The sequence below is a fragment of the Gigantopelta aegis genome, chromosome 8 (genome assembly GCF_016097555.1).
Source record: "Gigantopelta aegis isolate Gae_Host chromosome 8, Gae_host_genome, whole genome shotgun sequence".
Lineage (NCBI taxonomy): Eukaryota > Metazoa > Mollusca > Gastropoda > Neomphalida > Peltospiridae > Gigantopelta > Gigantopelta aegis.
The window spans coordinates 138,677-210,765 of record NC_054706.1 but is presented as its reverse complement, the minus strand read 5'-3'; positions in this window follow the sequence as shown (position 1 = coordinate 210,765).

The following is a 72,089-nucleotide window of genomic DNA, read 5'->3' as shown; positions in this document are numbered from 1 at the left end:
TCCTCTGAGGTAGAACTTAATCACTATTTCACCGTTCTAATTAATGCATAGACAAATGTCTGTATGCTCAGCTATGTAAAAACAAGTGATGAAATACCATATGATTTCTGACAAATTAACGCTTTGTCGAAGTGTACGTAATCCCATCTGCAATGTGTTTTATAGAACGATGTATGTACTGTCCTGTCTATGGTAAACGTATTTTAATATTGTAATGGGTTTTATAGAACGATGTATGTAGTGTCCTGTCTATGGTAAACGTATTTTAATATTGTAATGGGTTTTATAGAACGATGTATGTAGTGTCCTGTCTATGGTAAACGCATTTTAATATTATTGTAATGGGTTTTATAGAACGGTATAAATACTGGCCTATCTATTTTAATATTATTGTAGTGTGCGTTATAGAACGAAGTATAAACTGGCCTGTCCATGGTAAACATAATTTAATGTTACTGTAATGTTTTTTATAGAACGGTATACATACTGGCCTGTCTATGGTAAACACATTTTAATATTACTGTAATGCGTTTTATAGAACGACGCATGTACTGGCTTGTCTATGGTAAACACATTTTAATATTACTGTAATGTGTTTTATAGAACGACGTATGTACTGGCTTGTCTATGGTAAACACATTTTAATATTACTGTAATGTGTTTTATAGAACGACGTATGTACTGGCTTGTCTATGGGAAACACATTTTAATATTACTGTTATGTATTTTATAGAACGACGTATGACCTGGCTTGTCTATGGGAAACACATTTTAATATTACTGTAATGTGTATTATAGAACGACGTATGTACTGGCTTGTCTATGGGAAACACATTTTAATATTACTGTTATGTCTTTTATAGAACGACGTATGTACTGGCTTGTCTATGGGAAACACATTTTAATATTACTGTTATGTATTTTATAGAACGACGTATGTACTGGCTTGTCTATGGGGAAGTGATATAAAAGATCCCAGCGTAAGCGACTACTTCATTCCATCTCTGTCTTTCTCTGTCTATCTGTCTCTATCTGTTTGTCTGTCTGTCTGTCTGTTTCTATATCTTTCTCTGTCTCTGTCTCTGTCTCTCTCATTAATTACTGTATGTATCTGTTTCACACCCACTATTCGATGTATCCTTTGTGCTGGTGTATCATTACACATTAATTAATTAATTAATTAATTAATTCGTCTCGTTCTCTCTGTTTCTCTCTCTGCTATCTGTCTATCAATTTATCTTCTCTGTCCGTCTATCTGGCTCTTTGTCTGCTGTAGGTCTATCTCAAGGTGCAGCATGTTACAATTTACCGCCAATAATATTGTCATTGATAACAGACCTGCAGCCGTCTTAGTGATATATTTAATTTACCATGCACGTTCTGTAACAGACTCTTTTTGTATGTAACAGCTTATCTCTTTTGTTGTTAACAACATTCGCCATTTTGAAATATGAATAGGTTTCTATATTTAGAAAACTGTATATCACACAATGTACAGGTGAACTGTGATAACAACAACCCAAAAAGCAAACGAATTGTTAAGAATCGCCTGGAAACTTATCAGTAAAGTTTCGTATTTCACGTCTATGACGTCATGATTCTTGTTCATGAGTGTTTACGTCACGCCTGTCAGAGAGGAAGACTATCAGAGTGTATGTTTTACGTCATAACAACAGACTTAACGAGGTCAGTAGAATATACTATAGTCCATCCCTTCCTCTTACAAAAAATGTTTGTTTGTGTGGGGTTTTTTGTGGGTTTTTTTTAATTATTTGGTTTGATTTGACATAAGACGAAAAGTAAAAAATTCAATTTTTGTGTGCAGTTTAGAAAACAATCGGCTCAGAAATAACTAACTTGTAGTAAAGTCTATGGTATATAAAAAGGCGACCCCTGTGTGATGGACTGTAGCATACTTTCCTCTGTGTTATTGGGAAGGTTGGTGGGATGGGTCTCTTGTGGATATAAAGTAGTTCAATGGTAGAGCGCTTGCGGTATTTAGCGTCCTCGATAAACTTGGGTTTGTGTTCTTCCTTGCCAGTGCCCCACGACTGGTATATCAAATGCCGTGGTATGTACTGTCCTGTCTATTTAGATAGGCATAACCTATGCGGTGGCAGAAGGTTTCTTTTCTCTATTGATCACGTGTCAAAATAATCATGTTAAAAAGCTGCAGTTTAAATGGTGCTGAATCGTCGTTACAAAATTCTTTCCTTTTATAATTTAATTTCCATTATAGTCATTGCAGTTTAAAGCTATCCCTTTAGTCCAGCAATAGGACGCGACTTTATTAATAAACTGAACATGATAATGTTTGACGTCCATGCAAGTATGATGTTCATTGTTCATATTCCCAAGTGAATAATACTATTATTAATATAAACTACTATGAAATAACCATCTACCTCTTTCTCCAAGAAACCAATACACGGAAAAAGGAGGAAAACGCGTGTTTAAATTGAGCTTAATATTACCGGTGTGGAACTGGATGCCATACTGTGTCGTATAAATTTAATTTAATTTTCATTGGTGTGAAAGTTGTAGCAGTGTCGTAGGCAGAATTTTAAACGTTTGTTTTGTGTGTGTATGTGTGTGTGTATGTGTGTGTGTGTGTGTGTGTGGGGGGCAACCTATACTATGTATATATGTATGTATGTATGTATGATTTTATAAAAATGAATAGTTTTGAAAAAGTGGCCACCGTGCCCCCCCCCCCCCCCCCCCCCCCCCCACCCCCACCCGGCTACGCTACTGACTGGTAGTTTGAAGAAGTCCTGCGTATTGACAAACGTACTTGTAAACATGAAATAAAACACTAATACGTTCATATGCTAATCCGGAATAAGCTTCTGTTTGCACTTACTCACATACAGGGCAACACACACCAACGCTTTTCGTATACTAGTTGTGCCATACTCACAAAAAGGGAGATAACCCAATGAGTTACTTGAGGCGGATACACTAGCACCGACAGAACGCTTCCTGGCATCACAAATGAGAAGATGTTCTACTTAGGAGAAGTGCAAACTGGGCGATATCTCCATATGTACACTGTTTACTGGCACCAGGACCGCACACAGTAGACTAGTAAACACGAGTGGCCAGACGTAACCGTGTTTTAATCACGTTACATCTCCCCAACTACTCGCCAGTAGGCAAATTAGCAGAGAAGTAGACAGCGGCTGTTTACTTGTGTGACATTAACACAAACCTTTGTGTCGCGTTCGAGATAACCGTAATTACATTGAGAGTGAAGGAGGTCCTCAGTGTCGAACACGCATTGTTCAAAGACACGACTCATATTAGAAACACGATTTCATCGTTTAAAGATATGGAAATAAAAATTACAAAAAATAAAATCTAAAATAACTGATATTATTTCAAATTGTTTTGAACGACAAACATTAATTCGGTACGTGCGGCATTTCCATAACCATGACTGATTCGAACATGGGCGTGCGAGATGGGCGTGTGTGGAGGGTGGAGGGAGGGGGGTTGTGTGTGTGTGGGGGGGGGAGTTGTGTGTGTGTGTGATAGTTGTGTATGTGTGTGTGGAGGAGGGGGAGTTCGGGGGGGTTGTGGGGGGAGGGTGTATGTGGGGAGGGGAGGGGAGTTGTGTGTGCGCCCGTGTGTATGTGTGTGTGAGTTGTATGTGCGTGCGTATGTTTGTGTGTGTGTGTGGGTACGTGTGCTGTGTGTGTGTGTGCGTGTGTTTGTATGCGTGTGTGTGTGTGTATGTGTGTACGTGTGAGTGTGTGGGTACGTGTGTTGTATGTGCGTGTGTGTGTGTGTGTGTGTTGTGTGTGCGTGTGTGTGTAGGTACGTGTGCTGTGTGTGCGTGTGTGTGTGTGTGGGGGGGGGGGGGTGTTGACTGCACCCTAATGCTGGAGAAAATCTTCAAATTCGGGCAAAAACGATAGAGATATTCGGGCAAATTGTGCTATCCTGTGACCTTTTTGCCAGGTATTTCCATTATTCTGCCCACAAAATTAGTTGTAATCCATGTAACCGTGCTAAACTACTGAACAATAAAGTGGTTTCCAGCAGTTAACGACATATATAGATATAGCAGTATTCAGTGTTTAGATACGTATGGATACCACTCGTATTCACAAACAAATTAACAACACGCGCGCACGGCAAAATCACGTCTCTTTTTATGAAGGCGAATAGTTCGGCCGATTATTCTGAAGTTCGTTTGTTTGTTTTGTTTAACGACACCACTAGAACACATTGATTAAATTAATCATAGGCTAATGGATGTCAAACATTTGGTATTTCTGACAAGTAGTCATCAGAGGACACCCGCTACATGTTTTCCTAATGCAGCAAGGGATCTTTTATATGCACTTTCACACAGACAGGAAAGCACATACCACGGCCTTTGTCCAGTTGTGGTGCACTGGTTGGAATGAGAAAAACCTCTATCAGCTGAATTGATCCACCAATGTGGTTCGATCCTGCGACACAAGCACCTCAAGCGAGCACTCAACCGACTGAGCTAAAGCTCGCCCCGATTATTGTGAACATCTCGGCGAAAACATCCTTATGTTCCATTGATTAGACGATATGTTCCAACATCCTTATGTTCCATTGATTAGACGATATGTTCCAACATCCTTATGTTCCATTGATTAGACGATATGTTCCAACATCCTTATGTTCCATCGATTAGTCGATATGTTCCAACATCCTTATGTTCCATTGATTAGACGATATGTTCCAACATCGTTATGTTCCATCGATTAGACGATATGTTCCAACATCCTTATGTTCCATTGATTAGACGATATATTCCAACATCCTTATGTTCCATCGATTAGACGATATGTTCCAACATCCTTATGTTCCATTGATTAGACGATATGTTCCAACATCCTTATGTTCCATCGATTAGACGATATGTTCCAACATCCTTATGTTCCATTGATTAGACGATATGTTCCAACATCCTTATGTTCCATTGATTAGACGATATGTTCCAACATCCTTATGTTCCATTGATTAGACGATATATTCCAACATCCTTATGTTCCATTGATTAGACGATATATTCCAACATCCTTATGTTCCATTGATTAGACGATATGTTCCAACATCCTTATGTTCCATTGATTAGACGATATGTTCCAACATCCTTATGTTCCATTGATTAGACGATATGTTCCAACATCCTTATGTTCCATTGATTAGACGATATATTCCAACATCCTTATGTTCCATTGATTAGACGATATATTCCAACATCGTTATGTTCCATCGATTAGACGATATGTTCCAACATCCTTATGTTCCAACGATTAGACGATATGTTCCAACATCCTTATGTTCCATCGATTAGACGATATGTTCCAACATCGTTATGTTCCATCGATTAGACGATATGTTCCAACATCGTTATGTTCCATCGATTAGACGATATGTTCCAACATCGTTATGTTCCATCGATTAGACGATATGTTCCAACATCCTTATGTTCCATCGATTAGACGATATGTTCCAACATCCTAATGTTCCATCGATTAGACGATATGTTCCAACATCCTTATGTTCCATCGATTACACGATATCTTCCAACATCCTTATGTTCCATCGATTACACGATATATTCCAACATCCTAATGTTTCATCGATTACACGATATCTTCCAACATCCTTATGTTCCATCGATTACACGATATATTCCAACATCCTTATGTTCCATCGATTACACGATATATTCCAACATCCTTATGTTCCATCGATTACACGATATATTCCAACATCCTTATGTTCCATCGATTAGACGATATGTTCCAACATCCTTATGTTCCATCGATTACACGATATCTTCCAACATCCTAATGTTCCATCGATTACACGATATGTTCCAACATCCTTATGTTCCATCGATTAGACGATATATTCCAACATCCTTATGTTCCATTGATTAGACGATATCTTCCAACATCCTTATGTTCCATTGATTAGACGATATGTTCCAACATCCTTATGTTCCATCGATTAGACGATATGTTCCAACATCGTTATGTTCCATCGATTACACGATATCTTCCAACATCGTTATGTTCCATTGATTAGACGATATGTTCCAACATCGTTATGTTCCATTGATTAGACGATATATTCCGATTCGATTTGTGCAGAATGCAACACATGTCGGCCAAAACATCCTTATGTTCCATCGATTAGACGATATATTCCCACTCGATTCGTGCAGAATGGAACACATCTTTGCCAAAACATCCTTATGTTCCATCGATTAGACGATATACTCCCACTCGATTCGTGCAGAATGCAACACATGTCGGCCAAAACATCGTCATGTGCCATCGATTAGACGATATATTCCCACTCGATTCGTGCAGAATGGAACACATGTCGGCCAAAACATCCTTATGTTCCATCGATTAGACGATATATTCCCACTCGATTCGTGCAGAATGGAACACATCCCGGCCAAAACATCCTTATGTTCCATCGATTAGACGATATACTCCCACTCGATTCGTGCAGAATGGAACACATCTCGGCCAAAACATCCTTATGTTCCATCGATTAGACGATATATTCCCACTCGATTCGTGCAGGAAGGAACACATCTCGACCAAAACATCCTTATGTTCCATCGACTAGACGATATATTCTCACTCGATTCGTGCAGGAAGGAACACATCTCGACCAAAACATCCTTATGTTCCATCGACTAGACGATATATTCTCACTCGATTCGTGCAGGAAGGAACACATCTCGGCCAAAACATCCTTATGTCCCATCGATTAGACGATATACTCCCACTCGATTCGTGCAGAATGGAACACATCTCGGCCAAAACATCCTTATGTTCCATCGATTACACGATATATTCCCACTCGATTCGTGCAGGAAGGAACACATCTCGGCCAAAACATCCTTATGTTCCATCGATTAGACGATATATTCCCACTCGATTCGTGCAGGAAGGAACACATCTCGGCCAAAACATCCTTATGTTCCATCGATTAGACGATATATTCCCACTCGATTCGTGCAGAATGGAACACATCTCGGCCAAAACATCCTTATGTTCCATCGATTACACGATATATTCCCACTCGATTCGTGCAGGAAGGAAGACATCTCGGCCAAAACATCCTTATGTTCCATCGATTACACGATATATTCCCACTCGATTCGTACAGAATGCAACACATTTCGGGCAAAACATCGTCATGTTCCATCGATTAGTCGATATATTCCCACTCGATTCGTGCAGAATGCAACACATCTCGGCCAAAACATCCTTATGTTCCATCGATTACACGATATATTCCCACTCGATTCGTGCAGGAAGGAACACATCTCGGCCAAAACATCCTTATGTTCCATCGATTACACGATATATTCCCACTCGATTCGTGCAGGAAGGAACACATCTCGGCCAAAACATCCTTATGTTCCATCGATTACACGATATATTCCCACTCGATTCGTGCAGGAAGGAACACATCTCGGCCAAAACATCCTTATGTTCCATCGATTAGACGATATATTCCCACTCGATTCGTGCAGGAAGGAACACATCTCGGCCAAAACATCCTTATGTTCCATCGATTACACGATATATTCCCACTCGATTCGATTACACGATATATTCCCACTCAGGAAGGAACACATCTCGGCCAAAACATCCTTATGTTCCATCGATTACTCGACGATATATTCCCACTCGATTCGTGCAGAATGGAACACATCTCGGCCAAAACATCCTTAGACGATATGTTCCATCGATTAGACGATATATTCCCACTCGATTCGTGCAGAATGGAACACATCTCGGCCAAAACATCCTTATGTTCCATCGATTAGACGATATACTCCCACTCGATTCGTGCAGAATGGAACACATCTCGGCCAAAACATCCTTATGTTCCATCGATTAGACGATATATTCCCACTCGATTCGTGCAGAATGGAACACATCTCGGCCAAAACATCCTTATGTTCCATCGATTAGATGATATACTCCTATTCGATTCGTGGAGACTGCAACACTTCTAGCCTATGTAAAGAAGCCGTGTCCATGAATCACCTCTACAAGTAAAAAACTACAGTTGTGTACCAAACTAAAGGTGTTGCAAACATTCTGTTATCACGAAATTGAGCCATGAAAGATTCCACTTTAATACTTTGGGGGAGAGGTTGTAGTATTCATATATATGAGTTAGTTTTTGGTTGAAATATTGCATACAGTCTTTTAAACCACATATGTTAACATTGTAACCTGTGGGATTCAATTTGGTATGGTACAACCTCCAACGAACAGCAGCGGAAACGCACAATAGAAAAAGTTCCGACGGTGATCATTTTTGAATGATTTCTAAATATTTCATATCTGTGATTTTCAACGATTATCACCGTTAAATGATTTTGTAAATATTTCACCCCAGTGATTTGTTAACATAAACAAAAGAAACATCATTCTAATGAATGTCGTAATTTACAATCATTTACATCAGTGGTGGAATCATTTATGTATATTTATCCTATAACTGACCAGTGATAGCAATGTCGTAGTTTACAATCATTTACATCAGTGGTGGGATCATTTATGTATATTTATCCTATAACTGACCATTGATATCAGTGTCGTAGTTTACAATCATTTACATCAGTGGTGGGATCATTTATGTATATTTATCCTTTAACTGACCAGTGATAGCAATGTCGTAGTTTACAATCATTTACATCAGTGGTGGGATCATTTATGTATATTTATCCTATAACTGACCAGTGATAGCAATGTCGTAGTTTACAATCATTTACATCAGTGGTGGGATCATTTATGTATATTTATCCTATAACTGACCATTGATATCAGTGTCGTAGTTTACAATCATTTACATCAGTGGTGGGATCATTTATGTATATTTATCCTATAACTGACCAATGATATCAATGTCGTAGTTTACAATCATTTACATCAGTGGTGGGATCATTTATGTATATTTATTTTATAACTGACCAATGATATCAATGTCGTAGTTTACAATCATTTACATCAGTGGTGGGATCATTTATGTATATGTATCCTATAACTGACCAATGATATCAATGTCGTAGTTTACAATCATTTACATCAGTGGTGGGGTCATTTATGTATATTTATCCTATAACTGACCAATGATATCAATGTCGTAGTTTACAATCATTTACATCAGTGGTGGGGTCATTTATGTATATTTATCCTATAACTGACCAATGATATCAATGTCGTAGTTTACAATCATTTACATCAGTGGTGGGGTCATTTATGTATATTTATCCTATAACTGACCAATGATATCAATGTCGTAGTTTACAATCATTTACATCAGTGGTGGGGTCATTTATGTATATTTATCCTATAACTGACCAATGATATCAATGTCGTAGTTTACAATCATTTACATCAGTGGTGGGGTCATTTATGTATATTTATCCTATAACTGACCAATGATATCAATGTCGTAGTTTACAATCATTTACATCAGTGGTGGGGTCATTTATGTATATTTATCCTATAACTGACCAATGATATCAATGTCGTAGTTTACAATCATTTACATCAGTGGTGGGGTCATTTATGTATATTTATCCTATAACTGACCAATGATAGCAATGTCGTAGTTTACAATCATTTACATCAGTGGTGGGGTCATTTATGTATATTTATCCTATAACTGACCAATGATATCAATGTCGTAGTTTACAATCATTTACATCAGTGGTGGGGTCATTTATGTATATTTATCCTATAACTGACCAATGATAGCAATGTCGTAGTTTACAATCATTTACATCAGTGGTGGGATCATTTTTGTATATTTATCCTATAACTGACCAATGATATCAATGTCATAAACCCATGTATTAGTTTAGTGTATGACCGTGTAATAATGGTATTCACATTTAAAGGTAATAATGTGTCGAGGCAATTGTGCCAGAGGAATTCAATTATTGACGTCAGTTTTTCTATGTAGAAATTAGAAAACAAAATGGAGAAAAATATCTGCCCCACACATTGTGTCAAATTCCGTGTGCTATTCTTCGGCACATCAGAGAAATCTGTGAAAGAATGGAATAAAACATTTCTAAATTTCAGAAGAAACAAAACATATTTGCGAGTATATAGCTTAACTAATGATTCCCGTCATTATTTGTGCTTATATTAATTATCGCCTCCCCCCCCCCCCCCCACACCTTTAAAACCAGATCGACGCCCATGCTTATGTCAATAAATAAAATGTATCTTTCTGTGTTATTGTGTATATTGTGCAATTATATCAAGAATGTTGAACCCCGTACCAACAGAACAGAGCATAACCGAGGTTCATGTCAAAAAAGGCGACGTTGAAGTTAAAATCCGCTTGTAAAATTTATTTCCAATAAAAGTTTGTGAACCGAATTGTTTGTTGTTTTATGAAATGCAATAAGCAAATAGTTATGTTTGCACATGCAGCATGCTTCTTATACAGTTGACTGTCTGGCGTACTTTATCAGGGTAAAATGTACTCCACGTGACTAATACAGTTGACTGTCTGGCGTACTTGATCAGGGTAAAATGTACTCCACGTGACTAATACAGTTGACTGTCTGGCGTACTTGATCAGGGTAAAATGTACTCCACGTGACTAATACAGTTGACTGTCTGGCGTACTTGATCAGGGTAAAATGTACTCCACGTGACTAATACAGTTGACTGTCTGGCGTACTTGATCAGGGTAAAATGTACTCCACGTGACTAATACAGTTGACTGTCTGGCGTACTTGATCAGGGTAAAATGTACTCCACGTGACTAATACAGTTGACTGTCTGGCGTACTTGATCAAGGTAAAATGTACTCCACGTGACTAATACAGTTGACTGTCTGGCGTACTTGATCAGGGTAAAATGTACTCCACGTGACTAATACAGTTGACTGTCTGGCGTACTTGATCAGGGTAAAATGTACTCCACGTGACTAATACAGTTGACTGTCTGGCGTACTTGATCAGGATAAAATGTACTCCACGTGACTAATACAGTTGACTGTCTGGCGTACTTGATCAGGGTAAAATGTACTCCACGTGACTAATACAGTTGACTGTCTGGCGTACTTGATCAGGATAAAATGTACTCAAACGTGTCTAAGTCAAAACCTCCTATTGGACGGGAAATTTAGGTAGTGCTCTAAATAAATAAATATATATACGCGCATAAGCGCGCGGGCACGCACACACACAAATCAAAAGAAAAAGCAAGGGCAACGTTAACGCATTATGACTATTGGAAATTAATAGCGATTTAAAAGTGTTGTTTTGTTTAACGACACATTGTTTTGTTTAACTACACATTGATTTGTTTAACGACACATTGATTTGTTTAACAGCACATTGATTTGTTTAACGACACATTGATTTGTTTAACAGCACATTGATTTGTTTGATTTGTTTAACGACACATTAATTTTTTTAACAGCACATTGATTTGTCTAACGACACATTGTTTTGTTTAACGACACATTGTTTTGTTTAACAGCACATTGTTTTGTTTAACGACACATTGATGTGTTTAACAGCACATTGATTTGTTTAACGACACATTGATTTGTTTAACAGCACATTGATTTGTTTAACGACACATTGATTTGTTTAACAGCACATTGATTTGTTTAACGACACATTGATTTGTTTAACGACACATTGTTTTGTTTAACGACACATTGATTTGTTTAACAGCACATTGATTTGTTTAACAGCACATTGTTTTGTTTAACCACACATTGATTTGTTTAACAACACATTGTTTTGTTTAACAACACATTGATTTGTTTAACGACACATTGTTTTGTTTAACAGCACATTGATTTGTTTAACGACACATTGATTTGTTTAACAGCACATTGATTTGTTTAACGACACATTGATTTGTTTAACGACACATTTATTTATCAATCATCGGCTATTGGATTTTAAACATTTGGTAATTTTGAAGTAGTCTTAGAGAGGAAACCCGCTACATGTTTTCATTGGTAGCAAAGGATCTTTTATCTGCTCTATCCCATAGCGCATACCACGGTCTTTGATATACCAGTTGCGAGAAATAACCCAATGGGCCAAGTGACGGGGATCGATCCCAATCTGATTAAAATTAGCTCTACTGGATCTACCATTGAGTGAACTCCCATGTCCAGGTGACATTTCATCTATAAATAACAATTTGAATATGGACCAATTACACTTCGCCTTTTATAGCGTTATTCGGGAGCATACACATTCTAACAATATCGGGTGAGACTATTTATGCAATAGGCGAACTTGTTGGTCTATTTCAACATTGAAAAAAACAGGGGGAAAAGTGCAATAATAAACTCTGAATTGTACACTAGTATAAACAGATGTTATGGCTATACCATCACGATTTTTTGTTTCGTCTTCAAATTAATTTTATATAAAGTTTTATATTGCAATTAGTTTCCGGCATATTTCGTAATTCACCCGAATCATTTCGTATACCCTCGGCATAATCCCGAATGTTTTCAAATTATTTTCAAATCACTGGTATGATTTTGCAAGTAAAGTTTTGATTGGTCGAATGAAAGGTCAACTGGACATGAACGCCAACGGGCTGCTCTTAGATCCACATGTAATAGTGGAGCTAATTTTATTTAGATTGGATCGATCCTAGATCAACCGTGGTTCAAGCGAGCGATTTACCAGTGGGCTTCGTCTCGCCCATATGAATAACAGAAGCCGAAATATGAGAGGAAATCCCCAAAAAACAGAAAACTGCCCGTGTTCAAGTGCGCCCACTCTGGGTGAGATCCCGGGTGATATGTATCACAAGAACAGAAAACTGCCCGTGTTCAAGTGTGCCCACCCTGGGTGAGATCCCAGGTGATATGTATCACAAGAACAGAAAACTGCTCGTGTTCAAGTGCGCCCACCCTGGGTAAGATCCCAGGTGATATGTATCACAAGAACAGAAAACTGCCGGTGTTCAAGTGCGCCCACCCTGGGTGAGATCCCAGGTGATATGTATCACAAGAACAGAAAATGGCTGCCGCTACATTACCTTTTAGCATGTTCATCTCTTTTCTACTGACGATGATTAGACAGGGAAAACAGAAATATCTGTCTACAAAGGTGATGAGCCAAATACACTTTACTGCATCTGACGCCGCCTTGTTTCACTGAACTACATTCTTCTCTGGGAAACCTAAGCGAGGGGATTATCTAATTTAGCCTTGTCTGCTTTACACACAGACCGCTACATCGTAATATATTAGACAAGTGAATTTCTTGTTCTGTGGGTTTAGACAAGGCGTTACAATTATGCAAGGCCACAAGGTCATCAAAGGTCATATCTGCGGACACGTGGAAAATAATCCAGAGACGACAGCGCATGTGTTAAAAGTGGTTTTGAGAATGTAGTATAACTCAAATTCTGCGAAGGATAGCAGAAAAATAAGTATATAAAAATACCAAGTTGTAACAGACTGCTCCATGTAAGGGCTTGTGCTTACAGTTATATTTAGATAAGCGTAAAAATATTTTTAAAAAATTGTGATAAAAATAATAACCAAAATTACTTTTATTTATTTTTTGCACCAGCAGTCGTTTTTATAGTTTTATACATACCATGACGTGACTACAAATTACAAAACCAATGGAAACATTTACACCTTTATTGATATGGACTAACACCTAAAAATACGACTTAATTGTATAAGGGTAGAAGTATAGTTAAAACTGAATTAAGACCCCCTCCCAAAAAAAATAAAAATAATAATAAAAATAAAAAAAAAATAATAATAATAAACCCAACAAAACACACACACACAACAACCCCCGAAAAAACCCAACAAACAAATAAAAACAACAAAACACAGACACACAACAACCCCCGAAAAAAACCAACAAACAAATAAAAACGACAAACCAAAACGTCAAAATTTAACACACTTGAGGAATACTATGCAAAATATTTATGAATATAACACGGTATTCACGAAATACGAATGCGACTTTCTAAACAGGTGACGTGGACGAAATGCAATATTCACGAAATACGAGGTTTTATTACCCACATGTTAAAAAATATCTTGGTACATGTCAAAGTAATACGTCCCACTAGAATACCAAGTGGGAAGTAACACTTCGACGTCACACGATGACGTCATCGACTGGCGAACTACAACCTTACAGGAACGTCAACTAATTTAAACAGGTTGAGTGATATAAATTAAGATCGATTATGGGTAATAAAATATGGTATTAAACTCGCTACCATTTCGTATCATGTTTATATCCCTCGTGAAATAATTTCCATTGTCACTCGTTACAGTTCGTGACAATTACTGAATATTATTTCACTCGGTACATAAACATGATACGAAACAGAAGCTCGTTTAATATTCTATCAATCTTACTGTACGGATGACGTCAACCGAACGTGACATATGACGTCAACCAAACGTGACATTCACGACATACGAGGTTCTCTTACTGTCCGGATGACGTCAACCAAAAGTGACATATGACGTCAACCAAACGTGACATCCACGACATACGAGGTTCTCTTACTGTACGGATGACGTCAACCAAAAGTGACATATGACGTCAACCAAACGTGACATTCACGACATACGAGGTTCTCTTACTGTACGGATGACGTCAACCAAACGTGACATCCACGACATACGAGGTTCTCTTACTGTACGGATGACGTCAACCAAACGTGACATTCACGACATACGAGGTTCTCTTACTGTACGGATGACGTCAACCAAACGTGACATCCACGACATACGAGGTTCTCTTACTGTACGGATGACGTCAACCAAAAGTGACATATGACGTCAACCAAACGTGACATCCACGACATACGAGGTTCTCTTACTGTACGGATGACGTCAACCAAAAGTGACATATGACGTCAACCAAACGTGACATTCACGACATACGAGGTTCTCTTACTGTACGGATGACGTCAACCAAACGTGACATCTACGGCATACGAGGTTCTCTTACTGTACGGATGACGTCAACCAAACGTGACATCCACGACATACGAGGTTCTCTTACTGTACGGATGACGTCAACCAAAAGTGACATATGACGTCAACCAAAAGTGACATTCACGACATACGAGGTTCTCTTACTGTACGGATGACGTCAACCAAACGTGACATCCACGACATACGAGGTTCTCTTACTGTACGGATGACGTCAACCAAACGTGACATTCACGACATACGAGGTTCTCTTACTGTACGGATGACGTCAACCAAACGTGACATCCACGACATACGAGGTTCTCTTACTGTACGTATGACGTCAACCATAAGCACATTCTCGAGGTGAAATCATGTACGAAACGAAACGAAACTAACGTGCAACATCGGTTAACAGTTAGTTAGACCTAGATAGTATGATATAAAATGTTTATTAATGAAAAAAGTAGAATAAATAATTAAACATTAAAAAAAAAAGAAAAAAAAAAGAACACAAGTTCTCTGTAAAATTTAATTAAAATTAATTTAAGAAGACATGCGTACACATGTACTCAAATGGCGGAGATATTACAGGTTTTAAAATCATCCATTCAGAAACATCAAAGATCTCGTTACTGCCTTCAGAATGCCAGATTTCTCACACGGCTGCGTAATGGCGCAATTTGAACAGTTTAAGACTACTAACGTTAGCATCTAATGCCGGCCTAGTGAGATGGTCGTCAATAAATGTCGATGTAATTCCATCTCTTACTCAATCTATCTGCAAACGAACACTATTTATCAACACGCCACCATCACCCGCCTGGCCTAACGTTAGCCAGACTCGTTTGAAGAGTACAGTTTACTCCACGCATGTCAAACCAGTTCTCGTCTGTGTAAATACTAATAATTAAAGACCCAGCCTCGCCTCGCCATCCTGTAACATCGTGTATTAAAGCGAGACACGAGAACCACAGCAGTTTAATAAGTTCGTATAATTTTACCTTCAACAAATACCGTCAACTATCTTAACCCATTTCAGAATGCGACTTTCACCCTGGATCGCAGTGTAGTTTGAAGAACGTATACAGGTTGCATGGTACCATAAGTGTACGAGACAGGTGGGATGGGGATCGGTGGGGTGGGGGTGGGGACAGTACTGGAACAAATCCTAAAATTCGGGCAAAAATAATAGAAATATTCGGGGGAAATTTTACTAACCTCAAGTATTTCCATCCTTCTGCCTGCAAAATTAGTTGTAATCATGTAAACATGCGTAATGATTCTTTGTTTGCAGCCCTATTCAGATGTGTGGCAGCAATGATAAAATGAATAAATGTTATTCAGATTCGAACATTTTCGTTTAATTCGGGCAAAAATCTCCCTTTGTCTCGGTTCTTCGTATTTAAATCTGATGATTACCAATGCATCTGATCGTATTTGAAAAATAAAAAATGTACTTAAACAACTGTACCTATAAAAACGGGATACGAAGTGCAATTACGATAGGATAAGTGAAAGATATTACCAAAGAGCGAAAGATATTGTCAAAAATTAGGAAATATGTATATAATAAATAGACCATTTCATGGTGTTTCTCCGAATACGATTTTTATGTCAACTCGTGATGTGTGAAAACTATATTTTCACTCATTGCTTCGCAATTCGTGAAAATATGGTTTTCACACATCACTCGTTAACATAAAAATCGTATTCGAAAAAACCCATGAAATAGCCTCTATCTATTTATCCTATAACACTTCTAAAATAACATTCTAATTACTGTTTTAGTAAATCATAGTACTAAAGTCGCCGCCATCGATAATATGACGTCATCACGAGTAGTATAAGGGCCTGTACAGGGTCATGACCTACTTTCCGTGACCTTGACCTTGGTGTACTTGGCAGGTGTGAGTCATAATGGTGTGGTCTACTAGGGTGAACGCTCGCCCGTGTCCCTGACCGACTTAGGTTGGTACTGATGTCCTTGGACTGGCCCTGACCGATTTGTTTAGCATTGACCGACTTAGAAGGCAGTGACTGGTATACCTGGGCAGGTGTGCGACCTTGGTGTAAGTCATAGCCTTGACGTACTTGGTGTGTGACTCGTCGCCTAGCCTTGACAGGGATGGTGTAGGATCCCAAATTGCTACTAATGGGAAAGTGCAGCAGGTTTCCTCTCTAAAACTGTCAGAAGTATGTTTCACATCCAATAGCCGATGATTAATAAATCGAGATGCTCTAGTGGTGACGTTAACCTACCACTTCTAAGGACTGCCCGACGCGAGGTAGTGTATTTAATTTTAGCGCGCTGAATGATGAATGGTTATCACTGTTTACATCCGGCAAGTGATGGTATCTTGTGTTGTCAGTCTCTAAATAAAATACTCTACGGAACTTCTAGAAGTTAAGTTCTCAAAGTCTGGCAGAAAGACGAAATGATTGAAATAGGTGTAAAAAGGAATTCTCGTTCTACACTATCTGATAGCGCATTCACAAGATTATTATGAACTGACCTATTTCGTCGCTTCATCCCGCGAGCACACACACACCCACACATATATATGGTTTAAATGACAGGCTTTGCCAAGGTCTCGGTAGCTCAGTCGTTAGCGTAGTCGACTTGAGCGTGAAAAGTACGTCGTTCGTATCTAAAGTGGTAGAAATTTTTTTTCTATTATTATTTTTTAAATTAGTTTATTTATTTATATATTTGTTTTTATTTTATTTATTTATTTATTTATTTGTTTATTTATTTATTATGTTCAAGCAGAACCCAATACAAGCATCCTCTAATAACCCTGTGTGGACGGGACGTAGCTCAGTGTTCCCTTGATGTGCGGTAGGTCTGGGATCGATCCCCGTCGGTGGGCCCATTGGGCTATATCCAGCCAGTGCTCCACAACTGGACAACGACCGTGGTATGTGCTATCCTGCCTGTGGGAAGTGCAACTAAAAGATCCCTTGCTGCTAATCGGAAGAGTAGCCCATGTAGTAGCGACAGCGGGTTTTCTCTCAAAATCTGTGTGGTCCTTAACCATATGTCCATATAACCGTAAATAAAATGTGTTGAGTGCGTCGTTAAATAAAACATTTCTTTCTTTCCTCAATCAATATCTGTGTGGTCCTTAACCATATGTCCGTATAACCGTAAATAAAATGTGTTGAGTAAATAAAACATTTCCTTCCTCGTAAAATAAAGATTAATTGAATACAAATATTTATTTTTAGTATTTTGTTTTAGTCATAGGGAAAGAAAGACATATTTGTCTCGAAGAAAGGAATGTTTGTTAAGAAGAAAGGCATATGCGTTAAGGAGAAGAAAGGAATATTTGTTAAGGAGAAGAAAGGGATGTTTGTTAAGGGAAGAAAGGAATGTGTGTGTGTGTGTGTGTGTGTGTGTGTGTGTGTGTGTGTGTGTGTGTGTGTGAAACATCCCCAACCCACTGCTTTGAAGAAAGAACGACCTTGGCACACTTGGCAGGTGTCTGGCCTTGGTGTGAGTCATGGACCGCCCTTGGCATAATTGGCAGGTGTCTGGCCTTGGTATGAGTCATGCCCTGACCTACTTAGACTAGTTCCGTTGTGCCCTTGGACTGTCCCCCAGACTATTTTCCTTGGCCTACTTACGACTGGTCTTGACCTATGTAGGCTCGTATTTAGATATAAAAAGGGGTGTTTTGTTAGTAGCGTCATTCGCTTGCCGAAAGTTCTGTGAACGAGATCTATTTTTGCTTTGGAGTTTGAAGATATTCTGGTACGAAGAAAATGACATCGGGATATTCGAGCAGTGTTAGTAGCAGCAGCAGTAGCGACGAGGACGACGTCTTGGTCTGCAAATGTTCAGAAAGACATACAATCAAAAGAGTGACTACCAAACTAGATGAGGAGAAGAAGAGTATTCATTATACGGATCAAACGGATGCTACACGTGACATTGGGGTTGAAACTGAAGATGGCGAACTCGTGGATGAACCCACAGATCAGACGGATGCTGCTTGTGAAACAGATGCTGCCTGTGAGGAAGATTGCTATTCGAGACGTTACGTGTTCTGTCATCGTCCCGAAATGAGACATTTCTATGCCCGGATGCTGACGTATGCTCGGTGGCCCATACAATTACGTCAAAAACCAAAAGAACTTGCCAAGGCCGGTTTCTACTACACGGGAGACCACGATGCCATCACCTGTTACTGTTGCGGACTTCGCGTCTACCGATGGAAGAAGACAGACGACCCAGTGATGGAACATTACAGACTCTCTCCAAGATGTCCTTATGTTCAGACATTAAATGTTTTAGACACTTGTGTGCTATGTTTTCATGTTGTATGTTGTGAATAAAACCGTGAATAACAGGTTTTGCTTTCTTATTTATGTCCTGGGTCCATGAGTGTGTCTCTGGACGTGTCCCTATGGTAGTAACACTGGTAAAGGGTAATATTTTGGTAACGATTATTTTTGGGAGCTCGCACGATGAGATTTGTGCTTGGGAGGAGGGACACTGGTCATACGTATCACACACATTCAAACATTCCTGTACCATATCTTTATGCGTCATAAGGTATATAAGTAAAATAGTTTTGGAAAACTCGTCATTTGAGGTAGAACTTTCAGAGGAGCAACATGTCAGACCAGTACAAGTTATATGTACCCGACGTGGATAAGTGGACCCGTTTCTATAAACTGCAGGCAGAAGGTAAACTTCAACCTCATTTTCCAGTGCAACGTGGTGGGAAAAGTCAGATCATGTACAGTGTGGATCGATGTCTAGAACTCTACGACCCCACGTGGAAAAAAGAAAAAGAGGAACAGAACAAGTCCCCGACACCCAAAGTTGTCATGGTCTCCCCAACAAGTGGTAGGGCAAGCCAAGGCCGATCTGAAACGGAAACAACAACAACAACAACAAAGTGATACGAGTTGGAAAGCCCCGAAACTGCAGAAGCATTTCTAAATAAGCTATAAAAGGAACTATGTGGGTCAGATATCGTCATTTTATTTAGAGTCGTCATGCAGAGCACATGTTCAGAATGTGGTTTCACATTATCGAGGAGAGACGCCATGTTAAGACATTTTCAACAAAAACATGCTAAAGGTCTACCACCACCACCACCACAGCAGCAGCCACCACCACCACCACCACCACCACCACAGCAGCGGCCACCACCACCTCTACCACAGCAACAGCCACCACCACCACCACCACCACAGCAGCAGCCACCACCACCACCACCACCACCACCACCACCACCACCACAGCAGCAGCCACCACCACCACCACCACCACCACAGCAGCAGCCACCACCACCACCACCACCACCACCACAGCAGCAGCAGCATCCCCTAAGATTGCTACATCCCTTCACCATGATCGTGTCGGGACCCACGTCGTGTGGAAAGACATTTTTGGTATACAAATTGTTGAGAGATGGTAAAATCCAGCCGCCTCCCCAGCGCATCATCTGGCTCTACAAACGATGGCAACCCCTCTATGATATGATCAAAAAGGTTGCTCGAGTGAAATTTGTTCAAGGTATACCTGAGAATTTGGAAAAGGATCGTTATTTGGATCCCAGTCAGAAATCTCATCGTGTTGGACGACCTGATGTGTATGGCTAATAAAGACTCAAGGATCACCGACCTGTTCACAGAAGGAAGTCATCACAGAAACTTATCCGTCATCGCTATCAACCAGAACCTGTATCACAGCAAGGACCCGACACAGAGAAGAAACTGCCATTATCTAGCGCTGTTCAACAACCCCATCGACAAGCAGCAAGTTCTGACTTTGGCACGGCAGATGTATCCGGAAAACACTAGTCATTTCATGCATCAGTTTGAGGAAGCTACCCACAGGCCCTACGGACATCTCTTGGTGGACTTGAAACCGACCACACCCGAACATTGGCGTCTTCGGCCTAATGGTTTAGAGACGGGGCCGTGCGAATGGTATAAAAGCACGAGCGTAACGGCGAATGTCTCAGAAGACGTGCAACCACTGTCGAAGAAAGAGCTCTACCTGCAAATTATGCAAAGAGGCGCATTCAAAAGAAAACTACCAGGCATACCCGCCTACGAAAGTGACGACGAAGAAGAAGATGATGAGGTAGAACCCTATCTGAAAAAAGTGAAGAGGATGCAGTCTTGCGATACGTGTGGTCTGGTCTTTAAAGACGGAAGCGACTTGCAGCGACACGTGAAAACGTGCGAAAAGGGAAATGGAGAGCCGTCGCCCGACCTGGAAAACGAAGGCATTCGTCTCATGGTGGAACGTGAATTCGACATCAATCGTGACTATCTCCAAAGCAAGAGGAAACGCTACGAAGAAAAAAACATGTCCCAAGATGCCATTGAAAGAAACATGAAGACATTGCAATGGAAGTTATTTAAAGACACGTGCTCTCGCTTTCTGACATATACGCATTACTTTGACAAAGGTCCCAACACCAGGAAAATTTTACAGTTTGTGAATCCAGACAAAGATATGAGACCACAGATTCGTTCTAAATTAAATCAGTATCGTTCATGGATCGGCGAATATTTGGATGAACAAGACGACGACGATACCGACGATGAGGAGGACGACGATGATGAAGAGAAATGAACACTCATATTATTCGCATGTCGCCATTAAGGCCTCTCGATGTAACCCAATGTGTGTCCATTTCATGTGTAGTTGTCTCTAGAGAGACCAGTGATTGTAATTTAGAAATAAAAAAAATGAAAAACCAAACCATTGCGTTTGTTATTTGTGTTTTTTACTCTATGACTAGATTTGTGATTGGATATTTCTACCGCTACTTTATAGTAGCAAGAGCTGTGTGTACAAGACAGAACATACCACGACCTTTGATATACCAGATATAATACACTGGTTGGGTATAGCTTAATGGGCCACCGACGGGGATCGATCCTAGATCGACCACTGTATTTACCCATTTGGTAATTAAAAAGCCCTGTAAAAAGGTTTGTACTCTAGGGAAATACTTGTGTTTAAAATGCAGTTAAAAGATCATAGGTTAGGTTGGAGGGTTGAGTTGCAGTCACGCGTTCTTTCTTCAAAGCAGTGGGTTGGGGATGTTTCACACACACACACACACACATTCCTTTCTTCCCTTAACAAACATCCCTTTCTTCTCCTTAACAAATATTCCTTTCTTCTCCTTAACGCATATGCCTTTCTTCTTAACAAACATTCCTTTCTTCGAGACAAATATGTCTTTCTTTCCCTATGACTAAAACAAAATACTAAAAATAAATATTTGTATTCAATTAATCTTTATTTTACGAGGAAGGAAATGTTTTATTTACTCAACACATTTTATTTACGGTTATACGGACATATGGTTAAGGACCACACAGATATTGATTGAGGAAAGAAAGAAATGTTTTATTTAACGACGCACTCAACACATTTTATTTACGGTTATACGGACATATGGTTAAGGACCACACAGATTTTGAGAGAAAACCCGCTGTCGCCACTACATGGGCTACTCTTCCGATTAGCAGCAAGGGATCTTTTAGTTGCGCTTCCCACAGGCAGGATAGCACATACCACGGTCGTTGTCCAGTTGTGGAGCACTGGCTGGATATAGCCCAATGGGCCCACCGACGGGAATCGATCCCAAACCTACCGCACATCAAGGGAACACTGAGCTACGTCCCGTCCACACAGGGTTATTAGAGGATGCTTGTATTGGGTTCTGCTTGAACATAATAAATAAATAAACAAATAAATAAATAAAAACAAATAAAAACAAATAAATAAATAAATAAATAAACTAATTTAAAAAATAATAATTGAAAAAAAAATTCTACCACATGAGATACGAACGACGTACCTTTCACGCTCAAGTCGACTACGCTAACGACTGAGCTACCGAGACATTGGTAAAGCCTGTCATTTAAACCATATATATGTGTTGCGGAGACAACGGGAAGCACGTGTGCGCAATACCGAGACAATCCATGTGTAGGTAGTGTATAATGCGTAATGCGTGGTGCGTGAAGAACAGTTTATATAGAAATCAATTGAAGCGATTCCATACGTACGCAATGCGTGATGCACGTTGTAGCCTATAATACGCAGCACGTTAATCCCCTAATTCCTCGGTGGACGCATTATAGTCCAGAGAATATGTCCACAAAAATGACCGAATCGTGCACTTTTTGATAAAAGCATGAGACTTTGCACACTCATACTAGACATCATAGAGAACATTTTAAAAATTGAAGGAATTCTCAATATGTCCTGTAGTGGCCATGGCGGCCATGTTTCAAGATGGCCGCTGTGAATATTTCTTTAATATTATTATGACATGTATAAATTAGCGAAAAATACTATTTTGGTTCATTCTAATAAGCCATCAACACTGATACAACGAGGCTATAAAAACTGGTATTATAGGCACTTGTGACACTAGGGATAATGTTAGGTTCAAAACAATGAAACTATTACATGAATAATAACATTTAATACACTGCCCTTCAAGTGAATCATATATGAAAGTTATATATTTGGAAAAACAATTTAGATATCATTAGCCTAAAATTTGGGAATTTTTAAAACATCTTGCTTTATATATCTAGATACGTGCAGTGCATACTCCCCGAAACGTTTAATGTTTCATTACTAAAAAATAACTTTTATAAATAATGAATTGAACAAATCAATCCCGTCCAATCTTAGATCAGAAAATTGTGTGGTGCTTTTGTGCGGTACATATGCATACTCAAAGACATGACCAAGATACCTAGCTAATATACTCAAATACATGACCAAGATACCTAGCTAATATACTCAAAGACATGACCAAGATACCTAGCTAATATACGCAAAGACATAACCAAGATACCTAGCTCATATACTATTTTGGTTCGGAATATGTGAGCTAGATATGTGTTTTACCTAGGTAACTCAGTGATTAAGCACCAACGGTTTTGGAACAGTTTGCTCGTCTTCACTAGACAGTGGTGTGTTTTCAGCATTATCAGTTGACAACATGGCACTGAGAACATTGAAATTGAACAAACACACACAGCTTTCAACAAGTCTGGTAAATCCATTGTAGGCCTGCCAGGCCTTTATGCTATCAGCTTCAGAAGGAATACAGGTGATATAAACAATATGGATATTCCTACAGCTATGCGGTATCGGTTCTTAATCCTTAACAGGTTCCTGTGATTCCACATATTAAGCAGTAGTTTGAAATATACCCAGTAGATGCGGCTAGATACCTAGGCAGAACACTGTTTGTTGTTGCCGTTATGTTGAGTGGTCTACATACACTGTTTGTTGTTGCCGTTATGTTGAGTGGTCTACATACACTGTTTGTTGTTGCCGTTATGTTGAGTGGTCTACATACACTGTTTGTTGTTGCCGTTATGTTGAGTGGTCTACATACACTGTTTGTTGTTGCCGTTATGTTGAGTGGTCTACATACACTGTTTGTTGTTGCCGTTAGGTTGAGTGGTCTACATATCAAGATGCTGCTATTTAAAGTATCTTGGTGACCATTCTGGAAGAAAATGGCTGGATATTGATTGGTACTAGTGCTTGGTGAAATTATCTCTGGAGGAACTTCTTAAAAGCAGCTCACAGAAAGACTGCAGCTCATGCACATCAAATGTTTGCTTCTGCACTGCATAAACTGCACAATGGAACATACACATTGTCAAAAATGATCTGATGAAATGCATTTTGAAGAAAAACAGAGTTGTGGCAATTACTTTAATGTGTTAAAATCAGACACATTCATAAATGGTACTAGATTTATGCAGTTGTGATTGTACACACCCGAATCATGGGGATACTACGTGACAAGTTGATCTTTCAAAGAAGCCAATAGTTGATATTTTCAAAACGAAAGTTCACATGCACAAGAGCAGTTGTTAAAACATGACAGCAACTTGTTCGCATTACCTGCCAGGTATATGGGATGGACTTAGAACACTTCCTTTTTTTTATAAGAATCAATCATTTTATTCACCGCTATCTCTGACTATAGTAACATAAGACTCAGTGAAAAACATATCCCAGTTGCTTCATTTTACAATTTTGTGCGTGCCAATGTGACACCAGTAACTTGAAGTGGACGTTGATGGTGCAGCTGTCGCCAAACACATTTGTTGACCATACCTCATATCTGCTTAAAGTTTTCACCAAAACAACTGTCAATTGTTCGTCTTAAAGTTTTCACCAAAACAACTGTCAATTGTTCGTCTTAAAGTTTTCACCAAAACAACTGTCAATTGTTCGTCTTCAAAGACAAATTGGTGCAAAATATGGACCCGATAACTGAAATGAACTGTTAGTCATCCTCTACAGATTTCTCTAATAAAATTCATACTTTTTACTTGTCAATGAATAATTATTTTATTGTATTGTTTTATGCAGATGAAGGTATAATGTTCACATTTCAACAGAAAAATTAAATAATAAAAACATTTAGTGGGAAGCCACCATTAGTGACTCTAATAAACGTCGTTAAGAACTTATACAATTCTTTTACAGCTATGACCCTGAAATGACCCCTAATGTTCATCTGAGATCAATTTTCTAATGATGTTTTTAATTCTACAGGTTCATTTATGAAAACATACAATGCCAATAAAATATTATTTAGGGTTATTTTGTCCATGATTTTATACAGGGAAATTGCCATGGTGACCATTGCCAACATAGGTCATATTGAGAATGCCTCCAATCTTAAAAATAATCTCTATGATGTGCAGTATCTGTATGTGTGTGCCAAGTTTCCTGATTTTATCAAAAAGTGCACGATCCATTCACATATCCTCTGGACTATTACGCACCACGTACACATGGATTCGTAGCTTAACGTAATAACTAATATGTCTCTATTGAACGTGTTAGGCCATCGGTCTACAGGCTGGTAGGTACTGAGTTTGGATCCGAGTCGAGGATTTTGGGTTGGATATAACTCACCGCGTTGTTTAATCAGCGGGTATGGAATGGCGGGAAGAAAAGATGTACACGAAAACACAAAGACCGGGAAAAGACCAGGAAAAAACTGCAAGCTGGCATGAATGAAAAATTCCCCTAGGATTGACAAACAAACGAGAGTAAACGAGACTGCCTGAATCCGGGCTGTTCGTCGAATTATCAGTAAATCTCTTGCTTTTTTAAACGAGGACTGTGTGGCTAACTCATTTCCATGTTGTTGTTGTTTTAATAAACTCAGCCAATTCAGCCAATATGATGAGGGAGACGTGTACTAAAGCAAAGCGCCGCAAATAACAAGCAATACTACATGAAAGTCGACTGCATTAAAGGAGGATAACACCAGACATGAGGTGTTTTTGTTCCTCTGCCTCAACCAGCGCCTTTCGACTGGTGCGTTAAAGGCCACATGCAAAAAATAACATAAAACATTATTGATGTTTCGGTAGATGTCACAACAGCGGATATCCTCCTTAAATGTTGAAGTGTGCTTTTTTTTCTTTTTTGCCCCCCCCCCCCCACCCCCCACCCCTTCTCCTAAAAAAACCACACACAAAATTAATAATAATAATTTAAAAAAGCAATCAACCAATCGGTCAGTGAATCTATCTATCTATCTGTCTGTCTGTCTGTCTATCTATCTATCTATCTGTATGTGTCTGTCTGTCTGTCTATTTATCTATCTATCTGTCTGTCTGTCTATCTATCTATCTGTATGTCTGTCTGTCTGTCTGTCTGTCTGTCTGTCTGTCTATCTATCTATATGTCTGTCTGTCTGTCTGTCTGTCTGTCTATCTATATCCAACACACACATTTTAATATTTCCGAAAAGGGAGCCAAGGATAAAAATACCGTTTAGTAATAACCTTATAGTAGTTCATACCATTCTTACTGCTAGGGGTTATCAAATGCTATATATAACTAATAGTTCAATGAATGACCCACCCCAGTCTTCCATATGCTTCTCTCTGTTTTTGATAATACAGTAGTTAAGCGATCAGGTTAGAGGCTGTCCGGTACAGGGATCGTATCCTACCACCGGACCCAATCCACTGTGAGGGACAGCTCGTCTGGGAGTGGTGGAGGAAGCCACGTGATGTTTATGTGCACTGTGTTATTATGTGTACTGTTGGTGTAATAAATGACAAATATACCAGAACAATGAAACCTGTGTTAAGCAACCACCAAAGGGAGTTTTAAAGAATGACCTATTAAGACAAACGGCTGCTTAATTCAGGTATCCACTAAGTGTGACCATATCAGTGCATCGACGGTGTCGCCATCATCCTATATGTGTGTATACAGAAGCAGGTCTATAGTACTGAACGCGGCAGTCGGTTCTGTTTACGTCCACGAGTGCGTGTCAATAAACGATGTGATTCATTCAGTCGACTCGAGTGTACAAGCAGAAAACACATTCGTTTATTCCCCATAGAACCTAGCGGTCTTGCCGAACACGCAAAATGCATTAAGCTAACAGTAATAAAATATTTTTAACACTAACCTATATTCTAATAAAAAGGAAATGTGGATATTTACAATAAACGAAGTCTCTAAAACTAATTTAGCCCACCCACACGCGCTCGTACGTACACACGCACGCACGCACGCACGCACATAAACAAGTATAAAACAAAAACAAATATTAGGAATGCTGTTTTAGCAGCATGCATTGCAATGGTGACTGTGTGAGGATCTGCTGCGTCGACATTGATGTAAACATCGGCTGAATTAAAGGGAATTCCAAGGCAGAAATACTGGAAATCATTTTCCATGAATCTTCCGTCACGTGATTGGCAAATATGTGGTAGTTGGAAGGTGACTTAGCAGCTCGAGTAAGAACTGCAGCTGCTGCGTGTTCGCACTAGTGCCCAGACTCTCCCCATTTCCAGTGTGAGAGATGCTTCATGGTTGATAACACGCAGGTCTATGGGTCTGTCTGGTATCATCTTCACCCAGACTCTCCCCATTTCCAGTGTGAGAGATGCTTCATGGTTGATAACACGCAGGTCTATGGGTCTGTCTGATGTCATCTTCACCCACTCTCCCCATTTCCAGTGTGAGAGATGCTTCATGGTTGATAACACGCAGGTCTATGGGTCTGTCTGGTATCATCTTCACCCAGACTCTCCCCATTTCCAGTGTGAGAGATGCTTCATGGTTGATAACACGCAGGTCTATGGGTCTGTCTGATGTCATCTTCACCCACTCTCCCCATTTCCAGTGTGAGAGATGCTTCATGGTTGATAATACGCAGGTCTATGGGTCTGTCTGATGTCATCTTCACCCAGACTCTCCCCATTTCCAGCGTGAGAGATGCTTCATGGTTGATAACACGCAGGTCTATGGGTCTGTCTGATGTCATCTTCACCCAGACTCTCCCCATTTCCAGCGTGAGAGATGCTTCATGGTTGATAATACGCAGGTCTATGGGTCTGTCTGATGTCATCTTCACCCAGACTCTCCCCATTTCCAGCGTGAGAGATGCTTCATGGTTGATAACACGCAGGTCTATGGGTCTGTCTGATGTCATCTTCACCCAGACTCTCCCCATTTCCAGCGTGAGAGATGCTTCATGGTTGATAACACGCAGGTCTATGGATCTGCCTGATGTCACCGTCACCCAGAATCTATTGAACACCAGATCAACTGTGCATACATTCTTTGCTAAGTTAATATATGATGTTCAAAAAGTCCTAACTAAATTCACAAAATTGCAAAGTCTTCATTGTTTTTATGTCCATCCATTTATTTCCAATTTGTTCATGGCAATGTCAGTTACCCACATCATTTGTCTATCTCTCTTCGTAGTTGAGGTTACCAGGGCACGAGAAAAATCAATGGATGAACTTCTCCAGTATGACGTTGCAATATGCTACATCTTTGGCGCTGCAGGCCACATGACAAGAGCTGTTCTCTTGTGCAGAAGCTGTCCCTACATAAGCATGACCCACACGCTGCACTCATAGAAAGAAAGAAAGAAGTGTTTTATTTAACGACGCACTCAACACATTTTATTTACGGTTATATGGCGTCAGACATATGGTTCAGGACCACACAGATTTTGAGAGGAAACCCGCTGTCGCCACTACATGGGCTACTCTTCCGATTGGCAGCAAGGGATCTTTTATTTGCGCTTCCCACAGGCAGGATAGCACAAACCATGGCCTTTGTTGAACCAGTTATGGATCACTGGTCGGTGCAAGTGGTTTACACCTACCCATTGAGCCTTGCGGAGCACTCACTCAGGGTTTGGAGTCGGTATCTGGATTAAAAATCCCATGCCTCGACTGGGATCCGAACCCAGTACCTACCAGCCTGTAGACCGATGGCCTGCCACGACGCCACCGAGGCCGATGCTGCACTCATAGTTCCATCAGGTATATATCTATTTATACTTAAACAGTCCGGGTGTAATAATCTACCATATACACCGTAACAGGATCTGATTACGCGAGCAAAGTCAGAACTAAAAATAATAATGCTGCCCTTCCTTAAGGACTTACTTAGAATATGTGACTGTGAGGCATTGCTTGTGGATGGAAGGTTGTTCAGACACCCGCCTTTAGTGTGACGGTACAACTGACTTCTGACAATTAGCTCGAGGTGTTCTTCACTGGTAGCTTTCAAAGCGTCTAGGTGCGTCTATATGTGTGACCTAGACGTTTTGATAGCTGCTTATAAAGGTGTGTGTCTGATACAGTTTCCACTGACCAGCTACGCCTCAAGGACACACATGCTGAGGGCGCACTTAGCTACCAATCAGCTACTACACTCTACAGTCCAAAAACACTTCGGGTCATGGAGGACAAGTTAGCTCGCAGATGATTTGCAACAGAGTGACACTGCAAAAAGTATGCAAATGAAAGGTGCTGTTGTCAAAAAGACGTGAATACTGTTGTAAACACCTCATTACAGTTGGAAGAACCTATTATAGACGCACGCATCATTGGAGATTGAAACTTGTTATGTTAGACACACACGAGCTCTAGGGTCTGTATATGGAAGACAGAGGAGGAGGGTGGGATGTAGTCACCAGTCTTCCACCTTCACACCATGGAACAGCAAAACTGCACCTGCCAGTTCTAAACGTGATAACTTTGTGACTGAACTATTTCTAGGATAGTGACCAGAAAGAATTTCTTTGGACGAACCCATCATGTTTTCACATAGTGTACACAACTGGGCGAGAAGTGTTTGTGTTCCAGAGTCTGTCATGGTTTCTGGTCTCTTAATTGTGTCACTAACGTTCGTTAATTCGATCACAACCAAAAAACCGCGCTCGCATCTTCATTGTTAATGACGCGTCCTAGACATTGTGTACACAATCTACAAACACTCGAATGACCTTAATCTCGTTCAAGCGAATCACAGATCAAACTCATCCCTAGCCGCTAACGCGTCAGATAAGACTTGATTACAATCTAACACAGTTTACAAGATTCGTACGCAGACGTCATCAGGTAAATGAAATTGAGAGATCCGTCAACATAATCTGTTTCATGTGCAGTGCCATCAACGTAAGTAAGTAGCAGCTAATTCAAGGTATGATCACGTGACAGCATGTTCAATGTGTTTCACGAAATGTGTTATGTTGTTGATGTTACAAATACAATGTGTTATGGTACTGATGTCATCAATACAATGGTGATGTAGATGTCATTAATATACTCTCCTCTCTCCCCCTCCGTTTCTCTACACATACCTACATACATACATACACACACATACATACATACATACTCCCCATTCCTACTCTCTCTCTCTCTCTCTCTCTCTCTCTCTCTCTCTCTCTCTCTCTCTCTCTCTCTCTCTCTCTCTCTCTCTCTCTCTCTCTCTCTCTCATAATATCCGTCGTTTCGTTTCCTCTACTCATTATACTTAATAGTAAAATATGATAAATAACCAAACGATCATACATCATATAAGCAACCTTTCGTATGTCAGTCACAAAACTTTGAATAGCCTAGTTGGCGGGGATGGGGTCTATGTGAAAGTTTGTATTTAATCTAAAACCTCGCAAGTAAAACATACCGAGTTTTATTGCATAGCCTCATATTGCATATTTAATATCTGCTGTTAATGCTCACCCAGTGATACCCTGGTGCTGTTATCTAACGTCACGCCGTCGCAAATTGCGTCATAAAAGTGTGATGAGTATCCCATTTTATTTTCAAAATATTAAAAACATGATGATAAACCAGAATAAGCACTTTGGTGTCGGTTGTTACTGGTAACAATATCTCGCTTCGAATGGTTTTGTTAAAATATTTTTGGTTAGTAAATTTATGATAAGGCGAGCAAGACGGATATTTGGACTGTTACGATACACACCTCATAGCATCATAGCTATATACCATTACTATTACCTTATTATTCGTGTCTGAGAGCCGCATAGTATTACTATTACCTTACATTAATGCCCCAGAGCCGCGTACAATTACTATTACTCATACGATTAGGTTTGATCACATTTTGACCAGCTCTCGGTTCAAACAGTTATCAATAGTTACAGAGAATTGATTTAAAAACGTTACAGTATTTACTTTTGCACTAACATGAACCGGATATGCCGTCCGCCCGTCAGATTGCAGTATGAAACGATGCGTCCAATTACCGGCGATATCTGTCGGTTAGCCATAACTCTAGCCAATAGACGGCGATATCTGTCGGTTAGCCATAACTCTAGCCAATAGCCGCAGTGCCAGCACAGCACGTCCAAGTGTGGCGCGTTGAAAAACAAACATTAAGCTGAGGCGTTAAATGAAGCACACTGATGACACGACAATCGAGGCCGCCAATCGAAGTCGACTGACCGCTGGAACGACAGGCATAACAATCGAGGTTGTGTGTTATGTAATGCTAAATGTAGTGATGATATTGATAACCGAGACAGACACTTGAATAACGCCAACGAACAATACGCCGTGAATGGTGGTAATCAACACTGCCAATACAATAAAGCGAAATGCAGATCTGCACGAACGATTGAGGCTGACAGCCAAACCAGAACTAAATCGAGTTACGTTAAAGAGACAGCCCTGAGTCGTCTGTCGTTGTCGAGATGTTTCCATCCAATACATCCTTTTCATCCCGACTAAACGTTTATAGTAAATACAGTTTCCGGTTTAAGACATTAGCTCCTCTATAGTGCGTGACTTTCTGATTGTCCTAAGGTTTTTTGTAGGTCAAACATTATTTTATTTCCAGACAGTGCATATATACTCTTCAAAAAAAAGTAGGGGTACCTGAAATATCAATGTTAATATCAACTATTAGACCGAACATACGTTTTGACCACAGACATCCTAGTAAAGAACGTTCAGGTCTGTTTATCAACACACCGAAACACATTCCATAGTTTGCACGTGCATCACGCAGTTGCTCCGTACACGTGCGTGGGGTATCATTCTTGATTTTGTCAATTTTTAGGAAGGTTGATTAATCACTGTGGAACATTATTTCTGTCAATCTTTTTCATTCTGTTGATCATACAGTTGTTATTTAGGGTATCCACGAGTACTCGAGTACTCGGGCACGGGTCGAGTCTAGCAAGATTCGAGTCCGTTCACAGGACTCGAGTACTCGTACAAGGTGGAATACAATGATCAGCTATAATACAATGGACAATGTAGGACAATAATTTCAGCAGTAGATAATCAACTATATAAGTTACACAATGAGTATACGATCATGGTCAGGTCAGATCATAGGGCTTTACGTGCACATTCAGAGCAAGCTCTTGTAGCGCACGCCTGTCCTGGGCACAAGAGCCGACCTCGGCAGGCTCTTCTGTCCAGGACTACGATCATGCGCTAGTTTCTCTTTTTAAACTGGCCGTCCGTTACAACACTGAACATATCAATCAGTTTCTAAATGCAATACAATAGCATTATTTGGCATTCATGTTCAGGACCGGCCTCGGTGGCTTCGTGGTTAGGCCATCGGTCTACAGGCTGGTAGGTACTGGGTGTGGATCCCAGTCGAGGCATGGGATTTTTAATCCAGATACCGACTCCAAACCCTGAGTGAGTGCTCCGCAAGGCTCAATGGGTAGGTGTAAACCACTTGTACTGACCAGTGATCCATAACTGGTTCAACAAAGGCCATGGTTTGTGCTATCCTGCCTGTGGGAAGTGCAAATAAAAGATCCCTTGCTGCTAATCGGAAAGAGTAGCCCATGTAGTGGCGACAGCGGGTTCCTCTCAAAATTTGTGTGGTCCTTAACCATATGTCTGACGCCATATAACCGTAAATACCATGTGTTGAGTGCGTCGTTAAATAAAACATTTCTTTCTTTCCATGTTCAGCGCTGGAATTAAGATGCATAATGCTATTTTACTTTGTTCCTTAAGCTCATCATCATCTAGTGTAAGTGTCGGGTACTCGGGTCCGGGTCGAGTTTGACCCTCGAGTACTCGAGTCCAATATTTTGGACTCGTGGAGGCCCTATTGTTATTGTTTTGTTTTTAGTTATTTTTATTGTTTGAATTTGCGATTTACTGATAAAAAACGTCAACTTTCAAATTTCACTTCTGAACCCAATCGTTCTTCAAGATCTTTGGTGGTCATAAAACCTACTGTAATGCTGAACTACCTGTTGTATTATTTGCCCAATTAATTCACTATTATCATATAACCATTCCTCACAGCTAATATATATTACAATTTTGGCAATTGTAAATTCTTATTAGAGTTCCCCTACTTTTTTTTGAAGAATAGATACATGGTTTTGTGCGTACGAAATTATTGCAAGACAAAATCCAGTTTTAGTCTAAATTAGGAAAACGCAATTTAAAAGAAGGCTTTAACCTGTCACATAGTATACAAACTGTCAAAGATCAGCAGTATCTGTGTTCAGTACAAATTACATTCACTGTCACAGATCAATATTACTCGTGTTCAGTATATACTATATAAACTCTCACATAGTATACAAACTGTCAAAGATCAGCAGTATCTGTGTTTAGTACAAATTACATTCACTGTCACAGATCAATATTACCCGTGTTCAGTATATACTATATAAACTCTCACATAGTATACAAACTGTCAAAGATCAGCAGTATCTGTGTTCAGTACAAATTACATTCACTGTCACAGATCAATATTACCCGTGTTCAGTATATACTATATAAACTCACATAGTATACAAACTGTCATTCATCAGTATTATGTGTGTTCAGTATGTAGTTTGTATGTATTAATTGTCGGCTATTGGACGTCAAACATATGGTTATTTTGACACAGTCATAGAGAGGAAACCCGTTACATTTGTACATTAGCAGCATGGGATATTTTATATGTACCATCCCACAGACAGCATAGCACATACCACGGCCTTTGGTATACCAGTCGTGATGCACCGACGGAGATGGATCCTAGATCGACCGCGCATCAGGCGTGCGCTTTACCACTGGGCTACGTCCCGCCCCGTGTTCTGTATATATTATATAAACTATCACAGGGCAGTATTATCCATGTTCAGTACACATATTAACTGTCATGTGATATATAAACTATCACAGAGCAGTATTATCCATGTTCAGTACACATATTAACTGTCATGTGATATATAAACTATCACAGAGCAGTATTATCCATGCACATATTAACTGTCATGTGATATATAAACTATCACAGAGCAGTATTATCCATGTTCAGTACACATATTAACTGTCATGTGATACATAAACTATCACAGAGCAGTATTATTCATGTTCAGTACACATATTAACTGTCATGTGATATATAAACTGTCACACATGATATAAACCGTCACAGATCGGAATTACACGTGTTCAGTACATATTATATAAACTGTCACATATTATATAAACTGTCACATATTATGTAAACTGACATATGTTATAGAACCTGTTATATATTATATAATCTGTCACATAACAGTATTACCTGTGTTCAGTACATATCATATAAACTGTTATGTTTTATATAAACTGTCACATATTATATAAAATGTTATATATTATATAAACTGTCACAGATCAGTATTACCCGTGTTCAGTACATATTATATGAACTGTCATAGGTGAGTATTAACCGTGTTAGGCACATGTTATATAAACTGTGACAGATCAATATTGTTTGTGTTCAGTACATATATAAACTGTCACACACACACACACATAAAACACACACACACACACACACACACACAGAGAGAGAGAGAGAGAGAGAGAGAGAGAGAGAGAGAGAGAGAGAGAGAGAGAGAGAGAGAGAGAGAGAGAGAGAAGCACAGGCTTATTTTTTTTAGATATGTCGGTATCATCAGTATCATATATACTAAAAGGCATCAAAAGACAATGATAATAAGTTTTTACTGCCGTGTAGGAAACGTTATAACACGGAAAGGGAAATGTCCGAAGGTATGGACACGAGCAGTAGTCCATGAAAAGGGCGCACCTGCCATATGCAAATGAACCACATCTCTAAAGGGGGTCCAAAGCGAAGTTCACACAGTCAGTAGCGAGTGTGTCCAACCTTGAGCATTGATACAGGCCTGGCACCGTCGTCTCATTGAGGCCACTAAACGCTGGGGAAAGTTCCTGGGAATGCCATTCCAGATCTGAGGAAGGATCAGCTGGAGTTCCTGTAGTGTTGTTGGAGGATGTGGAACACGTCACTCCATTTCATCCCAGACATGTTCGATTGGTGACAAATCCGGGGACATGGCAGGCCAGGGAGCACATCAACATTGTTCTGATTCAGATACTGCTACACAACTCTAGCAATGTGTGGTCTGGCGTTGTCGTGTTGTAATGTCATCCTGGGGCCGTTCTGTTGCAAAAACGGTAACACAGTTGTTTGCAAAATGTCATCTCCGTACCTGCAATTCCACCCCATATCACAACGCCACCACCTCCAAAACGATCCCCCTTCAAGAACACATGGCGTGACGTAACGTTCACCTTGACGTCTGTAGACACGTGCCCTGCCATCAGATCTGTGGAGAAGGAAACGGGATTCATCAGTGAAGAGGACACGTCTCCAATCACGTGCTGTCCATAGCAGGTATTGTCTGCACCACTGGAGACGTCGACGTCGATGTTCTGGCGTCAGGATTGGCCTTCTGGCTGGGCATCTTGCACGGATGTCGTAGATGCGTAGACGTCGTCGGACTGTCCTCCCTGATACACATCTGTTGCCAGGGATGGTACGGGCTGTGGGGGTTGCTGGCTGGAACCTGTTTCGCAGATGAGTAGTTCGGATCCATATGCCTTGGCGAGGGGTTGTCACGGGTGGTTGGCCTCTACGGGGACGGTCCCTGACCTGGTTGTTTTATTGATATCGTTGCCATAAGTGTCATATGGTGTTTCTGTGGACCTTGAATTGACGTGCGACGTCACGCTGCGAGGTCCCAGATTCAAGCATCCCTATGACTCGCCATCTGTCATTTTCACTGAGGCGTGACATGACACAATTCCATCAAACAGTTCACTAATGTTGTTTTTCTGCCTTCTGGACTTCTGAAAGCTGCACAGAGTGGCAATGATTTGCGACTGAATGTCTGGCCTTTTATGGTGAACACTGGAGAGGATTTCTCCCGAATATTCCATGTTTCTTGCACAAAGCATGCAGTCGCTGCAACAACTGCTCGGTTGCATTTCTTCGAGCTGTTTCATGCACATTTTCTCTGGTTTACATCCATAAATGCATTCACAAATTTATTACTCCAAACAATCCATGTCACAATAACTTTTGACTTTTAGTATATATTAGGAACAAACATGTATTATGCGAACTTCCGGCACCAATCTCTTTATCCTATAATCTCAAGCGTAATGCAGCATGCCTTTTAAACGGTATATGGAATTATAATTTCAATTGACAATTATCCCATATTCAAATGACGTATGGATATGTGACGTGGTTTTTAAATTGTCAAATTTGCATTACCTCATTTTGGATATCCTTACTTAAAAATAAACTAGTGTATGACAGTACATACTTTTGTTGCATTGGATACGCTACCTATTGTATGATAGATAAATAAATATGTAAAGTAAATATATGATATATGTTATACCGTTTATATTCTTTGCTGCTACACAAGGTGCAATGGAGAATGCAATGTATGACAGACGCCACATATTATGGTAGCAATAATTAGCATCCTACAAATCGGTGAAATGCTACGTAGCACCTGCATTTCTACGAGGAATATCACAGAGAATGCACGGTGGCACTCTGTTCGTGGGTGTACTGCAGCGATGACTTGGTGAGCCGCGTACATGAGAGGTAATGGGAGGAATTAGCGCTGTCACCAGTGGGAATTGTTCCTTGATGCCCGCTAGTCAATGACGAATTGCGCGATACTCGTGCTTCGGTAACCGGTTTAGTGGTATTAAACCGGCCCGACCGGTGGCGGCGACCCTCTCTGGTGCTGTGTCATCCCGCGTCCATCGATCTGTTCACATACACTGATCATGCTGGAACCTACTGGAGTGTACTGGAACCTACTGGAGTGTACCGGACAGCGATCTGCCCACGCACACGAGAAGAAAAATGGAATCATGACGAGACTGGCGGCACACAGTGGCCCAGTGGTTAAGCCAACAGAGTGTATGTAGGTATGCACCGGGTTTCGACCTCCCAATACACATCCACCCAGAACGAAATCTCGCTGTTCATCGGGTAAGTGTGATGTCACTAAATCAACTTGGAAGTCTCTCTGACTGACCACTAATTCCTGCTGCAGACAGACAACACAATGAACTGTGCCGTGTTTCCACAATGAAATACAATAAAGTTGAAACGAATAAAACGAAATGGACGCGCTATCACCCTAGTGATACGGAGCGGGATTTACCTCAGCCGGTTGGTTGCTCGCTTGAGGTGCTTGGTCGCAGGATCGAACCACCTCGGTGCATACATTCAACTGATTGGATTTTTTCTCGTTCCAACAAGTGTACAATAACTGATCAAAGGCCGTGGTATGTGCGTTCCTGTCTGTAGAAAAGTACATATAAAAGATCCCTTGCTGCATTAGAAAAACATGTAGCGGGTTTCCTCTAATGACTACGAGTTTGAAATACCAAATGTTTGTCATCCAGTGGCCAATGATTAATTAATCAATGTGCTCTAGTGGTGTCGTTAAACAAAACAAACAAAATACTCTAGTGATAAGTGATTTTTCCGCATCCACACGGCCAAACATTTGGGGAAACATGTTTAACTACACCCACATATATTAAACAAATTGTTATATGGTGGCAAGCATAATTTGATAAGCTTTATTTAGGGGATGACGACACTCTTACTGGTATAGAGTAAACGCCACACACGCCATTCTTACTTATTAGAGTAAACACCACACGGGCCACTCTTACTCATTAGAGTAAATGCCACACACGCCACTTACCGATTAGAGAAAAGCCACACACGCCATTCTTACTGGTTAGAGTAAGCGCCACACAGGCACTTACAGATTAGAGGGGACTCCAAACGGGCCAATCTTACCGATTAGAGAAAACGCCACACACGCCATTCTTACTGATTAAACGTCACACGGGCCGTTCTTACTGATTAGAGTAAACGCCATACAGGCCACTCTTACCGATTATATTGGACGTCACACAGGCCACTTTTACCGATGAGAGTAAACGCCACATATGCCACTCTTACTGATTTGAGTAAACGTCACACACGCCATTCTTACTGATTGGAGTAAACGCCACACAGGCCACTCTTACTGATTGGAGTAAACGCCATACAGGCCACTCTTATTGATTAGTGTAAGCACCACACGGGCCACTCTTATTGATTAGTGTAAGCACCACACGGGCCACTCTTATTGATTTGAGTAAACGCCACACGGGCCACTCTTATTGATTTGAGTAAACGCCACACGGACCACTCTTATTGATTAGTGTAAGCACCGCAAGGGCCACTCTTATTGATTTGAGTAAACGCCTCACGGGCCACTCTTATTGATTAGTGTAAGCACCACATGGGCCACTCTTATTGATTAGTGTAAGCACCACACGGGCCACTCTTATTGATTTGAGTAAACGCCACACGGGCCACTCTTATTGATTTGAGTAAACGCTACACGGGCCACTCTTATTGATTTGAGTAAACGCTACACGGGCCACTCTTATTGATTTGAGTAAACGCCACACACGGGCCACTCTTATTTATTAGTGTAAGCACCACACGGGCCACTCTTATTGATTTGAGGAAACGCCACACGGGCCACTCTTATTGATTAGAGTAAGCGCCACACGGGCCACTCCTATTGATTTGAGTAAACTCCACACGGGCCACTCGTATTGATCAGTGTAAGCACCACACGGGCCACTCTTATTGATTAGAGTAAACGCCAGACGGGCCACTCTTATTGATTAGAGTAAACGCCACACGGGCCACTCTTATTGATTTGAGTAAATGCTACATGAGCCATTCTTACTGATTTTAGTAAACGCTACATGAGCCACTCATTGATTTGAGTAAACGCTACATGAGCCACTCTTATTGATTAGAGTAAACGCTACATGAACCACTCTTATTGATTTGAGTAAACGCCACATGGGCTACTCTTACCTATTATAGTAAACGCCACATGGGCAGCTCTTACCGATTAGAGTAAACGCCGCATGGGCAACTCTTACCGATTACAGTAAACGCCATACAGGCCATTCTTATCGGTTGGAGTAAACGCCACACAGGCCACTCTTACCGATTAGAGTAACCACATGGGCCACTTTTACAGATTATAGTAGACATTTAATTTCATATACACCTTGCAGGATAATATATACCACATATTATTGATATCCCATTAAGCTACAGGAACGCATTCAAAAGTTATAATATGTTCCAAATCCTCTAGCATGCAGGACCACAGCACTATTTGTCGTGTCGTTACTTGCTACAGCAGTACTTGCTGTAACAGCTTAAAGGTAGGGTCAACCCAAACAAGAGCCTTATGTGTTGGAAAGATGCATACCCGGACCACCAACACATACTGACACTTTAGCAAATGAAAAACGCATAATTTTAGAGTTAATAAAAAAACATGATTATTCCTGCTAACTGGGGGCAGCCATTTTGTTTCGTTCTTGTGACGTCCGGTGGTATAGGTCTCATTACACAGATGTCATCTGCCATTGAAACCCATGTTAAACTGCCCAACTTCAAGCGAAGATTGCCCATAGAACGGGTTCTCGTTGGCACTAACAACATACACCATTGCAAACATACATTATATAAGCATTTATTTTCACTCCAAAATTGAGAACATTTCCGTCTCAGTTTTTTGCTATATGACCGCATCTGGCTGTAGTACCGGTCCGAATAGGTGGTTCATTAACCGATTCACTCCGGCTGTCACTTGCGCTATATACCCATGTCCCAAAAGGTCGATGCACAGTATTACAAAATAACATGGGCAAAATACAGCCAGAAGGCTTACCATTAAACATACATATTGTTTTAATTCTTCACCATTTGCTAGAAGTAAATATGTGACCCATAACATGTGTCCCAATTAGGAACTATAGTGGACCGTCATCAATGAACTGTCACCCGGAAGTGATCTGTGTAGTGAGACCATAGCTTGGGGCGAAGTGACGTCAGCTCCTGACTATCTCCTGTATGTTCAGTGTAAACAAAAGCAGTAATTTTCGACAAGGCGCTTCTCTTTGATCAACCTGACTTGTAAAACAGCATAAATGACATAATAATATAATAAACTATTTAACTAAATATATTTTAAGTTGCATTAACGGAACAAAATAGGGTTATAGTATTTTTCTCTGTTAAATAATCCAAAGGAAAAATATACACTATTAGGCCTATTGATATGCTACGTTGGAGCAAAAACGACAACCCACGATACCCACGTGATAATTTTCTTTTCTTTGGGACTACGTAATTGGTCAGTTCTGTGGTTTTAGATGGAACAGTCTACTTAATCAATAGTTTTACAGAACTATTTACAGTAATAAACCATGTCCATTACCATTTTAGGGGCGACAGGTAATATTCCACAATACCGGTATGTATTTTTGTGTCTAGACAGCGTCAATTAATTGGCTCAATCAAATACACACCTGACAATCGGGAATCACAGGTAGAAGCAACTAACGGAATAGACCAATTAACTAAGAAAACACTCCGTGTATCATTTTAGTACGTAGGTTAATGCATGGACAAAACATTTCGACTTGTGTAGCCACTTTGACAATGGTCTTTCATTTTGTATTCAAAAATAAGATATATATAGTGCTGAATATACTTATTGCTGGCTTACTGGGATGTGTATTATTACAGAACATTGCAATGTATGACTATTTATCATCCCGCAAAAAACAGGTAGATTGTGTTTCTCTAGTTCTAAGGCTCATTCCTGACGTTACGCGTCAAGTATTACGTAACCACCAGCTCGCCAGAGGGCGTACTCAGTGAGATGGTACAAAATGGCTGCGCCCGTTATATATAATAGCCGTCACATTTAACCGTTTTATTAATTAACTATACGATTATACTTGTTGATATTAAGCAATAATGTGCATTATATATCGTTGAATATGCATACCAGGCCAAATGCCTTAATTGTCCTTTCCTGCATACTGTCACGGATTTAAGGACCTTAGTTCTCTAAAAATGGATAATAAATAAAAATTACATTAATTGTTGGAAACCAAATCTAGCTATCGCATCACCTTAACTGAACTATGGTGGAGTGAAATCCATGTCAAATTATGGACCATTGCCATAATTCATTTATTTTTACAAAATGTCATTAAAAAATGGAGTATGGTGGTTATGAAGATGGTTCAATAAAGTACACTTAGGAACAAATCAAATTATATTTGTTCAGGTAATACTTTGTTGGACCATTAAATAGGTCAGTGGTCTGTGACAATATGCCTTTAATATAGTCCAGTTCCAGCTGGAGAAAACTTCAAATACGGGCAAAAATGATACACATATTCGGGCAAAATGTGCTAACCTGAGACCTTTTTAGCATGTATTTCCATCATTCTACTCTCAAAAGTAGTTGTAAACCCGGGTAAAAATGTGTAGTGCTTTATTTGCAACCATATATAGCTGTTTGGTAGTAATGCTAATATGAATAAATGTTGTTATCCAGATTCGGGCATTTTCATTTATTTCGGGCAATAAACTAGCCTCCCCCCATACCCCCCACCCCCCGCTACAAAAATTGCAGCCCGTGCGCCTATGGTGATAAATCCTTCTAGTTAAGAACGAAACACAGTGATATTTAAGCTATTCTAATACTGCACCTATTAAGAGTATCTGTAAAACATTTTATTGAGTTTGTATTGAAAAAATCTATTCTTACGATATTCAATGAAAATGTTTGTAGTAAGTAAAAGTATGACGTAAAATGTTTTTTTTTCTCTTGAAATGACATCACGTACTTAGGAGCCAACCAATTGGCAAATTTATCATTACTGTAGTCTATATTTTCAACATGATCTATTGTAATACAGATTACATAAAATAAATAAATAAAAACTCAAAGAATCGTTTTCTGTTAATTTGTTGCAAGACATATGAATATGATTGGACTTTACATTTGTAAAGCAGTGTTTCAACCTCATATTGAATTACTTTGAGGAATTTGCCCAGTTTAATTTTGGACAAAAACCATGTTGATGGGATAAGTCGACAAGTTTGTAATGTTTGCCAACATATTTTCACTTAATTTGTGGGTTTTTTTTTTTTTTTAATAAAAATCTAAAATAGTATTCATTTACGAAAGGGTAAGTATTATTTTCATAAATTTATCAAAATTGTGCAATATGTTAAAGTAGTTAATGTTGTTTAAACTTGCGTTTAAAAATCGATGGTCATTTCTAACCCTGACCCTAACCCTAACCTTGTCTTCATCAATTTTATTGTCCCATAAAGTATGTTCTAAACAAAACTGGTCTACTTCAGATTGCGATACAATTATTTCTGATGAACCGGCTTGTGCCATTTTGGGAACACAAACTAGAAGAGCAGACGACAAGGCACATGATCAAATTGACAGCTGCCACGTCCGTAGGGAGGTGCCAAACAGTGTGTGTGTGTGGGGGGGGGGGGGGGGGTACACACATACATATACATGTATATAAATACATGCATAAACATATAAAAAACATGCCTGTCGCCACACTTTCTACGACATAGTTGCGATCGATCAGTGACCGGTCTTACTTGGGGTGGGTTGGTGTTCATTGCTGCTAATGAAGTTTTAAACATTACAATAGCACGAGGCAATAACAAAATAATAATAATAACATCATTTTCATCTGAAGTTAGTAATTTTTTATATTATTTATATCGACGTTTAAATAAAATGGAAGACGCGGAATTAATATACTATCGAAAACACCACACATGAGTCTAACTGACAGCACATCGCATGCGTTCTCGGATTTTCGTCATCGTGGTAAATCCTTGTTGTTCATGACAGCGTATATCTATCGTCCGATTTATCACGAGAATGAACGAATGACAAAAAGAAGCTTATATGACCCTTGTATTAGAATGTATTTTTCACACAATATATTGACATAGAAATTATTTTCAGTTTTATTATCCGCATAGTTCAAGATATACAGGGAAATATAACCAGTAGGACACACGTGCGTCATAATGATTTCACGTGCACAATGAAAGACGTACTTTTGAGAAACGACGTCATAACATAAAGTGGGTTTCCAGTCTCACCTCTATGTAATTGCTTATCAAAAACACGTCATTTCTGTTAATGACGTCATTTCTGTTAATGACGTCATTTCATCGTCTCCTTCTAGTTACGTTTGAAATATTTTGACATGGTACCTTGTTATTCACAAACATAATAGTAGGTATGACAAAGTTTGACGTCACTTTGCGCTGCATATCTGCCACCAGCTTAAGTTACTCACATTTCAACACAAATATTACAGCTTCCCAATGAAGTACAGTGATATTAAATAGATGTACATACACAGCGTTTTATCGTCTTTCCAACAGATATAATTATTTAATTTGTAATTCGGTTAAAACTACACCAATGACGATTTTCAAGAGAGCTCTGTCAATGACGTCGCGTAACAAGTATGACGTCGCGGCCATTTTTACAGCTGATAGGGTCACATGATAATTTTGTCTTAACGCGGCGTCTGACGTCAATGGCTTCTTTTAGAAGTATTTTGAGGGATTTAAGACGTGGCTCATTACAGAGAAAGGTCGATTTTGTCACTGATAAGGAAATGTGATATTTTAAATGTACTTTGAAAAACACTGAACTTCAAATGGATTTTGAATATATTTCTATACTTTGGCACATCGAGTTCACATATTCAGTTGTTCAATTGAACCTATTTCTATGTTTTCTTTGAAGTTTCAAGTCATTTCACCCTAGCGCATTTGAGCGCAAGGCGTCCTAACTGGGGTTGTCTCAGCAGTCATAGCGGCAGCCATTTTATCAATCCCATAATGCATCGCTTCAAGGTGGCACTGCCTAGTATGTTACATGTGTTTTAGTTTTTTAAAATAAATATTTGGGCCTAAGTTGCTGATATTGCGTTTTGTTATAACTGACCATGTGTCAAATATCGGACCACACATTATTTGGGTTGTTTCTTGCATGGAAATGGTCTTCCTTTTTTAAAACCTGCAATCTCGCCTCACATTAATTGGCATAACTTCATAGAAACACACTTACAGTTTTTATAAAGAATTGTGTGTAACAGTAACACAATTTTAATAGTTAAATAAAAAACAGAAGAAGATATTTGAGCTAATATTCCGATCAGCACACAGTACCCTCCCCCACATGCTATATTGTTCTTTTTTAATGTATTTTCCAGGGAAACATGACCCCACCCCCACCCCAACATACACATAAAAACCTTTCCTAGCCAGTCTAGATCTTCACACAATTTCCTGCACAGGCGTCTGTTTTACAAAATATGTTTAATGCTTCAAATTAATTTTATATCTACATTAAATTGTATTATAAACATGCTAAATTGCAAATTTTGCTGTAACAACAGCAAAAATAATTTATCCTAAAAACATTGACCTAGTAACTGTAACATTAGTATTTGTATAAACATGTTTATGTTGGTCTTGCATGTCGATTTTTCAAGATAGGTAGTGCCTAGATGTCCAACATGTTAGAATGAAGACATTGTTGTACACATGATTGTAAGCATAACTGGCAGGCAAATCAAAATAAATAAACATAAATAAAACAAAAATAAACAAATAGCCCAATCCACCACCCCACCCCAAAATAAAATACAAAATACCCCCCCCCCCTCCCCTCGGCAAACACACACACGCCCACCCCACCCACCCCCAAAAAAGAACAAAAACAAACATTTATTAATTAAATAATTAATTTTTAAAAAATCAGCCTTTTATGTTTTGCCAATATATTTTTATTTTTACTCAGCTTAAATCAAGACCTCCCCCACCAAACCACCACCCCCAAAAAAGAAGACACATCACCCCCCCCCCCCCCAAACAACAACATTTATTTTTCTTAGAAATATTTTCACCATCATTAATCACATTTGTATTATTATCATTTAAAAAAAAAAAATCAGCCTTTTATATATTTTTTTCCAAATGTATTTTTTGTTACTCAGCTTAAATCAAGAACTCCCCCACCAAAAAACCCACCACCACCACCACCACCACCACCACCACCCCCAAAAGGCCCGTCACCCCCTCCCCCCACCACCAACTTTAGTTTTCTTCAAAATATTTTCACTATCATTAAACAGACTGTTTTACCCTATTGTATGACAATGGACTAGTCACTGTCACTAGCTTTCGTCACGTGCTCATTCGAACGCCCATGTGCCCTGTCTTTATTCTTTATGTAACATTGTTTCACTATTTATGCATAATAGAAGTTGGAAATGAATGGGGTATCATTGCATTGTCCTGATAGGCTAAATAAATATATTAAGTTGTGAAAACAACAACGTCGCTTTGTATTGCTTATTTTCCGAGTTTACGTTTATAACGACGTTAAGGTTCATGATAACATTTTAACATTATAATGGTATATGTTACCATTTTCCAGTGGCTTCAAAAACGCTATTACATATTCCAGAATAATATTTGGCGTGTTTCAGTTCCATTTTAAAGTGAAATATACACATGGTGATTAGTAGTTGAGTTTAACCGGCAAGTTTAAAAAAGCGAGTCAAAATTTGGCAGACATATTATGGATTGCTTATAATCCTCTCAAACAGGACTCGTTGGCATCTTCCGAAATTGAACATTAAATGTCCACCGAAATCGACCATTTACGTGGAAGTGAGACGGGGCTGGGAGTTGTGGGAAGAGCGTGGCCTGATCTGGAAGACTCGCTCCTACATCACAAACACATGCCTCGACCGTATATCATCCACAATTTCCACTTGTCTTTAGAAACATATCAAACTGACGGAATATAGTATGTGTTCTACAAGAACTGTGTAAAGGGTAAACACGTGTGTTAATAAACGAGACAAATAGTTTAATCCGCGCCTCGTTAACTTGTGGATCAATGAATTGTAGCTTTGGCAACATTTCAACTATTCTAAATCTTCCCGACCTAGTTGATCCACGGCTACTTGCGTCAGACTACAATATTATGTCTGGAAAATAAACAACATGGACGTTATTAGCAACGCCTGTGAAGCGAGGCCACGAATTATTTTGTTGTCAAAGCGAGAGAACATACCACGGCCTTACGTGAACTAGTGGTGGATTAGGGCAACCACAGACATCGCCACTTTGTTCTGATTAAACGAGTTTGGGATTAGGAGGAAAAACGGTTGCAATAATAATAGTATCACTGTTACCGGCCGGAGCCGTTTGAAAATGGCACCGTGCCGTTTCATAATGGAGATTGATTGAAACAGAGTTCGACAATTCTGAAACCTCTTATTCATCTCATTATTCAATAACGAACTGTCACTGTAACATGTTTACACAATCAAGGTATCATATTGGTTTAAAACAGTCGAAAGGACGTTAAACGAAGATTGTTCAAATAATATCAAAATACAAATGCTGAGAGTGTTTTCATCTCATACAACTGGTTTGAGATCAGCGGTGCCACAGTCAAGTTATTTGTATTTACGCATTGTAAACATCTTTGTTAAAACTTCCTAACATTAAAAACAGATTCATTTGCGCATATTAGAGATATATTAGAGCTATCTCAGAGGCATATTTATAGAGACACATTGCACACATGAAAGATTCAGTAGAGATATATGCGAGGCGGAACATCCGCTAGATCTGAATAGATATATGAAATAACAATCTAGTTTAGTTACCAGAAACATATCCTGTTGGTATGCATGAAAAAAATTATTATACGAGTCGAACCAATTAAAGAAAAAGTCATATTTTAATCAAAATGAAATTCACGTTAACGACTTATTTTCTTTTAAAACCAGTAAAAGTCAGCTGGTCATAATAGGTGAACTGGAGTAATACAAATATACTTATAACATACATGTTATATTAAAATACATAATTATATCTAAATAATATACATGCAATATTAATATATATATATATAATTATATCTAAATAATTATATATATATGAATAGAAAATCCTTTTGTGTTGCTGGCACCTCTCCTCTAAAGTAGCAAGGGAGCTTGAGATAATATATTTTTAAAAAGAAAAAGTCAGAAGCCTCCTTTAAAGGTCATGTATCCCTCTTTAATTCAAAGTTTCGCTTGTTCAGGCATGTTTTCATGCAGTATGGTTTGGCTTTTTTAAAGCTTAGTTTTAAAATTTACCTGATGAAGCCTGAAAAGGCGAACATTTGAATTAAAGAAGGATATATGACTTTTAAAGGAGGCTTCTGTTCTAACTTTTTCTTTTTAATATATATATATATATATATATATATATATATATATATAATTATACGTTATATTAATGTATATAATTATATCTAAATAATTAACTTATTTTGTGGATGGTGTCTTCTTTGTCCTGTTTTTGTATTTTGGGTTACTTTTAATATTAGTACGGGTTAGTTCGATAAAAACAGTTACCCTTATGTTGAGGATATTACTGTTTGATATTTTATTAGTTAATAATATAAATTTTGATAAAGTTTAATTAACAATTAACATTAACATAACACATATAGAAGCACATACACACACAAAATCAAAACAAAATCCCCAAGCAACGAAGACACAATGTAGGAAAGAAATTAAGACAGAACACTAGAAAGCAAGCAAGAAAGGGCAAGTTAGAAAGAGAAAAAAAAGAAGAAACGAAAACGAAAACGAAAGAAGGCAAGAAAGCAAGCAAGCAAGCAAACGAATAAGAAACTATGCAAGAAAACCGCCCCCCCACCCCCAAAAAAACCAAACCCCCCCCGCATAATGCGAGTAAGCAAACAAAAAAACAAAAAAAACGCTAAAAAGAAAATAAGCTCTAAACCCCCCACCTCCCAAAATAACGCAACCAAGAAAGAAATCAAACGAACAGGCGAAAAGGAACGTTAGATTGCAAGCAAACAACAAACGAATAAACAAATCTTCCTACCTGGACGTCCTCGAAGTTGGTGAAGAGGGATCCCTGTGACGGCATGGTGGACGTCCTCTTGTCAGCAGTCGAGTAATCCAGGCCCCTGGAGGGTGAAGAGTACGGCGAGTTATACACGATACACGACGGCAACAGATTCTTAGACATGGTTAACAAGCAATACCAATAACACAGCGCGACACAGAAGCCTGGTATCTCTCACAATGTCACCAGCGCTAACAAGACGAGCACATAATTAAACACCGCACACAATCGAACCGAGAAAGACAACCAAAAGAGGGTGGACCCACTCCCGAGACTTAGGATCAAGTAGATAGGTCAACAGTGGGGGCGCGGGGATGATGTTGCTAGCATAACACACACCAATTGATAGGATTAAGTCCAAAAGTGAAGCAGCACCATACCCCTTCATTGCGGATATGTCAAATCCGTTCTGACGTTATCAGAAAATCCGTTTATTCCGTGTTTCTGCATTGAAGACGTGGTTTTGTTGACGGTTCCAAATGCCACAATGAAAACGAAAAGTCTTCCTATCAAATCGGATTGGGTAGTAATAAGAAATTAGCTGTTCCAAATAAAGTCGAGGAAAGTGGCAGAACTTTGTCGTAAAACAGTATCACTTGTAGCGCCGAGGCTTGCGTTGAAATTGGCTCTCTTTAAACCATGATGGTCGGCAAGAAAACCGGCCTGCCAAAACAGATCGCAAATACTGAATGAGCCGACGCGACTGGAACTGTGGCCAAGTTCCTATTAAACATATCTTTGATTTGCTTTCAAAGAGATTTCCTCTGTCTACGTGTATAAAATAACTACACAAATTGCATCTCGTGGACGTCTGTTGTCAGTTCTGTTGTTTAAGACCAAGAATTAACACAGCTTACTTTTCAAAGAAGGCGTGTAGGTTCCAGCTGATCAATATCCAATATGTAATACATATTTGTCTGGATACAGAAACGAGCATCTACAAATCATCGACGGAAGACTGCCACATACAGTGCACTGACTGAATAGGTCTCATTGACATATTTGAAAACTGTTTTCTTTAAAGAACCAAGTGACTACTTCAAACTATAAATTTAAAACTGTTTGCACTCACTGATAGATGCGCTGTGAACAGTTTACCAAAACCAAACAATGAGCAGTAAACACACACACCCTGTATGCGTATGGGAATATATTATATGTAATTGCGACACTCAAACACAGGTGTTGGTTAATTGAAATCCGTTTAGCAAAGCTGGGTTACTAAAGTGGTGCTTTGGGCATGGATAACGCACACATATTGTGTACTTTATTACCACTGCTGTGAGTCAAATGCTGCACCATTTTACGTCTGGAATGCTTTACTTGTCGTAGCGATGTCACTGGATAACGAAACCCAGCAAGAAATATTATTAAAGCGTCAAAAACCATGGCGACTATCCGAGGCGGACATAAGGTAATTCCAAACTTAATACATCGACTTGTAGATCGATCACAACATTGATTCAGATACTTGTATTTTCATTTTGAAATTAAAGAAAATCCTTTTCGTTGTCCACGAGCCGCCATTGCTCTTCAGAACATGTCCACATCTGGATTCCTTTAAGCGATATCAGAATTTACAGACGCAATTCCAGTAACGAGTTATATTAAAATGATGGAAGAGTGTCACAGAAACCATTCGTTATTCACCAAATTCGCTTGTGACAAGGTGCTCTTTTAATAATATCCTGCAACGTGTCTCAAATTTAGTTTTTGTTGGCTAACTTGATAGATCTTGCGTGATGAAAAGAATAACAGAAAAAATTACTGAAAACGTTTTCAAAATTAGCTGAGATAGGAGTGCTGAGTATAATAGTTTGGCTTCGCCTGGTTTAAATCTTGATTGTGAGCATTGTTTTAAGAACTGTCCGGATATTGCCTCCACGAGACTGCGTGTCTCTGAATAAAGCCGGTTTCCATCCAGCCGGACACTTCGGAATAACGTGGCCATCAATACACCCCCATTAACTGTACTCCGTCTGAAGCCGTAAACTGCTTGGAATACAAGTTAACAATCACTACAGACACAACTAAGAGTAATTAAATGAGTTGAACGCTCGACTCATATGAAAAGTGACGCTGATGTACCCATCACAACAAACGTAAGTACACTGAGTCCTGTGAGAGTCCATCTAACTCTAATTACCCCCGCAACATTGTTTCGACCTGTCCTGATGCACGCGAATAAGAACTAGCTCCATTAGCATAACCAGACAGACATCAGTTGGAATAAGTTCCCTTGTTTAAATGGGATCACGGTCCCGATTTTCGGCACGTTACAGTAGATTTGCAAAATCCGTAAGACTAACGTGAAACATTAATTGAATATGTGTGTTGTTGCGCATCCAGCAGGCACCGGCAATACCAGTATTGACAAATGTAACGCTCAACTTCGTGCTTTCGTTCTGGCTCATGAAGCATCTGTAATACATTAATTTTATCCAGTAGATTTGCTTGAGAAGAAACGAGCGATGAATTGTTCGGGAATAAGATACGAGAACATAAGGAGGTTAGACATTCTGGAGTGATGTACTTTACGCCATTGTGTGGTAGGCGTGCACTGTGCTGATCACTGGAGTGATGTATTTTACGCCATTGTGTGGTAGGCGTGCACTGTGCTGATCACTGGAGTGATGTATTTTACGTCATTGTGTGGCAAGCGTGCACTGTGCTGATCGCACTGCGAACTGTGGGATATGTAGCGGTCGTATCATGATTTGATGAATGTTTACACTTTATTTCTATCATGGTGTTAGTCTGGTCGCTTTCACACAGATTTATTAACACGACAGATTCATATATAGTATTATAAGTCAAAGGAAAAAACTGAATGACACCAATGATATGTTACACTGAGCCACACAATCATTGTGTGTTTATCCCTTGAGATATTAACTCAAATAGTTACAGTTATACCAGACACTTGCAACCACATACGCCATCTTATACAACAGCTGGTTATAACTATTATTATTATTATTCCGTCACTGACGAGCCAAAACGTAATAACAACCTTATAATTTGTATTATAAATGTAGACGTGGTATGATATGCTGCTAAGTGCTATAGCACTGTACGTGATAGCAATGTATTGATCAGTGGTAGAACACTGTACGTGATAGCAATGTGTCGATCAGTGGTAGATCACTATGTGATAGCAATGTGTGGATCAGTGGTAGATCACCATGTGATAGCAATGTGTTGATCAGAAGTAGATCACTATGTGATAGCAATGTGTTGATCAGAGGTAGAACACTGTCCGTGATGGCAATGTGTTGATCAGTGGTAGATCACTATGTGATAGCAATGTGTTGATCAGTGGTAAATCACTATGTGATAACAATGTGTTGATTAGAGGTAGAACACTGTCCGTGATGGCAATGTGTTGATCAGGGGTCGAACACTGTATGACATAGCAATGTGTTGATCAGTGGTAGTTCACTATGTGATAGCAATGTATTGATCAGTGGTAGATCACCATGTGATAGCAATGTGTTGACCAGTGGTAAATTACTATGTGATAGCAATGTATTGATCAGTGGTAGAACACTGTCCGTGATGGCAATGTGTTGATCTGTAGTATAACACAGTATGTGATAGCAATGTGTTGAACAGTAGTAGAACATTGGACGTGATATCAATGTGTTGATGAGTGGTATAACATTGTACGCCATAGCAATGTGTTGATCAGTAGTAGAGCACTATGTGATATCAATGTGTTGATCAGTGGTAGATCACTATGTGATAGCAATGTGTTGATCAGTGGTAGAACACTGTATGACATAGCAATGTGTTGATCAGTGGTAGAGCACTATGTGATATCAATGTGTTGATCAGTGGTAGATCACTATGTGATATCAATGTGTTGATCAGTGGTAGATCACTATGTGATAGCAATGTGTTGATCAGTGGTAGAACACTGTACGTGATAGCAATGTGTTGATCAGTGGTAGAACACTGTACGTGATCGCAATGTGTTGATCAGTGGTGTAACATTGTACGCCATAGCAATGTGTTGATTAGTAGTAGAGCACTATTTGATAGCAATGTGTTGATCAGTGGTAGAACACTGTACGTGATAGCAATGTGTTGATCAGTGGTAGAACACTGTACGCCATAGCAAGGTGTTGATCAGTGGTATAACACTGTATGCCATAACAATGTGTTGATCAGTGGTAGAACACTGTACGCCATAGCAATGTGTTGATCAGTGGTATAACACTGTACGCCATACCAATGTGTTGATCAGTGGTATAACAGTGTACCCCATACATGTTTCAAGCACAAGGATACTTGACACATTGGTACTAGATGAAATAAAATTACACATTTTATTTACCCAGATGAAACTATTATTGTTTACAACCAACACACTCACATTTATAACCAATCTCAGGACTTGTGGTGTTCACTTCTCTATCAAAAGTTGGGTGCACCTCAAACTTTGACCCAGCCGGAAGTTATTTTGTTATTTGGTTTAGTACTACCAACATTGTACGTAATAGCAATGTGTTGATCAGTAGTATTACAGTGTATGTGACAGCAATGTCTTGATCAGTAGTATAACACTGTAGTGATACCAATGTGTTGATCAGTAGTATAACACTGTAAGTGATAGCAATGTGTTGATCAGTAGTAGAACACTGTATGTGATGGAAATGTGTTGATCAGTGGTAGAACATTGTACGTGATAGCAATGTGTTGATATGTGTAGTAGAACACTATGTAATAGAAATGTGTTGATCAGTGGTAGAACACTATGTGACAGCAATGTGTTATCATTGGTAGAAAACCATGTGATAGCAATGTGTTGTTGAGTGTTAGAACACTCTACGTGATAGCAATGTGTTGATCGGTTGTAGAGCACTGTGTGATAGCAATATGCTGATCAGTTGTAGAACATTGTACGTGATAGCAATGTGTCGATCAGTAGTATAACACTGTATGTGATAGCAATATGCTGATCAGTAGTTGAACATTGTACATGATAGCAATGTGTTGATCAGTCACATAACACTGTACGTAATAACAATGCGTTGATCAGTAGTATAACACTGTATGTGATAGCAATGTGTTGATCAGTAGTATAACACCGTATGTGATACCAATGTGCTGATCAGTAGTAGAACACTGTACGTCATAGCAATGTATTACGCAGTAGTAGAACATTGTACATGATTGCAATTTGTGACGAAGTACTTGTTGATCAGTGGTAGAACACTAAGTGATAGCAATATGCTGATCAGTAGTAGAACATTGTACGTGATAACAATGTGTTGATCAGTAGTATAACACTGTATGTGATAGCAATGTGTTGATCAGTAGTAGAACATTGTACGTGACAGCAATGTGTTGATCCGTAGTATAACACTGTATGTGATAGCAATGTGTTGATCTGTAGTATAACACTGTATGTGATAGCAATTTGTTGATCAGAGGTAGAACAATGTACGTCATAACAATGTGTTGATCAGTATTATAACACTGTACGCAATAACAATATGTTGATCAGTAGTATAACACTGTACGCAATAACAGTGTGTTGATCAGTAGTATAACACTGTATGTGATAGCAGTTTGTTGATCAGTGGTAGAACACTGTATGTGATAGCAATGTGTTGATCAGCATTATAACACTGTACGTGATGGAAATGTGTTGATCAGTGGTAGAACATTGTACGTGATAGCAATGTGTTGATATGTGTAGTAGAACACTATGTAATAGAAATGTGTTGATCAGTGGTAGAACACTATGTGACAGCAATGTGTTATCATTGGTAGAAAACCATGTGATAGCAATGTGTTGTTGAGTGTTAGAACACTCTACGAGATAGCAATGTGTTGATCGGTTGTAGAGCACTGTGTGATAGCAATATGCTGATCAGTTGTAGAACATTGTACGTGATAGCAATGTGTCGATCAGTAGTATAACACTGTATGTGATAGCAATATGCTGATCAGTAGTTGAACATTGTACGTGATAGCAATGTGTTGATCAGTCACATAACACTGTACGTAATAACAATGCGTTGATCAGTAGTATAACACTGTATGTGATAGCAATGTGTTGATCAGTAGTATAACACCGTATGTGATACCAATGTGCTGATCAGTAGTAGAACACTGTACGTCATAGCAATGTATTACGCAGTAGTAGACCATTGTACATGATTGCAATTTGTGACGAAGTATTTGTTGATCAGTGGTAGAACACTAAGTGATAGCAATATGCTGATCAGTAGTAGAACATTGTACGTGATAACAATGTGTTGATCAGTAGTATAACACTGTATGTGATAGCAATGTGTTGATCAGTAGTAGAACATTGTACGTGACAGCAATGTGTTGATCCGTAGTATAACACTGTATGTGATAGCAATGTGTTGATCTGTAGTATAACACTGTATGTGATAGCAATTTGTTGATCAGAGGTAGAACAATGTACGTCATAACAATGTGTTGATCAGTATTATAACACTGTACGCAATAACAATATGTTGATCAGTAGTATAACACTGTACGCAATAACAGTGTGTTGATCAGTAGTATAACACTGTATGTGATAGCAGTTTGTTGATCAGTGGTAGAACACTGTATGTGATAGCAATGTGTTGATCAGCATTATAACACTGTACGTAATAGCAATGTGTTGATCAGTAGTATAACACTGTATGTGATAGCAATGGGCTGATCAGTAGTAGAACACTGTACGTGATAGGAATGTGTTGATCATTGTTTGTAGAACGTTTACGTGATAGCAGTGTGTTGATCAGTGGTAGAACACTGCACGTGATACCAATGTGTTGATCACTAGTATAACACTGTACGTGATAGCAACGTGCTGATCAGTAGTAGTACAGTGTATGTGACAGCAATGTGTTTATCAGTAGTATAACACTGTACGTGATAGCAATGTGTTGATCAGTAGTAGAACACTGTATGTGATAACAATGTGTTGATCAGTGGTAGAACAATGTAGGTGATAGCAATGTGTTGATCTGTGTAGTAGAGCACTATGTGATAGAAATGTGTTGGTCAATGGTAGAACACTATGTGACAGCAATGTGTTGATCAATGGTAGAAAACCATGTGATAGCAATGTGTAGCAATGTTGAGTGGTAGAACATTGTACGTGATAGCAATGGGTTGATCATTGGTTGTAGAACGCTGTACGTAATAACAGTGTGTTGATCAGTGGTAGAACACTGTACGTGATAGCAATGTGTTGATCAGTATTATAACACTGTACGTAATAGCAATGTGTTGATCAGTAGTATAACACTGTATGTGTTAGCAATCTTTTGATCAGTGGTAGAACACTGTACGTGATAGAAATGTGTTGTTTAGTACTATAACACTGTACGTAATAGCAATGAGTTTATCAGTAGTATAACACTGTATGTGATAGCAATGTGCTGATCAGTAGTACAACACTGTGTGTGATAGCAATGTGCTGATCACTAGTAGAACACTGTATGTGTTAGCAATGTGTTGATCAGTAGTAGAACACTGTACGTGATAGCAATGTGTTGATCCGTAGTATAACACTGTATGTGATAGCCATTTGTTGCTCTGTAGTAGAACATTGTACGTGATAGCAATATGTTTATCAGTGGTATAACACTGTACATGATAACAATGTGTTGATCAGTATTATAACACTGTAGGTAATAGCAATTTGTTGATCAGTGGTAGAACACTGTACGTGATAGCAATGTGTTCATCAGTATTATAACGCTGTACGCAATAACAATGTGTTGATGAGTAGTATAACACTGTATGTGATAGCAATGTGTTGATCAGTAGTATAGCACTGTATGTGATATCAATGTGCTGATCAGTAGTAGAACACTACGTCATAGCAACGTATTACGCAGTAGTAGAACATTGTACATGATAGCAATTTGTGACGAAGTACTTGTTGATCAGTGGTAGAACACTACGTGATAGCAATGTGTTGATCAGTAGTAGAACATGGTACGTGATAGCAATGTATTGATCAGTAGTATAACACTGTATGTGATATCAATGTGCTGATCAGTAGCAGAACACTACGTCATAGCAACGTATTACGCAGTAGTAGAACATTGTACATGATAGCAATTTGTGACGAAGTACTTGTGGATCTGTGGTAGAACACTACGTGATAGCAATATGCTGATCAGTAGTAGAACATTGTACGTCATAGCAATGTGTTGATCAGTAGTATAACACTGTATGTGATAGCAATGTGTTGATCAGTAGTAGAACATTGTACGTCACAGCAATGTGTTGATCTGTAGTATAACACAGTATGTGATAGCAATGTGTGGAACAGTAGTAGAACATTGGACGTGATAGCAATGTGTTGATCAGTAGTAGAACAATGTGTGTGATAGCAATGTGTTGATCCGTAGTATACCACTGTAGGTGATAGCAATTTGTTGATCAGTGGTAGAACACTGTACGTGATAGCAATGTGTTGATCAGTATTATAACGCTGTACGCAATAACAATGTGTTGATCAGTAGTATAACACTGTATGTGATAGCAATTTGTTGATCAGTTCTAGAACACTGTACGTGATAGCAATGTGTTGTTCAGTATTATAACACCGTACGTAATAGCAATGTGTTGATCAGTAGTATAACACTGTATGTGATAGCAATGTGCTGATCAGTAGTAGAACACTGTACGTGATAGCAATGTGTTGATCATTGGTTGTAGAACGCTGTACGTGATAGCAGTGTGTTGATCAGTGGTAGAACACTGCACGTGATACCAATGTGTTTATCAGTAGTATAACACTGTACGTGATAGCAATGTGTTGATCAGTAGTAGAACACTGTATGTGATAGCAATGTGTTCATCAGTAGTAGAATACTGTAGGTGACAGCAATGTGTTGATCCGTAGTATAACATTGTTTGTGATAGCAATGTGTTGATCAGTAGTAGAACACTGTGTGTGATAGCAATGTGTTCATCAATAGTAGAAGATTGTATGTGATAGCAATATGTTTATCAGTAGTAGAACATTGGACGTCACAGCAATGTGTTGATCAGTAGTATAACACTGTATGTGATAGCAATGTGTTGATGAGTAGTATAACACTGTATGTGATAGCAATGTGTTGATCAGTAGTAGAACACTGTATGTGATAGCAATGTGTTGATCAGTAGTAGAACATGGTACGTGATAGCAATGTATTGATCAGTAGTATAACACTGTATGTGATATCAATGTGCTGATCAGCAGCAGAACACTACGTCATAGCAACGTATTACGCAGTAGTAGAACATTGTACATGATAGCAATTTGTGACGAAGTACTTGTTGATCAGTGGTAGAACACTACGTGATAGCAATATGCTGATCAGTAGTAGAACATTGTACGTCATAGCAATGTGTTGATCAGTAGTATAACACTGTATGTGATAGCAATGTGTTGATCAGTAGTAGAACATTGTACGTCACAGCAATGTGTTGATCTGTAGTATAACACAGTATGTGATAGCAATGTGTGGAACAGTAGTAGAACATTGGACGTGATAGCAATGTGTTGATCAGTAGTAGAACAATGTGTGTGATAGCAATGTGTTGATCCGTAGTATACCACTGTAGGTGATAGCAATTTGTTGATCAGTGGTAGAACACTGTACGTGATAGCAATGTGTTGATCAGTATTATAACGCTGTACGCAATAACAATGTGTTGATCAGTAGTATAACACTGTATGTGATAGCAATGTGTTGATCAGTTCTAGAACACTGTACGTGATAGCAATGTGTTGTTCAGTATTATAACACAGTACGTAATAGCAATGTGTTGATCAGTAGTATAACACTGTATGTGATAGCAATGTGCTGATCAGTAGTAGAACACTGTACGTGATAGCAATGTGTTGACCATTGGTTGTAGAACGATGTACGTGATAACAGTGTGTTGATCAGTGGTAGAACACTGCACGTGATACCAGTGTGTTTATCAGTAGTATAACACTGTACGTGATAGCAATGTGTTGATCAGTAGTAGAACACTGTATGTGATAGCAATGTGTTGATCAGTGGTAGAACACTGTAGGTGATAGCAATGTATTGATCTGTGTAGTAGATCACTATGTGATAGCAATGTGTTGATCAATGGTAGAGAACCATGTTATAGCAATGTGTTGTTGAGTGGTAGAGCACTGTATGTGATAGCAATGTGTTGATCAGTAGTAGAATACTGTAGGTGACAGCAATGTGTTGATCCGTAGTATAACACTGTTTGTGATAGCAATGTGTTGATCAGTAGTAGAACACTGTGTGTGATAGCAATGTGTTGATCAATAGTAGAAGATTGTATGTGATAGCAATATGTTTATCAGTTGTAGAACATTGTACATGATAACAATGTGTTGATCAGTATTATAACACTGTACGTAATAACAATGTGTTAATCAGTAGTAAAACACTGTATGTGATAGGAATGTGTTGGTGAGTAGTATAACACTGTATGTGATAGCAATGTGTTGATCCGTAGTAGAACACTGTATGTGATAGCAATGTGTTGATCAGCAGTAGAACATTGTACGTGATAGCAATGTATTGATCAGTAGTAGAACACTGTGTCTGATAGCAATGTGTTGATCCGTAGTATAACACTGCATATGATAGCAATTTGTTGATCAGTGGTAGGACACTGTACGTGATAGCAATGTGTTGATCAGTAGTATAACACTGTATGTGATAGGAATGCGCCGATCAGTAGTAGAACACTGTACGTGATAGCAATGTGTTGATCAGTAGTAGATCATTGTACGTGATAGGAATGTGTTGATCAGTAGTAGAACATTGTACGTGATAGCAATGTGTTGATCAGTAGGAGAACACTGTATGTGATAGCAATGTGCTGATCAGTAGTAGAACACTGTACGTGATAGCAGTGTGTTGATCAGTAGTATAACACTGTATGTGATAGCAATGTGTTGATCAGTGGTAGAACATTGTACGTAATAGCAATGTGTAGATCATTGGCTGTAGAATACAGCTAATCCGCATGTTTGGTAGTAATACAATTGATAACGTAATCCCCGTAATAAAAATGTATGACGTAATCCCTGTTTTGTAATAATAGTGATGTATAACGTAATCATCGTGTTTGATAATAGGAAAAACATATGACGTAAAACGCACTTCCACAATCTCCCCATTTAGTGTTTGTGATGTTTAGTAGTTGATCTTTGAGCATGCCCGAAACATCTCTCATCCTGTTTTAGCAGTACATATAAAAATTACGACATGATATCCAACGCATTGCATGTATTGACATTACTATTAGAAACGTCAAAGTTCGTTAGAAATGGAGGTGTATGAGTATGTATAAATATATATATATATATATATATATATATATATATGTCCCATGCGTCTGGGGATTAGTCCTATAAAAGTTATTACCAGTGACAATAAAACTGGTCGAGTAATCACTACCCCAGACTTATCTTACACTATCGTTCTGACTTGTAGCTAATTTATTTAGTGCCGCGTTTGTGTTCGGTGAAATCTGCTGAGGTTCAAGGGTTTTCTCCTTAACTGTGATTGAGTGAGAGAAAAACTCATTCCCAGCTCTGTGAGACAGACCCAGAGTGAGCGGCGGACCACCGTTAGACACGTCTGTGGGCTGAGGATGAGGCTGGGGAACAGGTCGTCAAACACTGGACGGGGAGGTCTAGCTTTAGAGACACGAGTGAGAAGATTAAAGACACAAACGGAACACGGCGAGATTCTCGTCCTGATCCTCCGTCAACTCGGCGGATCTCTTACCGATATGATTACTTAATTGACGCACTCAGCGGGGCACAAGCCAACAGAATTCAAAAACAAATGCGTGCTTTATTTCACGCAGTCTTTGATTATATTCATTTTGTAGGTTGGTTTCTTCTTGTTCCTCCCTTTTCCCCGGCTTTGTTCAATAAATACATCTCATATCAATATATACAGCGATACATATTTATTTTAGCGGATTTTAAGAGATCCCTTGCTACTAATGGAAAAATATAGCGGGTTTCCTCTCCAAGATTATATATCAAAATTACCAAATGTTTGACATCCAATAGCTGATGATTTATAAATCAATGTGCTCTAATAGTGTCGATAAACAAAACAAAACTTTTTAAACTTTCTGTTTGCGGGCGAGGGCGGGAGATGGTTTAGTGGATAGAGCGCTTGTCTGAGGTACACTTTGTGGTTTTACCTGTTCCAACCTGTGGCCATCGTCTGGCATAGTTTCTCTCCCCCTCCTTTTTAAAGCAACATTAACGTTATACAACATAGATATATGCTACCTTTTTTTGTAACATTAAAGTTATTAATTGTTTCTTTTAAAACTCAGTTGTATTGTGTTTGTGTGATAATACAACACTTGTAATTTAAACTTCATGGCGTGAAGGGTGCATACTACGAAATCAAATCACATAGACGACAATAGTAACATATGCGGTTAAAACTCCTACCTGCAGCGTATCAATCGGCATAAACATCACGGATATAAATACTACCATCCCCCACCCTTAAAGTGAATGGGAAAAAATTGGGGTCAACCTGCTCATTTCAGAGATAACGGGTAGCGTCTATGACTACCCCAGTTCCGCACAAAATTTGAGTATTTCTTTTTACAGGTAGCCCATACATCTTTCAGGCACAAGGCTACTTGACACAGTGGTACTAGATGAAATAAAATTGCACACATTTTTTGCCCAGATGAAACTATTTAGTTTTTTGCAACCAACAAACATATATCACCAATCACAAGACTTGTGGTGTTAACTTCTCTATCAAACGTTAAATGCACCTCGAACTTTGACTCAGCCAGAAGTTATTTGGTTTAGTATTACCTGAACAGTCCAGTCTGTGGGAATGTACCTGTACAATAACTCTTTGTTTGTAATGAAATAATGTTAGTAACATATATACTAGCGGAAAAAAGTAACAGTGTAACTTGAAACATCATATAAAATTAACACGGCTCAATATTTTAGCCTGATGTTTTGCACAGTTGACCAGTGAACGCACCGCCACACAATCGCGGGGTCAATTCCGTATTGGCACGTGCCGTTTCGCTTCTTGGACATGGGTCTGTTTTTCAAGCTTTTTCCGCCCAACATTTTACTGCTCCAGCTTTTGTCGACTTTGCTACTGTCGGGTCATTGTTTGGCAAACGGTGGAACAGAAAAGCAGGTTTTTTCGGTTGAAAGTGGTCGTAGAGCAATGCCCAAGCTAAATGTAAATGACCGCCTTCGCGCAATTGGTATGATCCAGGCTGAAATCTCCATTGCGCTGTTGCTACGCAATTTGGTGTCAACATAAACACTATTCAGGCTTTGTCGAGACGTTTTCAACAATTTGGTAATGTCAGAGACCGACCACGTGCAGGTCGTCCACGCGTGACGTCACGACAGCAGGACAATCATATCCGACTCGTGCACCTCAGGAATCACTTCCAAACGGAAAGTCTGACAGCGCGGACCATTCCTGGATTGCGTGCCATCAGCCCCAGAACTGTACGGAATCGATTACGTGAACGGCGTATTTGTCCGCGACGTCCGGCTGTCCGTTCAGTTTTGCTAAGACGCCATCGTGTAGCGCGTCTGGCTTGGTGTAGAAGACACTTGCGCTTTAATCACCGAGACTGGGCGGGTATTCTGTTTACGGACGAGTCCAGGTTTCACTTAGACGGCAGCGACGGCCTTTCAAAGAGTCTATCGTCGTGTTGGAGAACGTTTTAGTGACGCCTGTATTGTGGAGCGACATGCTTTTGGCGGAGGCAGTGTCATGGTTTGGGGTGGTATCACGTCAACTGGACGAACACCTATTGTGGTCACCGATGGCAATTTGAACGCCGTAGGCTACCGTGACGACATTATCCAGGCTCACGTCATCCCATTTGTGCAAGGACAGCAACGCCACATCACGCTTCAGCAAGACAACGCTAGACCTCACGTCGCCCGGGTGGTAAGGGATTTCTAGCTCAGCAGAATACCGATGTGTTGCAGTGGCCTGCAGTCTCACCCGATCTTGCACCAATCGAGCACGTCTGGGATGAGATGCAACGTCGTGTACGTGCGCTGCCTAACCAGCCGGTGACGTTGGCAGCGCTGGGTCAGACGTTAGTCCAGATCTGGAACGGCATTCCCCAGGCATTCTTCAACAATTTGGTAGGCTCTATGAGGCGACGGTACCAGGCCTGCATCGACGCAAACCGTGGCCATACGCGCTATTAACTTTGTGAACTGGTTTTTTACCCCCGTGTCTTTCATCCCCAATACCAATGAAATGACGGATGCTGTGACATTTTAAATGAATTGAAGTTTTGCAGATTTGCCTATTAACCATGCTATCTGATCGTTTCATCGTTTTATGTCTTGAAATTATGTTTTTATCAACATGATAACCATACACAGTTACTTTTTTCCGCTAGTATACTAATACATGCTTCTATAACATTCCAAACATTGTGCGCCATTTACAGAATTCACAGGCAGCATTCACATTCATCATATGACAACAAAAGATATGCAATCCTTAAAATCACAAAGTGTAGAATATCTGTATGCAGTGAGGTCCAACTCAAATGTGTGAGTTTGTCATACCGGCGGATAAAACCGTTAAATGAATGTTGTCGTTTTTTGTTTTTTTTATTAAACGTCTTTCAATGAAACAATTTAAACTATAATAAACTATAAGCCGTGAATACAGGCCGCCGTCGTCGTAATACACTCTCTGTCGTGAAGGAACTAACCTTCAGAACAGATTGACCTTATTGCAAGCGGTTTGTTTGATAATTTCAAAGTTGTACCATGCATAACTAGCTGCTTTTTAAGTACACCATCCATCGGAGCTGTCACGGCAAATATCCATCTGACAAGTGCAATATCCGCAATGTCACTTAGAGAAAGAGAATTAAATCAGTGAGAAGGAAAACCTCAGCAACTCAATCCGGGGCTCGCACTGACAATAAGAAGCAATTAACACAAAATCAACACTTCCGGTTAAGCGGCGTAGGCTGGGCGAATCATTCAGTGACTCTCTGTAACATGTAATTTGATTGGTAGGGAAGCTCTCGATTAGTCGTAGGAAATAGAACATAATGGTTTCGACTTTCCTGCAGAGTATTCTAAGTGAAATGAACCTTACCGACTACCTGTGTGTGTAGGTCCTCATAGGAAGATCTCACTACAGCTTGTGTCACCGATCTTACTGACCACCGTGACTGTAGGTCCTCATAGGAAGATCTCACTACAGCCAGTGTCACCGATCTTACCGACTACCTGTGTGTGTAGGTCCTCATAGGAAGATCTCACTACAGCTTGTGTCACCGATCTTACTGACCACCGTGACTGTAGGTCCTCATAGGAAGATCTCACTACAGCCAGTGTCACCGATCTTACCGACTACCTGTGTGTGTAGGTCCTCATAGGAAGATCTCACTACAGCTTGTGTCACCGATCTTACTGACCACCGTGACTGTAGGTCCTCAAAGGAAGATATGACTACAGCCTGTATCACCGGTCATACTGACCACTGTGGGTGTAGGTCCTTAAAGGAAGATCTGACTACAGCCAGTGTCACCGGTTTTACCGACCACCGTGACTGTAGTTCCTCATAGGAAGATATGACTACAGCCTGTATCACCGGTCATACTGACCAATGTGGGTGTAGGTCCTTAAAGGAAGATCTGACTACAGCCAGTGTCACCGATCTTACTGACCACTATGGATGTAGGTCCTCATAGGAAGATCTGACTACAGCCAGTGTCACCGGTCTTACTGACCACTATGGATGTAGTCCTCATAGGAAGATCCGACTACAGCCAGTGTCACCGGTTTTACCGACCACCGTGACTGTAGTTCCTCATAGGAAGATCTGACTACAGCCAGTGTCACTGGTCTTACTGACCACTATGGATGTAGTCCTCATAGGAAGATCCGACTACAGCCAGTGTCACCGGTTTTACCGACCACCGTGACTGTAGTTCCTCATAGGAAGATCTGACTACAGCCAGTGTCACTGGTCTTACTGACTACTGTGACTGTAGGTCCTCATAGGAAGATCTGACTACAGCCAATGTCACCGATCTTACTGACCACTGTGGGTGTAGGTCCTCATAGGAAGATCTGACTACAACCAGTGTCACCGATCTTACTGACCACTGTGGGTGTAGGTCCTTATAAGAAGATCTGACTACAGTCAGTGTCACCGATCTTACTGACTACTGTGGGTGTAGGTCCTTGTAGGAAGATCTGACTACGGCCTGTGTCACCGATCTTACTGACCACTGTGGGTGTAGGTCCTCATAGGAAGATCTGACTACAACCAGTGTCACCGATCTTACTGACCACTTTGGGTGTAGGTCCTCATAGGAAGATCTGACTACAGCCAGTGTCACCGATCTTACTGACCACTGTGGGTGTAGGTCCTCATAGGAAGATCTGACTACAACCAGTGTCACCGATCTTACTGACCACTGTGGGTGTAGGTCCTCATAGGAAGATCTGACTACAACCAGTGTCACCGATCTTACTGACCACTGTGGGTGTAGGTCCTCATAGGAAGATCTGACTACAGCCAGTGTCACAGATTGTACTGACCACTGTGGGTGTAGGTCCTCATAGGAAGATCTGTCTACAGACAGTGTCTCCGGTCTTACTGACTACCGTGACTGTAGGTCCTTATAGTAAGATCTGACTACAGCCATCGTCACCGATCTTACTGACCACCGTGACTGTAGGTCCTCATAGGGGGATCTGACTACAGGCAGTGTCACCGGTCTTACAGACTACTGTGACTGTAGGTCCTCATAGGAAGATCTGACTACAGGCTGTGCCACCGATCTTACTGACTACTGTGGGTGTAGGTCCTCATAGGAAGATCTGACTACAGCCAGTGTCACCGATCTTACTGACCACTGTGGGTGTAGGTCATCATAGGAAGATCTGACTACGGCCGGTGTCACCGGTCTTACTGACCACTGTGGGTGTAGTCCTCATAGGAAGATCTGACTACAGCCAGTGTCACCGGTCTTACCGACCACCGTGACTGTAGGTCCTCATAGGAAGATCTCACTACAGCCAGTGTCACCGGTCTTACTGACTACTGTGACTGTAGATCCTCATAGGAAGATCTGACTACAACCAGTGTCACCGATCTTACTGACCACTGTGGGTGTAGGTCCTCATAGGAAGATCTGACTACCCCCAGTGTCACCGATCTTACTGACCACCGTGACTGTAGGTCCTCATAGGAAGATCTGACTACAGCCTGTGCCACCGGTCTTACTGACTACTGTGGGTGTAGGTCCTTATAGGAAGATCTGACTACAACCAGTGTCACCGATCTTACTGACCACTGTGGGTGTAGGTCCTCATAGGAAGATCTGACTACAGACAGTATCACCGGTCTTACTGACTACCGTGACTGTAGGTCCTCATAGGAAGATCTGACTACAGCCATCGTCACCGATCTTACTGACCACCGTGACTCTAGGTCCTCATAGGAGGATCTGACTACAGGCAGTGTCACCGGTCTTACTGACTACTGTGACTGTAGGTCCTCATAGGAAGATCTGAATACAGCCAGTGTCACCGAACTTACTGACCACTGTGGGTGTAGGTCCTCATAGGAAGATCTGACTACCCCCAGTGTCACCGATCTTACTGACCACCGTGACTGTAGGTCCTCATAGGAAGATCTGACTACAGCCTGTGCCACCGGTCTTACTGACTACTGTGGGTGTAGGTCCTTATAGGAAGATCTGACTACAACCAGTGTCACCGATCTTACTGACCACTGTGGGTGTAGGTCCTCATAGGAAGATCTGACTACAGCCAGTGTCTCCGGTCTTACTGACTACCGTGACTGTAGGTCCTCATAGTAAGATCTCACTACAGGCAGTGTCACCGGTCTTACTGACTACTGTGACTGTAGGTCCTCATAGGAAGATCTGACTACAGCCAGTGTCACCGATCTTACTAACCACTGTGGGTGTAGGTCCTCATAGGAAGATCTGACTACCGCCAGTTTCACCGATCTTACTGACCACCGTGCATGTAGGTCCTCATAGGAAGATCTGACTACAGGCTGTGTCACCGATCTTACTGACCACTGTGGGAGTAGGTCTTCATAGGAAGATCTGACTACAGCCAGTGTCACAGGTCTTACTGACTACCCTGACTGTTTGTCGTCATAGGAAGAGCTGACTAAAGGTCTCAGCAGTATAATCGCTAAGTGTTCGACCTTACATATAGTAAGCACTGAGTTCGCATCCCGATACCCTGCTACCTCTCAGAACGAGTTTAACGCTTCAATGGGGAGGTGTATTACCAGTGCACCGACTTATCTCTCCCTATACACCAACAACTAACCATCAACCCCTGTCGTGTTATAATTATACGACATTAAGGAGTGTATCTATTAAACTGATTGTGAATTATGGTAATCGAAACATCACATCGGTAGAGTCTAGCCGACCACTTTTCATTAAAGTCGACCATTGGTGGATCACTAACCGAGAAAGTAGGTATCCAACAGTCGATCACACTAAAGTCAATTTTATCGCATTTGAGAAGACCACTGGCACAAGTTATAACAATTCAAATTGTGTGAAAGAACCTTTAGATTTGATCTATGTAGGCAAAACAAGGAAGGAAACTTAAAATTTTGACATTTTAAAAAGACAAAATTGCTGAAGCCTCCGATAAATCGCTGTGATTAAACGATTATTAAAATACAAAACCACCCACGCAATTTATACTTGACTGTTATTGCGTGTAATATACAATGTCGTTTTCGGTGAGCCTACTAAAAGCACACTTAACTACAATATGTATTCCTTGTGCGCCATTCTCACGCCGCTATGCCACAGGAACGTCGTATTTTAATACCGTTACTCGCGAATGCCACGCCGCTAAACCATAGCAACGACACAATTTAATACTGTTACTTTTACATTTCAGAAACACAATCTCAAATCAATAACCGACTTATGATTTCCTTATTTTCAATTTCCTTTTTTTCCAAAGCTAGTTGAAAAAAAAGGAAATTGAAAGTAAGGATACAGTGCATAACATTCATCACAGTCTATTACAATATAAATAAACCAGTATTATTTTGTTTTAATGTGTTTTAATATGCCATACCATGTGGATTTTTTCTGAATATTTTCTAATATATTTGTTGATTGATGTGTACTTGTGGTCAATATAGCAGTCAGCAGCGGCGGAAAGTTACGCCACCGTTGACAGAAGAGTGTAAGCGATATTCGTCTAGCAGGGCCGACTGACGCAAGACCGGCGTTCTGCAGAGATTTGCTGGTTTGTCAGGGAGGTTGGAGAATCAATGGAATTCAATCGCGGAGCCCCGTCCGTCATACACGCTCTGTGTTCTCGTGCTGTCACTACTGACCCGGTTAGTACAGGGCAGAGAACAGCGAGCTTCCACCACCCACGTTGCTTTCGATTATTATTAAAAAAAACAATATATATATATATATATATATATATATATATATATATATATATATATATATATATATATGTAGACTCCAAAGTTTACTAAAATTAAGCCATATAATCATCGTAGTTTCAACACGTTTCAAAGATAGCCTGTCATTAAAATTACACCAGCAACATTTGATGTTCCAACTGGTCTGCATTAGCGCAGAATATGATTGTCATACGATAATTGTCTTCATCACATTTGTGTTAGCGTGTCTATTTTTCCTGCCTCGAACGATTACACAAAGAAGACATCACACATTAAACTACAACACATCTGCATTACCAAAGCTGAAGTGAGCCAGGGCGGCAGTAGCCTAAACACCCACCCGTAAAACTGCTCTTCGTTTAGAACGGCCTACTCCCTCCTCCAACCCGTACAATATTGCAGGGTGATGTAATAATAAATAATAAATCTATAAAAGACGAGAGAAGACACTATCGGCCACTTGAGCCGACTTATGGCAAAGAAAACCTCGATTTCTCCAGATAGATTAGGGACTGCCGTATATCTTAGCGGAATAAAACAAATATCGATGTGGAAAGTGTGTGTGTGTGTGTGTGTGTGTGTGTGTGTGTCACTCGAATAAATCCAGATAGACTGTAGAATCCACCCCACCCTCATAACACCCTATGGTTTTTCTCCCGTGTCAACCAGTGTCCCACGATTAGTATACCAACAGTATGTAATTTCCAATCAACACAATGTTCCTTGTTACTATCCGTCATTGTGCCAGATGGGCTATTTCTCGTCCCAGCCAGTGCAACACGACGTTATATCAAAGGTCATGGTATGTGCTGTCCTGTCTGTGTATACAAAAAATTCATACCTACTAATGAATCGGGTTTCCTCTATAAGACTATATGTCAAGATTACCTAACTTTTGACATCCAACAGCAAATGAACATTAAATCAATGTGCTCTAGTGGTGTCGTTAAACAAAACAAACTTTAACTTTTCAGAGGGCAACTCATGCGCTGTTCTGTCTCCGAAAAAATGTTATAAAATGTGTTGCTGTCATTCGGGTGACGTAGCCAATGTGATAACATGCTCCAAATCATCGGCTTTTTCTATGGACGCCATAATTCAGCTATTTTCACAAAATAGCAATAATAAGTGGAATATGATGGTTATGTAGATTGTTGGATAAAATACTGTTAGAGACAAATCAGATGTATACGCTTTGAGGTAATACTTTATTGGTCCACTATATAGGTCAGTGGTGTGTGACAATATGCCTTTAAATAATGATCTGAGGTTCCGTTAGACGAGCGACCCTTCACAGCGATTCCAGGCGACAAGATGGAAACTGACAACGTTTCACACTGACAAACTTCGCTCGACCATCTCGGTGTTTGACGGACTACTGGATATTGACACAACCCATTTGTTCGCGTTGTAGAAAAACACCCTAAAGCCCTGTTTACATGCACCTATATACCCCTGAGGTAAATTTTGTCATGTAAACGTATTTACCCCATGAGGTAAACATACCCCTAGGTGGTAATTTGCCCAAAGATGAAGCAAATCTGTTACCCCCCGTGGTAAAAAATACCACCCATAGGCAAACATGTCATATAAACGCTGTTATGAAGTATCTGATAGGGGCAAATAAAAAAACCCTTACATCTCGGAGTGCTGATGACAGTACTTACTATAACGTGTAACGATCATAATGGTGTTCACATTGTTGACCCCAGTGCATTGGAAAATGACAGGCCACAAGAAACATACAACCATGTTTCATGTAACATGTACTAAATATTATTATTTTATTTTTAGCAGGAAAGCTATTTCAGTTAGTGATCCGTTGGCATCCATTTTGTTCTGCTGCAAGATGCGTTTATTTCGGTTAAGTTTCAGTTTTAGTTTACCTTTTAACCAAATAATAGTATACTTCAAAATCACTTACAATTTAAAAGAAATTACACTACGTTCACACAATGAACACTATTAAAAAAGTAGATTGGCTTATGGGTATAGCTGTTAATATAATTTGTTTAGAAAACACATACAACTTTGTTTTATGTAACTCATTATTAGCAGGCCATAGTACATGGGAATTTGTTTAGAGTTTGTAGTAGAAAGTACATTTCAATTAGTGGTCATTTTGTATCACGTTTTAGCGTCAATGTAAGATATCGTTATTTCAAGGGGGGGGGGGGGGGGGGGGTCATATTTCTTTTACTTTTTTCACCAAATATAAAAATGTCACTTGAAAACATTGATCGATTGATCCACCCATACTGTGATGTCATGTCGTAAAACATTGATCGATTGATCCACCCATACTGTGATGTCGTGTTGTAAAACATTGACTGATTGATCCACCCATACTGTGATGTCGTGTTGTAAAACATTGATTGATTGATCCACCCATACTGTGATGTCATCTAAAACATTGATCGATTGATCCACCCATACAGTAATGTCGTGTTGTAAAACATTGACTGATTGATCCAGCCATACTGTGATGTCGTGTTGTAAAACATTGACTGATTGATCCACCCATACTGTGATGTCGCGTTGTAAAACATTGACTGATTGATCCACCCATACTGTGATGTCGTGTAAAACATTGACTGATTGATTGATTGATCCACCCATACTGTGATGTCGTGTTGTAAAACATTGATCGATTGATCCACCCATACTGTGATGTCATGTAAAACATTGACTGATTGACTGATTGATCCACCCATGCTGTGATGTTCTGTCGTAAAACATTCATCGGTTGATTCACCCATACTGTGATGTCATGTCGTAAAACATTGACTGACTGATCCACCCATACTGTGATGTTGTGTCGTAAAACATTGACTGATTGATTGATTGATCCACCCATACTGTGATGTTGTCTCATAAAATATTGACCGATTGATATACCCATACTGTGATGTCGTGTCGTAAAACATTGACTGATTGATCCATCCATACTGTGATATGGTGTCATAAAACATTGACTGATTGATCCACCCATACTGTGATGTCGTGTCGTAAAACATTGATCGATTGATCCACCTATACTGTGATGTCGTGTTGTAAAACATTGACTGATTGATCCACCCATACTGTGATGTCGTGTTGTAAAACATTGATTGATTGATCCACCCATACTGTGATATCATCTAAAACATTGATCGATTGATCCACCCATACAGTAATGTCGTGTTGTAAAACATTGACTGATTGATCCAGCCATACTGTGATGTCGTGTTGTAAAACATTGACTGATTGATCCACCCATACTGTGATGTCGCGTTGTAAAACATTGACTGATTGATCCACCCATACTGTGATGTTGTGTAAAACATTGACTGATTGATTGATTGATCCACCCATACTGTGATGTCGTGTTGTAAAACATTGATCGATTGATCCACCCATACTGTGATGTCATGTAAAACATTGACTGATTGACTGATTGATCCACCCATGCTGTGATGTTGTGTCGTAAAACATTGACTGATTGATCCATCCATACTGTGATATCGTGTCATAAAACATTGACTGATTGATCCACCCATACTGTGATGTCATGTCGTAAAACATTGACTGATTGATCCACCCATACTGTGATGTTGTGTCGTAAAACATTGACTGATTGATCCACCCATACTGTGATATCGTGTCGTAAAACATTGACTGATTGATCAACCCATACTGTGATGTTGTGTCGTAAAACATTGACAGATTGATTGATTGATCCACCCATACTGTGATGTTGTCTCATAAAATATTGACCGATTGATCCACCAGTACTGTGATGTCGTGTTGTAAAACATTGACTGATTGATCCACCCATACTGTGATGTCGTGTCGTAAAATATTGATCGATTGATCCACCCATACTGTGATGTCATGTCGCAAAACATTGACTGACTGATCCACCCATACTGTGATGTTGTGTCGTAAAACATTTACTGATTGATTGATTGATCCACCCATACTGTGATGTCGTGTCGTAAAACATTGATAGATTGATCCACCCATACTGCGATGTCATGTAAAACATTGACTGATTGACTGATTGATCCACC